This window comes from Pelophylax lessonae (genome assembly GCF_965119305.1).
Source record: "Pelophylax lessonae genome assembly, chromosome: 2".
Taxonomy (NCBI): domain Eukaryota; kingdom Metazoa; phylum Chordata; class Amphibia; order Anura; family Ranidae; genus Pelophylax; species Pelophylax lessonae.
Window position 1 is genome coordinate 700,291,092 of NC_138769.1, and position 72,089 is coordinate 700,363,180.

Consider the following 72,089-nt stretch of genomic DNA (forward strand, 5'->3'; position numbering starts at 1 on the left):
GTCTGAGAAACATCCACAATTCCTATTTTCAGTAGCTCAGGTCCATGTGCACAGGTTTTAGTTTTTCCTTTATGAAATTGATAAATTGGCGTACCTAATGTTAAAATAAGGGTGGGGGCTAGCTTGGGGGTCATATACAGTTATTTTAAAGGTCTGTCTAAAGGGAATTTTAAGGGTTCGTTCACACAGTGTGGTGATAGGTGTTTTTTAGCACTGGATGAACACCAGTAACCACTTTTTCACAAAGAGAACTATTTTATGTAGAACAAATTCCATTCGCTCTGTGGTGCAATGAGCTGCAGTAAAATAGACCTGCTGCATTTTATTGTAGCTCAAAGGTAGGCACTGCATGTCACCACACAGCACCACATCACTTGGAGAGTTGATGTCGATTTTAAGCACTTCAGATAACAAATAGGGAACAGGGGTGATTCGCTAAAACTGAACAACAAAATAATGAACCATTATCCTGCTACACACACTTTAAGGCTGCATTCACACTTGAGCGTAGCGTTTTTTACCGCGATTTTACCACGATTTTTTCAGGCGTTTTTCATTGACATCTATCAAAAACGCTGGTAATCAGCCCAAAAAGAAGCTCATGTACTTTTTTCAGCTACAGGCGTTTTGCAAAACGCTCAGATGTGAACAGGGGCCATTTAAATGAATGGGGTTTTACTTGTTGGGCGTTTTGGAAGTGTTTCTTTTGAGCGTTTTTGGAGCTGAAAACGCCCAGGTGTGAATGGAGCCTAAGTGCGCAGCTTAAACACACAACGCCAACAAAACAGTCAAGGTAAACAGATAGGAAATCGACTGGCAATCTTTGTATAAAATTGTCAAAAATTACTACATAAAAAAATACATGTGCGGCACCCGAGGGTGACATACCATTGGAATACTTCCCCTTAACCTCTTGGCGGCAATGACTCCCAGCCCTTTAAGAGGTTTATGAAGTCAGGAGACGGGCTGCAGCTTAAGATCACATGACCGCTGTTTGGCGATCACGTGGTCCGAAAGCCGAGACTTCCGTTTAGGCAACGGTAACTGCCGGGAGCACATGTTGCAGCCACCGGATTGTGTGAAACTCCCGCTCTCAGGTCTGTATGACTTAAAGAGGAAGTAAACCCTCCTCAGGAAGTTGTACCTATAGGTAAGCCTATATTAAGGCTTACCTATAGGTACTGTAAATATCTCCTAAACATGCACCGTTTAGGAGATATTTACCTTTAATGCAGCCAGTGACGTCACTGGCGCATGCGCTCTGAAGGAACGGCAGATCGTGCCGTTCCTTCAGAGCCCCGTGCCGTGACCGTCGGCTCCCGCACGCGTGCGCGGGAGTGACGTCACCGCGGCTCCGGCCAATCAGATGGCCGGATGCCGCGATCCCGGAAGACGGGCGACTATACATGTCGCCCGTCATACAGGTAAGCGGACGGCACGGCGGGGGCTCGTTCTAAGGTAAGTATTTCATAATGAGCTAGTATGCGATGCATACTAGCTCATTATGGGTTTCTCTTTCAGGATTTAAAGAAGAGAAAAAAAAAAAATCTCGGTGTACAACCTCTTTAAGGACCTAGCAGTAAAAAGATTAATTCGTATGTCTTAGCGCTTTTAATATCGACTATAATGTATGCTTCTGGCATCAGGCTCAGGCCAAAATTGACTTCACTTGGTTCCACCCCTATGCGTTATGCCACCCACCGACATGGCTTTGTCGGGACGTATTTTTAAGAATAGTTGCTCAGCAGTACAACACCATTTTCATTGTCTTAAATCTGCTTCATTGTTAAAGGGCCCTTAATATTCCGGTTTTCTTCAGCTTGCTTATGACTTTGCCTTCTCTGCTTCCTGCTTTTCCCACCTTAACATGCTAATAGAATATTTAAGATTTCTCTTCTTTCTTTAGCTGTATGCAGAGAAAGTTGCCACAAGGGGTCTGTGTGCCATCGCTCAGGCTGAATCCCTGCGTTACAAGCTCCTGGGAGGACTGGCTGTGAGGAGGTGAGATCTAATTTACACACATTTGTGGGGTGAGAATAATTAGACTGGTCTGCTGGAGTGTTGCCCGGGCTTGTCTTTGAAAGCAGATGCCTTCTGTGAAGTGAGTGATAGGATGGTAGCTGTTGGTGATTTTCCTGTATTCTGTATAGTGAAGAGCTGTATACTGTGTGCTCTGGTGGGGTCAGGGTTTAGTGTTTATACTGGAAGTTGCTTACAGGAACACTAAAAACTGCAGACTTTGAAGTGGGAACTTTGGGTTGTTGGCTGTACTGAAGATCCCAAATGCATGCTAATTGATGGCGAGAGACACCTATACTTTGATATGGAGTACCCCAGCAGATGTGCACAAATGAGCCCAAAGTCTCATCAGCCCATCATACTCTATTTAACCATTTAAAGACCAGGCCTCTTTCTGACATTTGTTGCTTACTAATTAAAAACAGTATCTTTTGCTAGAAAATAACTTTAAACCCGCAAATATATATGTATGTGTGTGTATGTGTGTATATATGTATATGTGTGAGTGTGTATAATATATATATATTTAGGGCTGCACGATATTGGAAAAAAAGGACATTGCAATATTTTTTTTTTTTTCAACGATCTATATTGCGATATTGAGAGACCCGTCAATCCAGGCTAAAGTCAACAATTACCTTACCATTGTATGGATGGGATGAGTTTTGCAGCAGCCTTCTGAATGTATATACTGCCTTGGGAGTCTGGGACAGCCAGGGTTAATGTTACTGTAGGGATGCTGGGAATGGATGGAAATCATGAAGTATTGCAGGCAGCAGCACAGCCGCCTTCTGATTGAAATTACAGATACAGCCAGGGTTAATAATGGTATTGTAGGGAGGGATTGACACTCAGTGACAGTCGTGGATAAGCACTGTCTCGGACTCAGTGGTGGTAGGAGTCGGTAGAAGAACACAGCCTGACTCGACATCCGTCCAGCCCACACGTTCAGTCTGCCGCCCTGCAGCTAGTTTTCTTGACCGGCACAGCGAACCAATCAGGTGTGCAGGCACGTGTGATTGGCTAGCTATGCAGCTGCTCACGGCGTGCTGCTCACCGCTGAACATGTGGAACGGATGTTGGGCTGCTACAACAATCACTGTGAGTCCGAGTCCTGACTTCTCCCTGCCTAATGCCTATGTGCTTTAATATCGGATCTTCGGCGATGTGACTATCGCCCACGCCTGCAGAACGATAGTCGATATCACATTGACTATCGTTCAGCCCTAATGTGTGTGTGTGTGTGTGTGTGTGTGTGTGTGTATATATATATATATATATATATATATATATATATAGCGCTGAGACTAAAGTCAGTCATTGTAATATTATGTCACATGGTATTTGCACGGTGGTCTTTTAAATGCAATTTTTTGGGAAAAAATACTTCACTGAATTTACAAAAACAAAACTTAGCCCAGTTTTTTTTATATTGGGAAAGATGATGTTGCTCCGAGTAAATGGATACCTAACCTGTTATGGTTTAAAATTGCACGTACTCGCTGAATGGACGAACTACAGTAATTAAAAAATTTACTGTTACCGATTTAGTTAGAAGTCTCTTGCTAGAATTAAAAGTAAATGGGGGGTAGGGAATATGGCATTGCCAGACAGTTATTGAATGATAAAGCAATTGGACTCTAGTATATCTAGAGAATGGTATATAAATAAACTGCTATATGCCCACAAATAATATGCACTAAGCCAATAAATAATGCAATGGAAAAGATATGTAAAAACTACAGTTGAAAATATATGCATCCAATGAAACGCTAGCATAAATACGATATAAATAAATATAGCAGTGGTATCATAAAGTGCTAGGTGACATACCTTAATAAATATTTCTCAGTAAATGATCCAGTGGCATGAAGTGCGAACATATAGAATAGTGATTATAGTGGCTAAATGAGGTGAAAATATTATATACATGTAGATTTTGAGTTTTTAAATGACGATAACCAAATACTAAAATTGTACTTGTAAATAATCGGCAGTGTAGGCTTTAATCTGAACTTGATTTTTCGTCCTTTGTTAGAGCCTGCTATGGTGTGCTGCGTTTCATCATGGAGAGCGGGGCCAAGGGCTGTGAAGTGGTCGTGTCTGGCAAACTGAGAGGTCAGAGAGCCAAGTCCATGAAATTCGTGGATGGCCTGATGATCCACAGTGGAGACCCAGTCAACTATTACGTGGACACAGCTGTACGTCACGTCCTCCTCAGACAAGGTGAGAAGCCACCAAGTTTCAGTTGGTGAACTAAACCCTGACACAGAAATGTAATGGATGTAGTGAGTGGGTTAAATTTGCGTGGTTTTGAAAGGTCAGAAATAAAAGGATCCCTGCAACCAGCATGGGGCACAATGTGCTTCCTTATCCAGAAAAAGGCAGATAAGTTCCCGGATTCCAACCATCCACTTTTCATTCTTTACTCAACTAGATTTGTTGATAAATAATCTTATAATTCTTGTAACAGCAACTTTCAGAGAAGGTATATTTAATTCTCTGTTGGAATATTTGCTGCACAGAATGAATGACAGCTCCAGACAGGTTGACTAATAACTGCAGGTAAACCATTTATAGTTGTCTAGGCAACCCAGAACATGAAGACAATAGTAATGACGGACAGCAGCAGATGGAAGTTCCATATATCAAATCTTAAATGTTTTCCCATCATTGTATTGTGTGCTCTGACCTTTTCTAGGGCCTGTTCATCCTAAACTCCCACCTGAGGAATCTTTTCAGTTGAAAAACCTGGAAGCTGCTGGGTCCTGTTCATTGCTGGCTAATTCAGCCATTTGAATGCTTTTTCTGGCCTTGACATCAGGGAATGCTTACTGAATCGAAGATTCATAACCTACCATGTCTTTTCGCTCTAAAATATTGGTAGTTTTTATGATCTGGTTACTTGGTTTTCACCACTTCCATACCAGGCCTATTCTGGCACTCCTCTCCTAGTAAACTTTTTTTTGCCAGAAAATTATTCAGAACCCCCAAACATACGTTGTTTAGCAGAGACTCTAGGGCAGTGATGGTGAACCTTGGCACCCCAGATGTTTTGGAACTACATTTCCCATGATGATCAACTACACTGCAGAGTGCATGAGCATCATGGGAAATGTAGTTACAAAACATCTGGGGTGCCAAGGTTCGCCATCACTGCTCTAGGGAATAAAATGGTGGTAATTGCAACTTTCTAAGTCGCACAGTATTTGCGCTGCAGTTTTCCAAATGCTTTTTTGGAAAGGAAACTCATGAAAAAAAAACACTGCTAAAGTTAGCCCAATTTTTTGTATACAGTAATATGAAAGGTGTTACGCTTTAAAATTGTGCTCACTTGTGGAATGGCACCAAACTTTAGTACTTAAAAATTTTGATAGGTTTACAGTTTAGAGGAAGTCTTGTTCTAGAATTGTTGCTCTTACCCGAACGTTCGCGGTGATACCCCACTTCTGTGGTATGAATGCTGTTTACGTATGTGGACGTGACGTATGTATGCGTTCACTTCTGTGTTTTTTATGGTGTGTTTTTATTTTTACTCTTTCCCTTTAAAGTGGTAGTAAACTTCCCTGACCTACTCTGTGCCATGTAAAGCAAACTGAAATGACTTGCATGTAGGCGTTTCATGCTATCCCAACCTGTGCTACTTAAGAGATTTCACCCAATCTCTAGCCCCGTACACACGTACCGATTGTTGGCCGTAAATATTCGGCCGACGACCGATCGGCCGATTGTAGGCTTGTTAGTATGATGCTGCCGACAGCGCATTTTCGGCCGAACAGAATCTGTCGTGCAAGCATTAAAATTTTTGTTGGCCAACACCAGAACGACCGATTGTTCGCCAGTCAGTACAGATTTCGGCCGACAGACAGCAGATTAGCAAGACTGGGCATGCTCAGAAAAGAGAACACACGGAAAGTTAACCATCACATGATATCACTTCTGCAGTCAGCTGTTGTTGGCCGACAATTCGTGTGCAGTCTTTTGCACTTTTCAGCGGACAGGACATCCCTGGACAAAAGACGGCCGATTGTTCGGCCGACGATCAGTACGTGTGTACGGGGCTTATGTCAGCATGACGTCACTGGTGCATGCGCATTTTGTCCACAAGGGACGACACGCTTTGTGTGCCATGCCTCTGTTATCGGCATTTAATGGCATTACATAGCAATCCCATGAGTTCAGGCCCATTAATGTTCACTGTGCATGCGCGAGATTGTCTCGGACGCACTAAAAAAGGCGGAAATATGCCGCTACATAGCATATGTACATACCGCAAATACGGTATTTTGCGCAGCGGGTTTTCAAATGCAATTTATTTGAAAAATATTCACTTTAATGAATTTCAATGCAAAAAATATATATTGCCCAATTTATGGTAAAATATAAAAGATAAGCCATGTAAATATCCAACCTGTCTATTTTAAAATTGCTCACTCGTGGAATTGCAAAACTTTTTGATGCTTTAAAATCCCAGTGGGCGACATTTAATAAACTTTTACAGGTTACCAGTTTTGAGTTAAAAACGGTCCAGTGCTAGAAATATTGCTCTAACGTTTGCTGCAATACCTCACGTGTGGTACGAACACTGTTTACATATGCGTTTGCCTCTGTGCGCAAACACAGTGGGACGAGGTTATTGAAAAATGATCAATTTTATTTAAAAAAGTGTGTGTGTGTGTGTGTGTGTGTGTGTGTGTGTGTGTGTGTGTGTGTGTGTGTGTTGACAAAACAGACATGTCCTCTTTATGGAGACATCTGGGGTCTAGATCTCTCCTATTCTTGAAAGCATCAGGTAAAAAAAAAAACACTGATCTGATGCTTTTAAAGAGAGAAAAGATTTACATCTGCCCTAAATCAGAATGGGCATCATGTCCCTTCCGGCCTCCTAGATCATAGAGGTTAGGAAAGACTATCTGATCTCTCCTCACCTGTGGCTAGCTGTGCGGATTGCCAGATTGTTTCCTGGACTCGCCGGTGAGAACGGTACGCCCGACAAACCCCAGAAAGGAAAGGGGGGGGGGTCCTTCTAACTCTAAAAGCAATCCAGCAGCTAAAATCAGCCTCTTGGATAACTTTTATCCGAAATAGAATAGCCAGCTGCAAAAAACAATACTGGTGTTATGACGGACAGCTGCAGCCATAGTTCTGGTAAACTGCTTCAAAACCACAACGTATTACTGTCTTGCAGTGGTTAAGCTAATGTACCTTTGCAGGAATCGAATTGAACTATTCTAATAAAAAAAAATCTCTCTAAGTGAGCCCTTTGTAACAAGGCATTAAGGGCCAAAGGTGCTTCTAGTCACCAAAGTTTAATTGTCCAGAAGATGCTGGAAGTGGCTTTTGTCACAACCATTGTACAAGTAAGTTTTTTTTTTTTTGTTTTTTTTCGCTTTGTGAAGGTTGACATCCTATAGCAAGACAAATAGTGGGGGATTTCTTGCAATTCCTGTCCTTCAGTGATGATTCGATGACGAGTCTGACTGGACCTTTCTGGTGGAGTTTTCTCCTATACAAAGCCACGTTCTGTGTCTCTGCATGGGGGTTCTCCATCAGATGGCTGTCCATATTCCTGATTGACTTAGAGGCATTTGTCTGAGAAGGACACCAGGAAAATTAAATGAAAACCATGGACTTGCACAAATGCATGTTTCGTTTCTAATAAATATTCATCTCCTAGGTGTGCTGGGTATCAAGGTAAAGATCATGCTTCCTTGGGACCCCAGTGGCAAGATTGGCCCCAAGAAGCCCCTACCTGATCACGTCAGCATTGTGGAGCCCAAAGACGAGATCCTGCCAACTACTCCCATCTCTGAACAGAAAGGAACAAAGCCTGAGCAGGCCCAGCCCCCCGCCATGCCCCCGGCTGTACCCACTGCATAATGGGGTAAGTACCAAGACTAATATAACCTTCCTGGGGTACAAATGAGCCTTCTGTGATGATACGATGACGAGTCTGAATGGGTAAACCTTTTCCAGTGGGCTGCTGTCTACATCACGTTCTGTGTTGTGGCTGCTGGTTCATTGAGTCAAGACTACCCATTGCTTGATGTCCTTGAGGCATTTGTCTGAGAAGGCAATTTTTTAATTATCACATTTCTTTAAAGTGTTAACCTTTCCAGAAAAATGTACTAACACTATATTACCCCCCCAGAATCTCCTCCAGGGATGCTGCGCTGTCAGTTCCCACGCAGGTGGTCCAGCAGTCTGAGAATTTGAAAATCTCTCCATTCTGTGCAGCGCTTCTGGGACAGACCGTTTGGTCAATGCCTGCGCAGTGAATCCTTTTGTTCTGTCCAAGAAGTGCTGCACAGAAGAGTGGTAATTTCAAATCACTGGTCTGGCTGCATTGGTACTTGACAGCCCGTCATCCCTGGAGTATATTGGTATATTGGGTATGGGGGAGGCATACAGTCTTCACCTTTTTAAAAATGTTTGAAAAGGTGAAATAACACTTTAAGCCAGTGGTCCTCCTCCGGTCCTCAGGGCCCACTAACAGGCCAGATTTTAAGTATTGGGGAGATGCAGACTAGAGTACTGCAATTACTGAGCAGCAAATGATATCACCTGGGATGTATATCAGTTATCTTGAAAATCTGGCCTGTTAGTGGGCCCTGTAGGCCAGGGTTGAGGAACACTGCTTTAAGCAACTCCTTGGGAGTTGATTGGAATGTACAATTGTAATGCTATTTAGTGTACCATACCTTCAAGTCCTTGATGTTTTTCGTTTTTTTTTTTTTTTTTTTTTCTTCAGGATGTTGAAGGCCAGGACGTGATGCTTTTGGATACCAGCTCAAACTTTAAAATAAAAAAACACCATAAAAACGATTCTGTTATCTTTATTTAACCTTTATAATGTGAATTGAAAACCTTACTGGAGACCAGCTTGTAAAAGCAGGAGCAAAAATAGGGTTTATTGCACTGGCAACCATTTAGTTTGATTTGAAATCTGAAACCTGATTGGATGTTGTAGACTGCAGCTCCTTTTTTTTTTTATCCCTTCTGTCCTCACACTCACAGTAAAATCGTAAAAGCAACATTTTGTCCTGAATTCCAAAGTTCATGTAAAACAGCCCATTCAGTTTCAAATTGAGTTGAAATGCAAACCTTTGTGTAGATATACCCTCTATTATAAGCTGCATAAGAGCTGGGGTAGGAGAAGCAGCAGCACACTGACCTTCCCCATGAAAGGCTGTGCATGGGGGGGATATTAGGACAAGTCTGATCATTGGAGAGCAGGCGCAGTTCCCAGCACAGCTAGAGTAAGGCCCCTTTCACACGAATGATCAGATCCACCTGTCAGTTTTTTAGGTGGATCGGATCCTTCATGCATCCCTATGGGGCAGCGGATGTCAGCGGAGACATGTCCGCTGACGCCCGCTGCCATCCGATCCTGTCCGTGAAATGCGGAAGGATGGAAACCCTATTTTCCATCTGTCCAGCGGATCGGATGAGAGCGGACAGACGGTCTGCTCTCATCTTATTCCCCATAGAGAGCAGCGGGGCTCTGACACCTCCCTCTATGCACACCGTGCGGAGACGGAGCTGTCATCCTCCTGCTCAACGGGTATCGGCGGATCGATCCCCGCTGAGCAGAGAACGGACCGCAGCAGGCAGCGCAGCGTGTGAAAGGAGCCTAAAAACATCTTTGTGTAAATAAAGGTATCAATTTAATTTGCTTAGTGTTGCATGACCACTCAATTACCAGTTATTGTAGTGTAGTGCTGAATAGCAAAAATGGCCCAGTCATGAATATGTTCCAGAAGTCAGGCCAACCACAATTTAAAAAAAAAATGGATAAAATCAGATTGAAAATATAGGAAAAGCTTTGCAAAGTTTTGGATCTTTATGGCCCCTCCATGATGTGCAAGCCTCATTGATAGGAATGTATGAGTGGGCAGACTTCTTTCAAATGTCACTTTTTTGTATTGAAGCTCCAGGTCTATCCCTCTGTAAGGTGCCCTGGATTCCCCAGAGATGTTTCCAGGAACTGCAGCCAGTTGGCTGCGGCCTCTTGCAAATTGCCACTCTTGAGTGATTTTTTTTTTTTTTCACAAGCATATGAGTTATACGTAAAGCCATAGTTGCATAATTAGGTTGAAAAAGACAAGAGTCCATCTAGCTCAACCAATAAAAAAAAACTAAAATTCCTATATACACAATCCTATATCCAGTCGGTCCAGAGGAAGGTGAAAAACCCCAGCAAAGCATGATCTAATTGGCTCCAGCAGGGAAAAATTCCTTCCTGATCCCCCCGAGAGGCAATTGGGTATTCCCTGGATCAACTTTACCTATAAATATTAGTACCCAGTTATATTATGTACACCTAGGAAAGAATCCAGACTTTTTTTTTTTAAATCAACTCTTGAGGGAGTCTATTCTACATTTTTACAGCTTAGTGTAAAGAAACCTTTCTGTATTTGGAGATGAAATATATTTTCCTCTAGACGTAAAGAGTGCCCCCTTGTCCTCTGTGATGACCTTAAAGTGAATAACTCAACGCCAAGTTCACTATTCAGACCCCTCATATAGTTATATGATCATATCCCCACTTAATCTCCTCAAAGAAAATTCAGTTCCTCCAATCTTTCCTCGTAGCTCAGCTCTTATCAGTTTGGTTGCTCTTCTCTGCACTTTCTCCAGTTCCGATATCCTTATTGAGAACTGGTGCCCAAAACTGAACTGCATATCCCAGATGAGATCTTGCTAATGATTTGTACAGGGGAAGAATATCTGGAGCCCATACCATTCAATACAAGAAAGGACTTTGCTTGCTTTTGAAACTGCAGCTTGGCATTGCATTCTATTAAACTTATCTACCAGAACACCCAGATCCTTCACCATTGATTCCCCCAGTATGTATGATGCATGCATATTCTTAGCCCCCAAGTGCATAACTTTACATTTTATCAAAATTAAACCTCATTTGCCACACAGTTGCTCAATTAAACGGTTTATTAAGGGCGACTCGTAAGTTGGAGACATTCTGTAAGGATTTCACTGCATAGCTTGTCTCTAAATTACAAAACTTGTTTCCTGTGTGTGCGGACATTGTGTTGTAGTAACCCCTGCAGAGTTTAAATTTGAATACTTGTGTACCCTGTATAGCACTAGGTATGTTGGCACTATGTAAAGGAATAGACACCCTTGTACCACATCTGTAAACACCGAATCCAAAAACAGGAATTTTCTTTTTTCTGTAATGGACTTTAGAAATACAAAATTAGTCCCAGTTTTTAAAACAAACATAAATCTCAATACATACTGCTTAACCACTGCCTGCCCACCCACTGTCAAATGGCGGAGCGGTGTGGCTCTTGTTCTGGGATGACGTCATATGATGATGCACAGTGCGGCAATCGTGGCTGTGCCGTGTTCCTAGGACGTGGTGCGACCCTCATCTTGGTAAAGAGCCAATGACGTGGCTCTTTACCCATGTGATCGGCTGTGTCCAATCACAGCCGGTCACATGTAAATGAGAAGTGCCGTTTATCGGGTCTCCTCCCCTCACACTTTCAAGAGTATGTGGTGAGAGCCGATCAGTGGCTCCTTCTCAAAGGGGAACACCGAAAAGGTAATCGGGGCACTGATCATCAGTGCCCTGATTACAGTAAAGAGTTCCTATAGTGCTGCACGTCAGTGCGGGATATTAGTACCTCATCAGTGAAGGAGAAAAATTACTTGTTTTCAAAATTTACTGAGAAACTTTTTTCCACGTTTTTCTTTTTTTTTTTTTTAAAGAAATACAAAAAAAAAACCAGCGGTGATTACCACCAAAAGAAAGCTCTATTTATGTGGGAAAAAAAAATGATAATTTTCATATGGGTATAGTGTTCTACACCTAGGTTGAAGTTTTGGTGTTTAGCATCTTACTCTTAAGCCTCGTACACACACGTCGAAAATTGGCAGGGAATTTTCGTCTGACGACCAATCTGCCGATTTTCGGCTTGTTAGTATGATGCTTCCGACAAACGACTCTGAATTTTCGGCCAAAAAAAATCTGGTGTGCAGGCTATATAATTTTTGATGGCCGTCAACACAACGACCGATTTTCGTGCAGTCAGTACAGATTTCGACAGGGAAAAATCTTATGAGCCAAGTCTGGGCATGCTCAGTGAAGAAAGAACACAAAGAAAGCAAACCAACACATGACATCACTTCTGAAGTAGAATTTTGTTGGGGGAGAAAATTTGTGTGCAGTCTAGAGCACATTCCAACCAACAAAACGCAACTCTGGACAAAAGACGGACGATCGGTCGACCGATAATCGCTGCGTGTGTACTAGGCTTTAGAATCATCATGTTTGCGATTTAAGCAGACATCAATATCTGATGTTGGAGAGTAACATATTTATATGGATTTAATCAGCAGGGTATTAAGATTTATTTTGGTTTTAAATTGTAGGCCTTTTTTCTTTTCTTTTGGATGCTATCTAATAGAAGGGGAAGAAATAAAAAAAGTTAAACCTACAACAACCCCCTGCGTTCCCTATAGATGTCAATGAAATACATCTTCACTGTATGCTAGCTTTTCATCAAATTCATCCATGTATGAACCTCTACTACAGCAGCTGCATACAATAGACAATTGCTTATTAATGGTGGTTTCCCTTTGCTTCCTTTCTGTCATGGGTGTTAACCAGACAGGAGGTGAGGGTCTGAATACCAATCAGACACGGGATGATAAAAACATGGCAGTAACGCTCCTATTTTTCTTTCGAAGCTAAGAAGTGTTTTAGGTGGAGTTACTCTAGTCCGATATAAAGGAGATAGATTATTGCAGATTTATGTTTACTAATCACTAAGTGAATTTTCTTTCTCAATCATTCACCAACACCATAAGTCGTAAACCTTCAGGCTATGCTTTGGCCTACAGAATTGCACACTGTCAAAACAATCTATGGAAGTAACTGACCAGTTAGCTGGATCCACTCCTTCCATTTCCATATTGCAGCCCCCAAGGGTTGCACTCCAGACAGCTGCAAGGTCTAGCACCAAGACTGCCAATCCACTGACGAGCACTCCTTGGCATGCTAATGCGCCACTCACTTTCTGGGTTGAACTTCCGCTGCTCCATAGGTCTGCCTGAAAAACTGATGGGCGGACCTGATCAGAAAGCCTGTGTGAAAAGGGGCCTTAGGCTTTGCTGAGTGCAAAGTTTATAGGTGTGACTCAGCAAGAGGTATGCCAGACAACTGCATCCAAACAGAGCAGTTACTTCTCTCCAGCTTGCTGGCAGGGGACGGACATTAGCTGGTTCTCCTGTCGCAGGGACAGGAAGTGAGGTCAGAGCTCCCCGACAGGGACACAGACCACAGTGAAAACTTGATAGACTTATGCCAAAACGAAAAGAAACCTGTCTTGTGTGGGACTTTTTCAGCTGAAGTTCTTGTAATCCTTGAGAAACATAACTGCAGGTAAGAAAACTGAGCAATGCCAGTATTGTCATTTCTCATCTTCTAATACATATATGGAGGAACTGGAAGTTCTCCGACTTCTGCAATTCTTTTGCTTTAGGGCTCTTTCACACGGCCGCTCAGTTTTTTTTTTTATCTTCGCTGCAGCACTTTTTTTTTTTTTTTTTTTTTTTTTTTCACAGACACGGATGACACTTGTGTCATCCGGTCCGTATGTCCGCATATCATCCCATCCGTTTGCGGATGATATACGGACATAATGTATGTCTATGGGGATTGCGGATGACACCGCTGACATCCGATTTTGCATCAGTTCTGTTTTTTAACGGAGGAAAAATAGGGTTCTGTTCCGTTCCAAAAAAACAGAACAGAACTGAAAGGACACAAATCGGATGTCAGCGGATGGTCATCCGCTGACATCCGCAATCCCATAGACATGCATTATTATTTACGGACATATGGAACGTCCATGTGAAAGAGCCCTTACTGTGCACACTACAAATACCTTTTTCTTTTTTCAGGAAGGCATCTTGTTTTCTTATCTAAGAAAAAAAACAACCTGCCAATATATAGAACAAGCCCAATCTGTAGTTGACTTGTCACCTGAATCATGAGAACTAGAGATGAGGCACTGCTAGTCAGTAAAAGTCTAACAACCTGCACAATTGTGCCAATAACGAGTTTCAGGCACTTGGTGCTCAAGCGGGAGGTGGTGTTAAGTGCCTGTCATGGAAAAAGTATGGGGGCGATCTTTCCTGACCTTTTACTATATGTGGATTTCTAGGCGAAGGGGATTTTAACATTTCTGGCATGTAAGCAATTTTGTGATTGCTGGACCATTGCTCTCTACTCTAAAATCTATACCTTAGCCATTCACAGAACAACATGTTCAGTGCCTATAAATGCTAATGCATTTTGACCACTGGTTTTGGCCTCAATGCTATGAGGAAAGCTGTTGTGGCTGAAATGCATTAGCATTTATTGACGCTGTATGTTTAGTAGCCAATAAAGATTTTGCAACAAGAAGTCCACCAAGTTTTCAGCTTTTTTTGCTGGGAACTTCCCAGCCAGAGCACTGGTCTCCAGCCTTTGAAGTTTTAAGTGATTGAAAAGTCACGCTTTTTTTTTTTCTATTAAAATTACAAACATACAGGTCCTTCTCAAACAATTAGCATATTGTGATAAAGTTCATTATTTTCTGTAATGTACTGATAAACATTAGACTTTCATATATTTTAGATTCATTACACACAACTGAAGTAGTGCAAGCCTTTTATTGTTTTAATATTGATGATTTTGGCATACAGCTCATGAAAACTCAAAATTCCGATCTCAAAAAATTAGCATATTTCATCCGACCAATAAAAGAAGTGTTTTTAATACAAAAAAAGTCAACCTTGAAAAAATTATGTTCAGTTATGCACTCAATACTTGATCGGGAATCCTTTTGCAGAAATTACTGCTTCAATGCGGCGTGGCATGGAGGCAATCAGCCTGTGGCACTGCTGAGGTGTTATGGAGGCCCAGGATGCTTCGAAAGCGGCCTTGAGCTCATCCAGAGTGTTGGGTCTTGCGTCTCTCAACTTTCTCTTCACAACATCCCACAGATTCTCTATGGGGTTCAGGTCAGGAGAGTTGGCAGGCCAATTGAGCACAGTAATACCATGGTCAGTAAACCATTTACCAGTGGTTTTGGCACTGCTTAGGTCGTGCTGAAAAATCTTCATCTCCATAAAGCTTTTCAGCAAATGGAAGCATGAAGTGCTCCAAAATCTCCTGATAGCTAGCTGCCTTGACCCTGCCCTTGATAAAACACAGTGGACCAACACCAGCAGCTGACATATGGCACCCCAGACCATCACTGACTGTGGGTACTTGACACTGGACTTCAGGCATTTTGGCATTTCCCTCTCCCCAGTCTTCCTCCAGACTCTGGCACCTTGATTTCCGAATTACATGCAAAATTTGCTTTCATCCAAAAAAAGTACTTTGGACCACTGAGCAACAGTCCAGTGTGTAACGCTCCTGCGTTTTTAGTATAGGCTGGATTTGCAGCTGCAAAATCTCCACTCAGTAGTCATGTAGAGATGTGTTGAATACCAGATCCAACTCTCCAGGACTCATCACCGTGGGCCTGTCAGCTTCAACATACAGATATATACACACTCAATGAGATGTTCCTGGAGTGATAGGATGTATATGATAGTATGAAGGTGATGTGCTGAAGAGACAGGTGTGAACAGTGACAAGGATGGTAATCACTTGATAGGTTTGTATAGGAGAGTTCAAGATGGTATTTAGGAATGCAGATAGGTTAATATCGAGTATGCTAACAGGTGGTGAGGACAGCAGATGACAAATACAGGATAGAGTAACCCAGTGCAAGGATAGATAGTAGTAGACAGAGAGCTAGCAATCTAAGCAGCAGTGCAGATGATAGATGGTAGTAGGCTCAAGAGCTAGCAATCTATGTAACAGTGCAGATGATAGGATAGTATGGATAGGTAGTAACAGTCCTTAATGTGCATAGGTAGATAGTGCAATAAGGTTATGGAGGGTTCCCCTGCGGGGCATTATCACTTGTAATGTTAGTAGTTTAGAGAGGTCCAGTAGATAAGGAATGATCCGGTAGCGAGATACAGGGATCAGTAGCGAGGTTCCGGTCTGCTCCAGGTAAAGGGAATAGCTGGAGGTTCCGATCGAGAGACAGGCTTGAAAGCATGTGGATAGCAAGGCAGGTTGAACGAACAATGTGAGTGAGACCGCTGGCGGTTGAAATAGCCGCTCTGCGGCGCTCAGCAGTGACATCATCGTTCTTAAAGGTATATGCGTACCACCTGAAGAGAAAGGTGGGACGCATTACAGAGAAAAGTGGTGATTAAGGGTACCGGAGGTACCGGAATCTTACACAGTGCTACTTCGCTGTAGCCCAGGTCAGGCGCTTCTGCCGCTGTTTCTGGTTCAAAAGGGGCTTGACCTGGGGAATGCGGCACCTGTAGCCCATTTCCTGCACACGCCTGTACACGGTGGCTCTAGATGTTTCTACTCCAGACTCAGTCCACTGCTTCCGCAGGTCCCCCAAGGTCTGGAATCGGTCCTTCTCCACAATCTTCCTCAGGGTCCGGTCACCTCTTCTCGTTGTGCAGCGTTTTCTGCCACACTTTTTTCTTCCCACAGACTTCCCACTGAGGTGCCTTGATACAGCACTCTGGGAACAGCCTACAGTCTTACCCTCTTGCTTGAGGGTGTCAATGATGGCCTTCTGGACAGTTTTTAAAAGCCTCAGGAATCTTTTGCAGGTGTTTAGAGTTAATTCGTTGATTCAGATGATTAGGTTAATAGCTCGTTTAGAGAACCTTTTCATGATATGCTAATTTTTTGAGATAGGAATTTTGGGTTTTCATGAGCTGTATGCCAAAATCATCAATATTAACACAATTAAAGGCTTGCACTACTTCATTTGTGTGTAATGAATCTAAAATATATGAAAGTCTAATGTTTATCAGTACATTACAGAAAATAATGAACTTTATCACAATATGCTAATTTTTTGAGAAGGACCTGTACTTATCTCCTCTGTGCAGTTGGTTTTGCACAGAGCAGCCCGAATCCTCCTCTTCTTGGGTCCCTGGCTGGAGCTCCTGGCCCCTCCCTCCAGTTGAGTGCCCCCCACAGCAAGAAGCTTGCTATGGGTCCAAAGCAGAATTTTCTGCTTTGGACGTTTGGACAGGGGAGTGATGATTCCCCCAGCCTGAGCACTGAATCTCAGCAAGTATTTTCCAATTGTGTGGTTGAGCTTGGGTATTTTCTGCTTGTAAGAGCTTGCTATGGGGGCACCCGAGCTGATCTGTGGCTCAGTGTATCCATTCAGACATGGAGCTGGCATTTGGCACCGCTCCCTCCTGCCCCTGATTGGCTCACTGAGTTTGACAGCAGCAGGAGCCAATGGTGCCACTGCTGTGTCTCAGCTAAATCAGAGGAGAGAGTCCTGGACGGCTGACGCACTTGTGGACAATGCTGAATAGAGAGGGGGCTCAGATAACTATTAGGGAGGCTCCTGCACACAGAAGGCTTTTTACCTTAATGCATAGAAGATAAAAAACCTTCTGAGTTTACAATCCCTTCAAGTTTGAGCTTGGGTATGTTATTTTCTTTCTATATACAGGACAACATCTATATAAGCTCCAACCTTCAATTATCCATTAGAATACTCCACTGATCATTAAAGCTGTAGTATCCCGCTTTTTGACACTTTTACCTACAGATAAGCCTATAATAAGGCTTACCTGTAGGTACAATTAATATCTCCTAAACCAGCACGGTTTAGGAGATATTTGCAGTGCATGCAGCCGCTCACGCGAGCGGCACATGTGCTCTGAGGGTCCGGGGGGACCTTCAGTTTTGCTTGCCGGAAAATCACGTCAAAAGTGACGTCATCGCGGCTCCGGCCAATCACAGCGTCGGAGCCGCCGAACCCGGAAGAGATGCCGAGGGATCATGGCAGCGCCCGCAGTGATGTCCGGGTGTCTGTGTCGGGGCTTCGTTCTAAGGTAAGTAATACATAATCAGCCTAGTATGCAATGCATACTAGCTGATTATGCCTTTTGTCTTGCAGGTTTTTTTTTTTTTTTCGGGTTTACAACCGCTTTAAGGGGACACCTTTGCCATAATTTTCTGTTCTATGCTGACAGGGGTGACCATTCCCCTCTGACCTCTCTCAGGGTCTTTCTTCTCAGGTCCACCTGTCCTGTTTTTCAGACGGACCTGATCTGATTTTTCATGCAGTTTTATGGTAAGGCTGATGTAAATAGACTAGTGTCTGTTTACATCTGTCTGCCTCCAGGTCCGGGAACAAAAAAAAGGACTTTTCAACAAAATGTATTCATTTTACAAAATGGTCACTCTTCAGAGAGTTTTAGCGCTATTCTCTGTAAACTCAAGAGACCATACATTGTAAATATCCCAGAATGTAATGCCCCATACACACGTGCAGATTATCTGCAGACTTTTGTTGGCAGACTTACCAAAACCATATAATATGAAGTCAAACCTAAACACTTTCAATTTGTATGCAATTCGGCAGGCCCTTGCACTGCATAGAAAAGGTAAGTCTGCAGATAATCTGCACGTGTGTATGGGGCATTAGAAGGCTCAGATCCATAGGCGTGTGCTGAATGTGCCTGGAGGAGAGCCTTCAGAGAGTAGGGGGAAACCCCCTAAGATTACTGACTCAGATTCCTCCCAATCAGACTCTGCACAGGAGGGAGGGCCAGGAAGATGCCTCAAAATCTACCAAGTTCAGACTGTCTTTGGAGGACGTAGATGAACTTCTTGGAGCTATATATGATATCTTAGAAATTTGGGAAGAAGAAGCTCTGCTATCAAAGCACGGTAGAATGTTCCTGGGGCTGAGCAAAAAAAAAAAAAAGCCCAAAGTATTCCCAGTACACCAAGTCATGACGGATATGGTGCTCAGGGATTGGTCAGAACGCCCTTCTCAAGTAGCCTAAAAAGAAGGTTCCCCTTCTAGGAGGACCCGAAGTCAGTCTGGAACCATTCCCTAAAATCGGATCCCCGTCTAGCAAAGGTTTCAAAGCGTTTAGATATGGCCTTTGAGGACATGGGGCACCTAGGGGACCCCATACTGAGCCCAATGAGCAGACCTCACTAACAGATTCTGCTCTCAGGTAGGCAGAGAGCAATATAGATTTGCCTGCAGCTCCTCTGATAGGCAGACAGAGCCAAAAACTATACTCTCTCACTAGCACCTACCTAGGAGGGTGCTACTTTTACAATTACTTTAATCCCCCTTCCTGCCCAGGGCACTTTTCAGCTTTCAGCGCTGTCACGCTTTGAATGACAATTGCAACACTGTACCCAAATTTAATTTTTAAAAATGTTTTTTACACGAATATAGCTTTCTTTTGATGGTATTTAATCACTACTGGGGTTTTTATTTTTTGCTGAACAAACAAAAAAAGACCGAAAGTTTTGAAAAAAAATTTTTTTTTCATAGTTTGTTATAAAATTTTGCAAACAGGTAATTTTTTCTCCTTCATTGAGGTGCGCTGATGAGGCTGCACTGATTTGTACTGATAGGCTGCACTGGTTTGCACTGATAGGCGGCACTGATAGGTACTGATAACGTGCACTGATAGGGAGCAATGATGATGAGGCACTGATTGGCAGCACTGATAGGCACTAATAGGTGGCACTGGTTGGGATTGATAGGTGGTACTGACTTGCACTGGTGGGCACAGATGAGGCGGCAGCTTCTCTCTTCGAGACAGATGTCCCTCTGACAACCCGGTGATCAACTTTTTTTTTTCTCACACTGTTTACATCATGTGATCAGCGGTCATTGGCTGACAGCTGATCACGTGGTAAGGAGCCAGGATTGGCCCCTTACACCGATCTATGATCAGCCGAGTCTCGTGCACTCGCTGATCACAGCAATCCGAGTGCGCCCCACAGGGGGAACGCAGGCAGCACATACACGAGAGGGAGTACATGGATGCCTTCCCAGCAATTTAGGCCTGCGCTAAAGCCGTCTTTCAGGTTTTTCACTAGTTTTTCAAATGGCTAGGGTCAGTGTCACTACTGGTAGCATGAGGCGATACCTGGACCCTATAGAGGTTGCACAGGCAGTCCAACCTCTCCAGGATAGCACATCAATACGTGCCAAAGGTTTGCTGTGTCTCCCAGCACAGTCTCAAGAGCATGGAGGAGATTCCAGGAGACAGGTAGTTACTCTAGGAGAGCTGGACAGGGCCATAGAAGGAACCCATCAGCAGGACTGGTATCTACTCCTTTGTGCAAGGAGGAACAGGATGAGCACTGCCAGAGCTCTACAAAATGACCTCCAGCAGCCCACTGGTGTGAATGTCTCTGACCAAACAATCAGAAACAGACTTTGAGGGTGACCTGATTGGCCAACATCCTCTAGTGGGCCCTATGCTCACTGCCCAGCACCATGGAGCTCAATTGGCATTTGCCTTTGAACACCAGAATTGGCAGGTCCACCACTGGCACCCTGTGCTTTTCACAGATGAGTGCAGGTTCACGCTGAGCACGTGACAGACGTGAAAGGGTCTGGAGAAGCCGTGGAGAACGTTTTGCTGCCTGTAACATTGTTTAGCATGACCGGTTTGGTGGTGGGTCAGTGATGGTCTGGGGGGGCATATCCATGGAGGAACACACAGGCCTCTACAGGCTAGAAAACGGCACCCTGAGTGCCATTAGGTATCGGGATGAAATCCTTGGACTTATTGTCAGACCCTACGCTGGTGCAGTGGGTCCTGGGTTCCTCCTGGTGCACTAGAATGCCCGGCCTCTTGTGGTGAGAGTATGCAGCCAGTTCCCGGAGGATGAAGGAATTGATACTATTGAATGGCCCCCACACTCGCCTGACCTAAATCCAATAGAACACCTTCGGACATTGTTTCGGTCCATCCGGCACCGCCAGGTGGCATTTCAGTCTGTTCAGAAGCTCAGTGATGCCTTGGTCCAGATCTGGGAGGGAATACCCCAGGACACTATCCGTTGTCTCATTAGGAGCATGTCTCGACGTTGTCAGGCATCCATACAAACAACCATTTTGAGTACCATTCTGAGTTGCTGCAATTACATTTCAGCAAAATGGACTAGCCTGCTGAATATTTTTTTCACTTTGATTTTTCGGGGTGTCTTTGAATTCAGCCCTCTGTAGGTTAATAATTTTCATTTCCATCAATAATGTGGCATCCTTTCGTTCCTAACACATTACCCAGTCCATATCAGTATAGATATCCAGCATGATTATTTTCCCCATTGAGATCTGATGTGTTTTCAAAGTGTTCCTTTAATATTTTTGAGCAGTGTATTATGATTTTGTATTTATTTAATGATATGATAATATCTTAAATGCAAGCAGGACCTTAAAGTGTATTTAAAGTAGAACTATAGACAAAACTTTATTTCTTCATTTTGGATAGAGCAAGGTACTGTTATAACCCCTATCCAATTTTTTTCCCGCCATCTATGTCCCATTACGGAGATTTCCCTTTACTTCCTGTCCCATAGCCAAACAGAAAGTGGGAGGGAATGTCTAGGGGACCCCCAGGTCACGAGAACTAGTGTCCCCATAGGAAAATTTTCCATTTTATTACTTTTCTGGGGATAACCCAACATTTTGGATTTTCTTTGACTTTCACTTTCAATAATAATGGTAAACGGGAGAAATAGAGAGGGTGAGTCTCCCTAACGGGAGCACAGACAGCAATAAAAACGTACAGGGGTTCTAATCCATTTCCACTCTATCCAAAACTAAAATAAAAGTTTTGCCTTTAGTTATACTTTAAACACAAAAAAAAATGGGAAAAACACATAAAGAAAGGAGAGGACTGCACACCTCAAATCTGTATTTAGAGAAAAGAGAGAGAGGTGGTTCCCCCAGGTTTTTTTTTGGCAGTAAATAATTGTTTAAGGCAAATTTTTGTAAAAATAATACATTTTATTGAACATGTTATTAAAAAATTGGTTCCACATAGGATTAAAATATGAGCTCTGGTTACAGTTATTTTAAAACCATCCAATATGGCAACAAGGAAAAAAAATAAACATTTACATAAGTGGTTACATACTCACTACCAAAGACTTGGTATCCTGATGCGTCTCGACCTATTGTGGTTACTGTCTTCTTCAGGGGGGTTGCGATACTTTAACCACTTAAGCCCCGGAAGATTTTACCCCCTTCCTGACTAGGGCCTATTTTGCGATTCGGCACTGCATGACTTTAACGGACAATTGCGTGGTCGTGCGACACTGTACCCAAATAAAATTGACATCCTTTTTTTCCCACAAACAGAGCTTTCTTTTGGTGGTATTTGATCACCTGTGCGATTTTTTGATTATGCGCTATAAACAAAAAAAAAGCGACAATTTTGCAAAAATAACAATATTTTTCACATTTTTTTATATGAAATTCCCCCCAAAAAAATGTAAAAATCTAAATTTTTTAACATTTTAGGCCAATTTTTTTTTTTTTTTTACCATATGTTTGGTAAAAAAAATCGCAAAAAGCGTATTTTGATTGGTTTGCGCAAAAGTTATTGCGTTTACTAACTAAGGGAAAGATTTTTGTCATTTTTATTGTTTTTTTTTTTTTTTAACGAGTAATGGCGGCGATCTGCGATTTGTTTTTTTTTTTTTGCGGGACTGCGACATTGCGGCGGATAGATCGGACCCTTGACTGACATTTTTGACACTTTTGGGGGTACCAGTGACATTACTACAGTAACCAGTGCTATACATATGCACTGTTACTGTAAAAATGACACTGGCAGTGAAGGAGTTAACTTTATTTGAGAGGGAGGGGTTAAGTGTGTCCCTAGGGGCGTGATTCTTACTGTGATTGGATGTGGCTTTGTGTGTAACAGCAGAGATCAACGGTCCTACATAGCAGAACCGTATGATCTGTGCTGTTACACAGGGGAGAATGACAGGCGGCTTTGTTTACACTAGCCGTCTGCCTTTCTCCCACTGTATCAGAGGATTGCGAGTGATCGACGGACATCTGGTCCACCGCTCACTCGCGTGGGGGGGTTCGTGAGCGAGCGGGAGTGGGAGCGCGCTCACTTTGCCTGTGAGGGGCTGACTGCCGCCGTATATAGTCGGGCGGCAGTCGGCAAGTGGTTAAACACAAAAACCAGAATATATTACAAGTTTTTAGATATGGTGGCGGCTTTCTGGGATTTCTTAGCTGGTGATTCTACCAGTAACACACTTCCTGTGTTAGAGTGATAATATTCACTGACTGTATTGTATCTCTGGAGGAGCAGTGTTGTCACCCTAGGACAGAGGAAGTGTGTTAGGACGACGGAACACCAATCCTTCTTCCCCATCTTCATAGCATGGGGGGGGGGGGGGGTTATTCTGTAGTCCACAGAGAAAACAGGAAATGGATACAAAGTGACAAGAGTGCAGCATAGATCGTTATTGGCTCTTAGCATTTCTGGCAGGATCAATATTTGCTGCCCTTCTAGAACCGATATAACAAAATGGTTTGAATGTAGTATATAATGGAACAAGAGAAAGGGGTTCTATACACTTTAATTTGAAATACAGATAAAAGGGTTATTGAAAATTTCTATATTGAAGATTTTGGTGGTAATGTGATACCATGTTTCAGGAATGATCAATCATCAATTCTTAGCATTACACCAATCCTCCATTATGTCTGGGCAGTCCCAGTATGGACAGGCATGTTCCATTTTACTGACATACAGAATGCTACAGGAATTGGACTTATAAGAACACCTTCCAGGTACTATCGGGTCCAGATGGCTGATATTAGGCCTTAGCGTCTGCCTTGTCTACTGCATTGAAGGTGGTCAGTTCTTCCAGGCTCTGGTATGTTCTGAGCTTCTGCGTACCATCCAGGCTTTCTGCAATATGAGGACACAGGTGAGTACATGTCTTCATATATAACCATCATGTATAAATACTTATGCCTCGTACACACGCAACGATTGTTGGCCGTGAATTTTCGGCCAACGTCCAATCGGCCGATTGTCGGCTTGTTAGTATGATGCGTCCGACAACGAACTCCGACTTTTCGGCCAAACAAAATCTGGTGTGCAGGCTATAAAATGTTTGTTGGCCGTCAACAAAACGGCCGATTTTCCGTCAGTCGGTACAGATTTAAAAAATTTCCGATAAACACATGGACTGCGTGACGTAGATTTAAACGGCTACAGCAACCACAAAACCATTGACGGATAACAATAACCAGATAAGACATACCAATAAGAAACATAATGTCTGCTGGATATGAGAAGAGGCCTTTGATGTTTATAGCCAAAAAACCTTGACCAAAGCCTCGTACACACGCAACGATTGTTGGCCGTGAATTTTCGGCCAACGTCCGATCGGCCGATTGTCAGCTTGTTAGTATGATGATTCCGACAAACGACTGCGACTTTTCGGCCCGAACAAAATCTGGTGTGCAGGCTATAAAATTTTTGTTGGCCGTCACCACAACGGCCGATTGTTCGTCAGTCAGTACAGATTTCGGCAGACAAAAATCTGATGAGCAAGACTGGGCATGCTCAGAGAAGAAAAAACACACGGAAAGTAAACCAGCACATGAAATCACTTCTGAAGTTGGTTTTTGTTGGCTGAGAAAATTTGTGTGCAGTCTAGAGCACATTTCAACCAACACAACAACAACAAAACACAAAACGACAAAAGACGGCCGATCGGTCGGCCGATAATCGTTGCGTGTGTACGAGGCTTTATACAGGGAGACTTACTAAATTAAAAACTGGTGCACTGCACACAAAATCTGGTGCAGCTGTGCATAGTAACCAATCAGCTTCCAGGTTTTAGCTCCCACTCACATCGGCGTGATTTGACATGCCAAGTCGCAGCCTATTGCTGGCATTGACACTGTAGCATTCGGTGCGATGCTGACTTTGTGGCACAACACCGAGTTCCAAAAGTAGTTCCTGCACTATTTTTGGCAACTTTGGGGACAATTTCAATAGACATCTGTGTATGAAGCTGCACAGATGTCTTTGAAGTTGGACTGAAATGCGGCTTTGAAATCGTGCAGATGAACTCGCATGATTTTAAAGCCGTGTTCAGTGTGAATGAGGGCTTATTGCCAAAGCTTAATTGAACAAGTTGAATGTAGAAGGTAATTGGTTATTATGCACAGCTGCACAGTTCACTAGCTTTAGTAAATCTCCCCCATCATAAATAGCGGCAGATATACTGTATGATTGCCACATACAGTGGGTACGGAAAGTATTCAGACCCCCTTAAATTTTTCACTCTTTGTTATATTGCAGCCATTTGCTAAAATCATTTAGGTTCATTCTTCTTCCTCATGAATGTACACATAGCACCCCATACTGACAGAAAAACACAGAATTGTTGACATTGTTGCAGATTTATTAAAAAAGAAAAACTGAAATATCACATGGTCCTAAGTATTCAGACCCTTTGCTCAGTATTTAGTAGAAGCCCCCTTTTGATCTAATACAGCCAGGAGTCTTTTTGGGAAAGATGCAACAAGTCTTTCACACCTGGATTTGGGGATCCTCTGCCATTCCTCCTTGCAGATCCTCTCCAGTTCTGTCAGGTTGGATGGTAAACGTTGGTGGACAGCCATTTTTAGGTCTCTCCAGAGATGCTCAATTGGGTTTAAGTCAGGGCTCTGGCTGGGCCATTCAAGAACAGTCACGGAGTTGTTGTGAAGCCACTCCTTCGTTATTTTAGCTGTGTGCTTAGGGTCATTGTCTTGTTGGAAGGTAAACCTTCGGCCCAGTCTGAGGTCCAGAGCACTCTGGAGAAGGTTTTTGTCCAGGATATCCCTGTACTTGGCCGCATTCATCTTTCCCTCGATTGCAACCAGTCGTCCTGTCCCTGCAGCTGAAAAACACCCCCACAGCATGATGCTGCCACCACCATGCTTCACTGTTGGGACTGTATTGGACAGGTGATGAGCAGTGCCTGGTTTTCTCCACACATACCGCTTAGAATTAAGGCCAAAAAGTTCTATTTTGGTCTCATCAGACCAGAGAATCTTATTTCTCACCATCTTGGAGTCCTTCAGCTGTTTTTTAGCAAACTTCATGCGGGCTTTCATGTGTCTTACACTGAGGAGAGGCTTCCGTCGGGCCACTCTGCCATAAAGCCCCGACTGGTGGAGGGCTGCAGTGATGGTTGACTTTCTACAACTTTCTCCCATCTTCTGACTGCATCTCTGGAGCTCAGCCACAGTGATCTTTGGGTTCTTCTTTACCTCTCTCACCAAGGCTCTTCTCCCCCGATAGCTCAGTTTGGCCAGACGGCCAGCTCTAGGAAGGGTTCTGGTCGTCCCAAACGTCTTCCATTTGAGGATTATGGAGGCCACTGTGCTCTTAGGAACCTTAAGTGCAGCAGAAATCTTTTTGTAACCTTGGCCAGATCTGTGCCTTGCCACAATTCTGTCTCTGAGCTCTTCAGGCAGTTCCTTTGACCTCATGATTCTCATTTGCTCTGACATGCATTGTGATCTGGAAGGTCTTATATAGACAGGTGTGTGGCTTTCCTAATCAAGTCCAATCAGTATAATCAAACACAGCTGGACTCAAATGAAGGTGTAGAACCATATCAAGGATGATCAGAAGAAATGGAAAGCACCTGAGTTAAATATATGAGTGTCACAGCAAAGGGTCTGAATACTTAGGACCATGTGATATTTCAGTTTTTCTTTTTTAATAAATCTGCAACAATGTCAACAATTCTGTGTTTTTCTGTCAGTATGGGGTGCTATGTGTACATTCATGAGGAAGAAGAATGAACCTAAATGATTTTAGCAAATGGCTGCAATATAACAAAGAGTGAAAAATTTAAGGGGGTCTGAATACTTTCCGTACCCACTGTAGGTAAAGTGATGGCAGTGTCATGCAAAAATCTGCATATTCCTTACACTGACATACATATATGAAAAAAAGAATTAATCCAAGAGGCCCATTTACACCTCTGCATTGTAGTATTGCATGTAACCTGCATTTCTGCATTTATGTGTCATTCATTTTGAAGTGGCAGATATTTAGAAAAAAAAACACACTTTTTATTTTTTTGCATTTGTTGATTAAAACATTATTGCATTTACTCAGTTTTGATGGACTGTGCTTGCTCACAAGGGATCGCTCCGTTGATCCCCACTGAGCAGGGGGGTGATAGGTCCGTCTCCGCTCACTGTGCAGAGACTGACCTGTCAGAGTTCCGCTCTCCTCTATGGAGAAATCAGATGAAAACAGACAGCCTGTCTGTTTTCTTTTAATCCCATCTGATCTGACCCGTGGATTGATGGTGAACGTATCACCATACGTCTGTTTTCTGTGAATCTTGTTGGATGAGATGCCAGACAGGTGTCACCGGACACATGTCCGCTGACATCCGCCTCCCCATAGAGGACAATGGGTGGTCAAATCGGATCCGTCTGAAAAACAGACAGGCGGACCCAATTGGTCTAATCATGTGAAAAGGGCCTTAAGCCCCGTACACACGCGTCGATAATTGGCCGTGAATTTTCGGCCAATGTCCGATCGCCCGATTTTCGGCTTGTTAAGCTGGATACACACTATCCAACTTTTGTGGTTAGATTTCCTTCAGATTTACCTTTTCTATGTAGTGCAAGGGCCTGCCTGATTGCATACAAATTGAAAGTGTTTAGGTTTGACCTCATATTATATGGTTTTGGTAAGTCTAAAGGAAAAAGTCTTCAAAAAATCTTATAGTGTGTATGGCCCATTAGTATGATGCTTCCGACAACCACCTCCAACTTTTCGGCCGAAAAAAATCTGGTGTGCAGGCTATAAAATTATTGTTGGCAGTCAACACAACGGCCGATTTTCCGTCAGTCAGTACAGATTTCGGCAGACAAAAATCTGATGAGCAAGACTGGGCATGCTCAGAGAAGAAAAAACACACGGAAAGTAAATCAACACATGACATCACTTCTGAAGTAGATTTTTGTTGGCTGAGAAAATTCATGTGCAGTCTAGGCACATTCCAACCAACAAAACACAACTCTGGACAAAAGTCGGACGATCGGTCGGCCGATAATCGTTGCGTGTGTACGAGGCATTAGGGCTCTTTCATATGGATGGCACTGTCCTGCTAAAAATCGGTCTTCAGTGGATTACATTTTCATTAAAATACTGCTCCTCAACCACAAACTAAGCATTTGGCTCGTGGTTGCAGCACACATCCATTAACTTTAATGGGCGCCTTGGACAAAAGGGCTGCAGGAGATCATCTCTGAGATGAAACGAAGAATAGAAAAAAAGGAGAAAAAAAGCATTTTTTATTTTAGCATATGAAAATTGTTTTGGATACACAGTGCTTTAGCAAGCTAAATGTCAACGGCTAGGGTGTACATCTTCTTACATACAGTCAGGTCCATAAATATCGGGACATCTACACAATTCTAATATTTTTGGCTTTGAAATGAAACAAACAAGATGTGCTTTAAAGAGGTTGTAAACCCTCTTGTATAACTTTTACCTATAGGTAAGCCTATATTAAGGTTTACCTATAGGTGCTATAAATATCTCCTAAACTTGCACCGTTTAGGAGATATTTACAGCGCAAACTGCCGATGACGTCATCGGCGCAGGCGCTCTGAGGGAACGGCCAACCGTGCCGTTCCTTCAGAGCTCAGTGCCGTGAACGGCGGCTCCCGCGCGCATGCGCGGGAGTGATGTAATCGCGCCTCCGGCCAATCAGATGGCCGGAGGACGCGAACCCGGAAGCGGGACGGCAGGACATGTCGCCGTCCTGTAGCTGAGGTGGCGGCACGGCGGGGGCTTCGTTTTAAGGTAAGTACTACATAATGAGCTAGTATGCGATGCATACTAGCTCATTATGCCTCTCTCTTTACAGGGCTTTTTTTTCTCGTTTTTTTTTTTTTGACTTTACTTCCTCTTTAACTGCAGACTTTCAGCTTTAATTTGAGGGTATTTACATCCAAATCAGGTGAACGGTGTAGGAATTACAACAGTTTGTATATGTGCCTCACACTTTTTAAGGGACCAAAAGTAATGGGACAATGGGCTGCTCAGCTGTTCCATGCTTCTTACTGTGAAGAAGCCTTTCTGTATTTGAACATTAAGGCCTGGTTCACACCTATGCAGGTTGCAGTTTACAAATTCCAGGTGTATTTTGCGTTTTTCAATACACATTTTTGATACATTAGTCTATGGAACCAAAAACCAGAAAAAAAGTCTCTGGTCCTTTCCATAAAAATGACAGAAGTGAACGTGATCCATAGGAAACCATGTTAAATAGACTGTAGTGTGTTTCTGAAAAACTGAAAACGCACAAAAAAAGGCATAGGTGTAAACCAGGCCTCAATTTAATTTATTTTCCTCCAGAGAACTTGTTCTCTATGATCAGGGCCGGACTGACCACTGGGCAGACCGGGCATATGCCCAGTGGGCCGAGGCCTCCGCCATGATCTGACAGTGTGTCAGTCAGTGTGTGTGTCCCGGCCGTTGCCGCTGCTGGCCTCTCCGCGGCCGATTCTGCTGACAGCCTGGGCCGCGTTACCGCAATCAGGCCGCCCGGCGCCCGCTGTCCCTGACTCCCCGCCTCTCCGCGGCCGATTCCACGGAGAGTCTGGGCCGCATTACCACAATCTGGCCACCTGCCGGCCGCCGCTGTCCCTGACTCCACACTCCTAAGCTCCGCAGCGGCATCCAGCATAGCTGCGTATCTCAGGAGGGGGTGGGACCGTGAACTGTCAGGTGACTCTGAGACTGAAGGCTGGGGGTGGAGCTAGAGGGGCCCCTGCTTGCCTTGTTGTCGGGAAGAAGCGGGAACTTGGAAGAAGCGAACAGCCCCGCACCGCAGACAGAGTGACACTGACAGACAGTCTGTCTGACTGAGTGTGGACTGGAATCACTGACTGTCGACGAGACAACAACACCACCGCACCCAGGCACCCACCCGCGACAACCACAGGAGCCAAGGCCTGCTGCAACAGCAACAACAAAAAGGTAAGGAAAGTGTCCTCCTGCATCCCATGTCCTCCTCCTCCTGCATCCCATGTCCTCCTCCTCCTGCATCCCATGTCCTCCTCCTCCTGCATCCCATGTCCTCCTCCATCCCATGTCCTCCTGCATCCCATGTCCTCCTGCATCCCATGTCCCCCTGCATCCCATGTCCTCCTCCATCCCATGTCCTCCTCCTCCTGCATCCCATGTCCTCCTCCTCCTGCATCCCATGTCCTCCTGCATCCCATGTCCTCCTCCATCCCATGTCCTCCTGCATCCCATGTCCTCCTCCTCCTGCATCCCATGTCCTCCTGCATCCCATGTCCTCCTCCTCCTGCATCCCATGTCCTCCTAGATCCCATGTCCTCCTCCATCCCATGTCCTCCTGCATCCCATGTCCTCCTGCATCCCATGTCCTCCTCCTCCTGCATCCCATGTCCTCCTGCATCCCATGTCCTCCTCCTCCTGCATCCCATGTCCTCCTGCATCCCATGTCCTCCTCCTCCTGTCGCATGTCCTCCTGCATCTCATGTCCTCCTCCTCCTGTCCCATGTCCTCCTGCATCCCATGTCCTCCTCCTCCAGTCCCATGTCCTCCTGCATCCCATGTCCTCCTCCTGTCCCATGTCCTCCTGCATCCCATGTCCTCCTCCTCCTGTCCCATGTCCTCCTGCATCCCATGTCCTCCTCCTCCTGTCCCATGTCCTCCTGCATCCCATGTCCTCCTCCTCCTGTCCCATGTCTTTCTGCATCCCATGTCCTCCTCCTCCAGTCCCATGTCCTCCTGTATCCCATGTCCTCCTCCTCCAGTCCCATGTCTTTCTGCATCCCATGTCCTCCTCCTCCAGTCCCATGTCCTCCTGCATCCCATGTCCTCCTCCTCCTGTCCCATGTCTTTCTGCATCCCATGTCCTCCTCCTCCAGTCCCATGTCCTCCTGCATCCCATGTCCTCCTCCTCCTGTCCCATGTCCTCCTGCATCCCATGTCCTCCTCCTCCTGTCCCATGTCTTTCTGCATCCCATGTCCTCCTCCAGTCCCATGTCCTCCTGCATCCCATGTCCTCCTCCTCCTGTCCCATGTCCTCCTGCATCCCATGTCCTCCTCCTCCTGTCCCATGTCCTCCTGCATCCCATGTCCTCCTCCTCCTGTCCCATGTCCTCCTCCTCCAGTCCCATGTCCTCCTGCATCCCATGTCCTCGTCCTCCTCCAGTCCCATGTCCTCCTGCATCCCATGTCCTCGTCCTCCTCTAGTCCCATGTCCTCCTGCATCCCATGTCCTCCTCCTCCAGTCCCATCTCCTCAATCCCAGGAACATAAAGGTGAACAGTTCTAGTAAATGCCGTTCCTCCTGTCCAGGAGTGAACAGCTGGAGAACAGGGGAGGGTTGGGCCTACAGCTGTTTGTGAGGGCTAGTGAGGGGCAGGACCCCCCCCCCACATAGTGCCAGTCTGCGGAGAATGGCGGAGCTTGCAATTGAATGGTATTGCAAGGACAGGTGGCAACCCTACTGTGTTTGGGGCCCCTCGGGACGCCTGGGCCCCCTACATGTGTATGGGCTGTACACCCCCTGATGGCAGCCCTGTCCACAGTTTACCATATTAGTCAACGTGGCCCAACAATTTGCTGGTAAAACAGGTGCTGAGACATATCAGCAATACAGATTATTAATGAAGACATTTCATTAACACTGAAGTGCGGACACGACATTATGTAGGCAAGTGTGTGGGCCAGGCCACAGACAGAGCCTGCCGGGACCCGCTGCTGAATCTTTGAGAATCTTTGAGACCCTGTAGGGGGAGGAATACTTATACCCCCCTATTGCTGGCCAATGCTTATACCTTCTATCTCACCAATGCTTATACCCCCCTATTGCTGGCCAATGCTTATACCCTCTATTGCTGGCCCTGTGGTACATCAAATAACTAAAGGGTGAGGTTTTATGTCTCTGAAACACCCACAAAAAAACAAGAGGAGGACCCCTACTGATTGATATGCAGCAAAAAAGATTTCAATGTGCATCACTCACCATTACACATCTATTTCAGGGGAGATGGAGGCTGGTATCTTCACAGGGGATTCTCATGTATAAATCTGTATCCTTTCCAGGTAGCCAACATGGTCTCTGTGCCCTTTTATATATTTAGTCCATGTAGAAGATACCAAAGAACTTCTCACAAGGACACTCTCTGCTTCACCCACTCTTCATTATTTCATCAGTAGCCAAAAAACAGCACATTTTGAAAACAACTTGAAAGCCAATATCCATTTTAGGAAATCTGCTTTCTTGTCTCCCAGTGAAATAAAGAAGAGCAGGTGAAGGCAAGAGTGCCCCTGTGAGATGTTCTCCACCCTTCCTAATGGGGATAGATACAAGAAATAATGGACATGCCAGTAACTGCAGGTGATAGGAGTTAGGAATGGATGAAAAATGTAATAAGTGAGTTTGGTGGAATTGTTTAAAGGTGAATTCCAGGTATGGCTATTTTCTATATAGGTAAATTTCTCCAGCTTGGACCACGTGTCACCGCTGGGATTTGTGGTTCTGGGTGGCCTCTGGCAGAGCAGTGTTCTAGTCTGGAACTTCTGGCTTAGCAGCAGGCAGGCCGCAGGCATAAAAAACAGAAAACAGCTACACACTGTCACTGCTAGAAAACATGTGCCATGCCAGTTTGCTTGTTACATGTGATGTGACAGCCAGGTGCACATTTTCAACTTGAAAATGTGCACCTGGCTGTCACATCACATGTAACAAGCAAACTGGCATGCCGCATGGCACATGTTTTCTAGCAGTGACAGTGTGTGTGTAGCTGTTTTCAAAACAGCTACACACTGTCACTGCTAGAACATGTGCCATGTAAGGAAAGGGCACAAAAACAAACACAACACTGCTGGGATTTGTGGTTCTGGCCTCCGGCAGAGCATTGTTCACTTTTGGCTTAGCAGCAGGCAGGCCGCAGGCGTAAAAAACAGAAAACAGCTACACGCTGTCACTGCTAGAAAACATGTGCCATGCCAGTTTGCTTGTTACATGTGATGTGACAGCCAGGTGCACATTTTCAACTTGAAAATGTGCACCTGGCTGTCACATCACATGTAACAAGCAAACTGGCATGGCACATATTTTGAGGTGTGAAGGTGCAGGAATTGGGGTGATCTGAGGTGTGAAGGTGCAGGAATTGGGGTGATCTGAGGTGTGAAGGTGCAGGAATTGGGGTGATCTGAGGTGTGAAGGTGCAGGAATTGGGGTGATCTGAGGTGTGATAGTGCAGGAATTGGGGTGATCTGAGGTGTGAAGGTGCAGGAATTGGGGTGATCTGAGGTGTGATAGTACAGGAATTGGGGTGATCTGAGGTGTGAAGGTGCAGGAATTGGGGTGATCTGAGGTGTGAAGGTGCAGGAATTGGGGTGATCTGAGGTGTGAAGGTGCAGGAACTGGGGTGATCTGAGGTGTGAAGGTGCAGGAATTGGGGCTGATCTGAGGTGTGAAGGTGCAGGAATTGGGGTAATCTGAGGTGTGAAGGTACAGGAATTGGGGTGATCTGAGGTGTGAAGGTGCAGGAATTGGGGTGATCTGAGGTGTGAAGGTGCAGGAATTGGGGTGATCTGAGGTGTGAAGGTGCAGAAATTGGGGTGATCTGAGGTGTGAAGGTGCAGGAATTGGGGTGATCTGAGGTGTGAAGGTGCAGGAATTGGGGTGATCTGAGGTGTGATGGTGCAGGAATTGGGGTGATCTGAGGTGTGAAGGTGCAGGAATTGGGGTGATCTGAGGTGTGAAGGTGCAGGAATTGGGGTGATCTGAGGTGTGATGGTGCAGGAATTGGGGTGATCTGAGGTGTGATGGTGCAGGAATTGGGGTGATCTGAGGTGTGAAGGTACAGGAATTGGGGTGATCTGAGGTGTGAAGGTGCAGGAATTGGGGTGATCTGAGGTGTGATGGTGCAGGAATTGGGGTGATCTGAGGTGTGATGGTGCAGGAATTGGGGTGATCTGAGGTGTGATGGTGCAGGAATTGGGGTGATCTGATTTGTGAAGGTGCAAAGCTCACTTGATTTCTTACTATTATTCAAGTGGTTTACAGCAGTTACTTTATATGAAGTTGACAATTGTTTTTTATGTATCTGGCACTCCCAATTTCTTTGAAAACATTTTTCGGCACACTGTGCCCAAAAAGGTTGTCTACCCCTTGATTAGAGTAACCCTCATCCTGTGCTGCTTCATACTATTTTTAGGACTCAACCATCAAAACAGGATTTAAAGTAAGACAAAAAAAACAGCATCATATGGCAGCTCTGATCTAAATTGGACCCAATCTATCAGATTAGACTAAAAAAGGTACCGTAATCGAATCCACACATCCTGGAACATTAAATCCTGTCATCAACCATCCCGACGAATGCCACGCCCCAGTCATGCCCCCGTCACGCCCCCCCCCCCCCCCCCTCCTGGGCTGCTCAGTCCAAAATGCCCGGGCCTATTTTTTGTCCCAGTCCGGGCCTGTCTATGATGATGATGATGGTGAATAACTCAGCACCAAGTTCATTATATGGACCCCTTATGTAGTTATAAATGTTGATCATATCCCCCCTTAATCTCCTCTTCTCAAGAGAGAATAAATTCAGTTCCTCTAATCTTTCTACATAGCTGAACTCCTCCATGCCTCTTATCAGTTTGGTTGTCCTTCTCTGCACTTTCTCCAGTTCCCCGATATCCTTTTTGAGAACTGGTGCCCAAAACTAAATTGCATATTGCAGATGAAGTCTTACTAATGATTTGTACAGGGGCAGAATGATATCTCTCTCTCTCTGGAGTCCATACCTCTGCTTGCTTTGGAAACCGCAGCTTGGCATTGCATACTATTATTAAGCTTATGATCCACCAGAACACCCAGATGCTTCTCCACCATTGATTCCCCCAGTTCTACTCCACTTAGTATGTATGATGCATCTAAATTTTTAGCCCCCCAAGTACATAACTTTACATTTATCAACATTAAACCTTATCTGCCACCTAGTTGCCAAATTAAACCATGCATTGAGGTCGGCTTGTAAGTTGAAGACATCCTGTAAGGACGTTATTCCACTTTATAGCTTGGTGTCATCTGCAAAGACTGAAATGGTAATTTTAATCCCAGACCCGATATCATTTATAAAGGTATTAAAAAGAAAGGATCCCAACAATGAACCTTGAGGCACACCACTGATAACCCTAGACCATATAGAGTATGAATCTTTAACCACTACTCTCTGAATTCTATTTTATGATTTAAAGTGTATCATTGCCTTAAAACACAAATTTGCAATTGGAAAGATTTTTTTTTTTTGAGCAACGTGCTATTTCTCCTCTGCAATAAAAGCTTCTCGGCACCTGTTTGCAATCTTCCTTAGAATGTGCAGCTCACCATATAGTCTCAGCATGCCTCAGTGCCGGTCTAAACTAGCTCCCGCCTGATTCACGGGTGGTACATAATTTCAGGTCGGCCAATCAAGAGCTGAAGATGCCAAACCCAGAAGATGTTGGCTCTGGTGAAGTAGTTTGCGGTGCCTCATGGGTGGGGGGAGGTGAGTATTTTGGGGTTTAGTTTTGGTTTAATGTTCTTTATGAATGGTATTCAGGTCCCCAAATTTCCTGCTTCTGGTTCCCATCATTACCTGACTCGGTGGTGGCATTATCCCATGGTGCCAGTGTTATCTCTGTGGATGGGGGGAGCTGGATGTTCATCTTGTGAGCTGGAAATACATCAGAGAGTTCAATTCTTTCTCATGTTATAGCAAAAATCAGTTTAATGTGGAACCCCCCCAAAAAGCAAAAAAACAAAACAAAGGTAAACAGACAAAATAAACAAAGCATATTAGAAAAAAGCAACTATCCCTGCAATAATCAACTTCAATCCAGCATTATCCCCGACAAAGTATCTGCTCCTCCTGCCAATGGTGCTCCAATTTTAGGTTGAATGAAGCCCAGCCTCATTCAACAAACTTTATGCCATCCCCTGTTGTCACAGCCCTCCCACTGAGGGGGTGTCCTCAAACCAGCTTGGATTCAAGGTACTGCTGTAATGAACGGTACTTACACTTTTTAGTAAATTAACCACTTTAAGCATGGAAGGATTTGCCCCCTTAATGACCAGGCCCTATTTTGCGATTCGGCACTGTGTTAATTTAACGGACAATTGCGACGCTGTACCCAAACAAAATTGAAGTCTTTTTTTTCTCACAAACAGAGCTTTCTTTTGGTGGTATTTGATCACCTGTGCAATTTTTTATTTTTTGTGTTATAAACAAAAAAAGAGTGACAATTTTGAAAAAAAAAAACCAAAACGATATTTTTCACATTCTGCTATATAACATTCTCAAAAAGAAAATTTAAAAATCTAAATTTTTTAACATTTTTCGTCTGCAATTTTTTTTCTGCTACATATTTTTGGTAAATAAAAACGCAATAAGCGTATTTTGATTGGCTTGCGCAAAGGTTATCGTGTCTACTAACTACGGGAAAGATTTACGTAATTTTTATTGTTTTTTTTACTAGTAATGACGTCAATCTGCGATTTTTTGCAGGACTGCGACATTGCGGCGGACAGATCGGACCCTTGACTGATATTTTTGACACTTTTGGGGGGACCAGTGACATTACTACAGTAATCAGTGCTAAATATATGCACTGTTACTGTAATAAAGACACTGGCAGGGAAGGGGTTAACATTATGGGTGATCAAGGGGTTAAATGTGAGCCTAGGGGAGTGATTCTAACTGGGGGGCGTGGCTTGTGAAATGACCATAGAGACCTGTGATCCTATATAGAAGGATCACATGGGCTCTATGATCATTGCAGGGAGAAGAACGATCAGCTGTGTTTACAACAGCTGCCCGTCCTTCTCTCTCAGCAAGGAACGATTGCCGGTGTCAGGCGGCAATCAGAGCCGCCTGCCACACGCATCGGCTTCCCCCGCTAGCCTCCTGAGAGCGAGTGACGTATACCTACGTCACTTTGCCCAGGAGCGGCTACCTGCCGCAGTATATCTGCGGTGGGCGGTTAAAAAAGTTAAAATGAAAGGTACCCAAAGCCATTATATTCTCCCATTTATAGTTTCACCTCCAATATTTACAGAGGTAAAGGCATCTTGGGACTGTTAAAACATTTGAAAAACAGCTAAAGAATCTTTTAAAAAGACCAGGATATCACACTGTCAGCATCAGCAAAACCTAACCAAAGAGCACATGGTGTCGGGCTACCATTGTGGGTGTTTCATGTCAATAAAGACTGCAGAGTCTAATATTTTCTGTCAACAGAGGCTCTGAGGAAGAATGTAAACTTTTGAAACGCGTCAACCAGCAGGGGCCCCTACATATTCTCCCCTGTGATCTGGGATGTGGAGATTGCTGGTTCCAGGCCTGTAAAGCCACGGGATAGTGGCCTGTATAATATATTTTCATCTTTATGCTTGTGAGTAGTTTTAATCTTTTTTTATACAAAATCAATTTATTTGGGATAATGCACTAGGCTGGTGCACCCTGTTTTCTTTTTATTTCTGTCAACAGCTCCTTTCTGGAAGGTGTACAGTGTGATCAGAGGGAAAGCAAGGTACAGAGGGGTTGATTTACTAAAACTGGAGAGTGCAAAATCTGGTTCAGCTGTGCATGGTAGTCAATCAGCTTCTAACTTCATCTTGTTCAGTTAAGCTTTAACAACTAAACCTGGAAGCTGACCAGACAGGTCAGGGATAACGTTGTGGAGAAGCTTAAAGCAGGGTTAGGTTATATAAAATATCCCAAGCTTTGACCATCTCATGGAGCGATGTTCAATCCATCATCTGAAAATGGAAAGAGTATGACACAACTGCAAACCTACCAAGACATGGCCGTCCACCTAATCTGACAGGCCCGGCAACCAGAGCTTTATTTAGAGAAGCAACCAAGAGGTCCATGGTAACAAGAAAGCCATTGTTGAAAGAAAGCCATAAGAAGTCCCATTTGCAGTTTGTGAAAAGCCATGTGGGGGACACAGCAAACATGTGGAAGAAGGTGCTCTGGTCAAATGAGACCAAAATTGAACCATGGTGGTGGCAGCATCATGTTGTGGGGATGTTTTTCTTCAGCAGGGACAGGGAAGCTGGTCAGAGTTGATGGGAAGATGGATGGAGCCAAATACAGGACAATCTTAGAAGAAAACCTGTAAAGGCCCGTACACACGATACGAAAATCGGAAGGGAAATTTCGTCTGACGAACGATCTGCCAATTTTTGGATTGTTAGTATAGTGCTTTCGACAGTCGATTACGGATTTTCGGATGACAAAAACTGGATGTGCAGGCTATGAAATTTTTATCGCACGTCAACACAACGTCCAATTTTCGTTTAATTAGTACAGTTTTCGTCCGAAAAAAATCGTAAGAGCAAGACTAGGCATGCTCAGAAACGAAAGAACACATACAAAACAATTCAACACATGAAATCACTTCTGAAGTTGAAATTTCGTATGAAAATAACCTCTTCACTTTCCACATCAGAGTAGCATGCAACAAAAAACGAAAGACAGATCGTTCGATAATCTGATCGTGTGTACGGGGCTTTAGAGTCTGCAAAAGACTTGAGACTGGGCAGAGGTTCACCTCCCAGCAGGACAACGATCCTAAACATACAGCCAGAGCTACAATGGAATGGTTTATATAAAAGCATATTCATGTGTTAGAATGGCTCAGTGAAAGTTTAGACCTAAATCCAATTGAGGATCTGTGGCAAGACTTAAAAATTGCTGTTCACAGACACTCTCCATCCAATCTGACAGAGCTTGAGCTAGTTTGCAAAGAAGAATGGGCAAAAATGTCACACTCTAGATGTGCAAAGCTGGTAAAGACGTCCCCAAAAAGACATGCAGCTGTAATTGCAGTGAAAGGTGGTTCTACAAAGTATTGACCCAGGGGGGTGAATACAAATGCACGCTGCACTTTTCACATATTTATTTGTAAAAAAAATGTAAAAACCATTTATCATTTTCCAATTATGTGCCACTTTCTGTTGGTCTATCCCATAAAATCCCAATAAAATACATTACATTTACGTTTTTAGTTGTAACTTGACAAAATGTGGAAAACTTCAAGGGGTGTGAATACTTTTTTAGGGCACTGTATATCGAAAGCAAATTTGGTGTTCCCCATGTAATTATAAATAAATTAGAAACTATAATACAAATAATAATTACAAACTTTGAATGGAAGTGAGAAATATAAGCAGGAACATATACAGATAGGATTATTTACAATACATGTATTTTGCATGTCTATTTGAAAACAATAATTCCTTTTTATGGGATTTTGGGACATGGGGTAGGGAATTATAGACTGTAGGGGTAAAACCTGAGTACTATATGTAACACGACCCCCGTGGGGGCTGTTGGGTAATTGCACTTCCTCCGCACTCCCTAGACCCTGAGATAACTCCGACCCCCCTAGGCCAGGGATCCTCAAACTACGGCCCTCCAGCTACACATCCCATGAGGCATTGTACAACTCTGACATTCACAGACATGACTAGGCATGATGGGAATTGTAGTTCCCGAACAACTGGAGGGCCATAGTTTGAAGACCCCTGCCCTAGGCACTACAGGTTCAGACATATTGAGATAATGATATTCGTGACACTCAATCAGTATAATAGTTTACTGTATTCAAGCAAAAAGGTAACAGGTATACGTTCAACACAACTGGATTGGTAATAATTGGTTATGACAGGATTTTGAATCCTTGTGCCCCAAAAGTGAATATGGGGCTCTAAGACTCAAAATCCCAAAATAACAATATAACAGGTTATGAGTATTTATATATGTATATACCAACTATTAAAGGAGTAGTGAGAGTGACTGTCAGACAATCCTATCTGATTTGACTTCAAAACTTGGACTACTGGTATTACTCAGCAATGTCACTTTATCTAATTAGATGTACTCTTAACATTCAGATTTAAAACTATGGTAATCACACTGTAGGGGGCCCCCTTTAAGGATGAATCACTAGAGTCACTGTCCTAGCAAGGCCTTGCAATTCTTCGCCGGCAGTTGGAGCTCTGGTAATTTAACTAAGTGACATTTGTAATCCACAGTAAACGAGGGTATGAGTATATCCAGGGTCTGCTTTAAGTATCAACAGTGTGTGCAACTTTAAATATACTTGCGGTTCTCCAAATCACCATGCACTGCGGTATCTGGGCAGTGTTCACTGGCAACCGTCACAGCCTCTCAGGGTCTCCTTCCTTCCTTGCTGCGTCACAGGCACTCTCTCTCTGCACTGGCGGCAGTTAGGCCTCTCTCACCCAACTCCGCACCGCTTCCAATCCACTGGCCTCTGCACAGGGTTAGTCGCCTCACCGTTACTCCTGCTGTCTTTGGGATGCACTCTCTCTTTCTCTCGACACAGGCCTCCGCCTCCTTTCTCTCTCTCCACACGATCAATCCTGCTCCTCTCCCAGTCCCCGAAGCAAGAGAGCGCGCATCTGGCTCCGCCCCCAATTTATCTTCTCCCCATAATCCTCTGCGGATCTCTCGGCTCCCTGGGAGTGTAGTTCAGCCAGTCCAATCCTGCACAGTCTTCACACTTCTTCCAACTACATTCCCCATAATCCAGTTCACCCTTCTCACAGGAGAAACCCATATTATTTGGAGTTCTTAAAGGAATAATACTCAAGTCTTATATTATACCAGAGCACTATTTCTCCACCTGGCTACATATACAACAGTTGTGTGTCCTTACCCAGTTTTTTTTTTCTTCTTTTGCACAGACATTTTCCCAGAAACACCATGGACACCACAAGGACTAGAATGAAGATAGCGCCCTCGATGATGAGGATGATCGCTGGATCTGGCAGCCCTGATTTTGATACCCGATCCGATGATTTCTCAGTCTGATTATCTGTGCCAGAAATTAGAGGATATACAGGGATAAATGACAGGAGGAAATCCCAGCAATGCCTTTGCGGTATCAAGCTTAAACCTTGTGGTCACTATATCTTAATGCAGACTAAAGTAAAGTGCATCCGGAAAGTATTGACAGCGCTTCACTTTTTTCACATTTTGTGATGTTACAGCCTTATTCCAAAATAGATTAAATTCATTATTTTCCTCAAAATTCTACAAACAATACTCCAAAATGACAATGTGAAAGAAGTGAAAAAAAAAAATCACATGTACATACAGTAAGTATTCACAGCCTTTGCTCAATACTTGGTTGAAGCACCTTTGGCACCAATTACAGCCTCAAGTATTTTTGAGTAATATGCTACAAGCTTGGCACACCTATTTTGGGCAGTTTCTCCCATACTTCTTTGCAGGACCTCTCAAGCTCCATCATGTTGGATGGGGAGGATCAGTGCACAGCCTTTTTCAGATCTCTCCAAAGATGTTCAATCAGATTTAAGTCTGGGCTCTGGCTGTGCCACTCAAGGACATTCATAGAGTTGTCTTGTAGCCGCTCTTGTGTTATCTTGGCTGTGTGCTTAGGGTCGTTGTCCTGTTGGAAGATGAACCTTCGCCCCAACCTGAGGTCCAGAGCGTTCTGGAGCAGGTTTTCATCAAGTATGTCTCTGTAGATTGCTGCATTCATCTTTTCCTCGATCCTGACTAGTCTACCAGTTCTTGCCACTGAAAATCATCTTCCCAGCATGATGCTGCCACCACCATACTTTACAGTAGGGATGGTGTTGGCCAGGTGATGAGTGGTGCCTGGTTTCCTCCAGATATGACACTTGCCATTCAGGCCAAAAAGTTCAATCTTTTCAGCAGACCAGAGAATTTTCTTTCTCACGGACTAAGAGTCCTTCAGGTGCCTTTTGGCAAACTCCAGGTGGGCTGTCGTGTGCCTTTACTGAGAAGTGGCTTCTGTCTGGCCACTCAACCACACAAGCCTGATTGTGGAGTGCTGCAGAGATGGTTTTTCTGGATGGCTCTTCTCTCTCCACAGAGAAATGCTGGAGCTCTGTCAGATTGACCATCAGGTTCTTGGTCACCTCCCTGACTAAGGCCCTTCTTCCCCAATCATTCAGTTTGGTTGGGCGGTCCACTCTAGGAAGTGTCCTGGTGGATCCAAACTTCTTCCATTTACGGATGATGGAGGCCACTGTGCTCATTGGGACCTTTAATGCCGCAGATGTTTTTTTGTACCCTTCTCCAAATCTGTGCCTCGATACAATTCTTCTGAAGTTTACAGACAATGCCTTGGACTTCATGGCTTGGTTTGTGCTCTGACAAGCACTGTTAACTGTGGAACCCTATATAGACAGGTGTGTGCCTTTCCAAATCATGTCTGGTCAACTGAATTTACCACAGGTAGACTCCAATCAAGTTGTAGAAACATCTCAAGGATGATCAGTGGAATGCACCTGAGCTCAATTTGAATGTCATGGCAAAGGCTGTGAATACTTATGTACATGTGATTTTTTTCCTTTTTTTTTTTTTTTAATAAATTTACAAAGATTTTAAACAAACTTCTTTTACATTGTAATTATGGGGTATTGTTTGTAGAATTTTGAGGAAAATAATGAATTTAATCCATTTTGGAATAAGGCTGAACATAACAAAGAATCACTGTGAATACTTTCCGGATGCACTGTACGCTGCAGGTCCTCTAGACTTTTACAATTATATGTAGGTGTAGCAGAAATACTTATGTACAGCTGTGGCCAAAAGTTTTGAAAATTACACAAATATAAATTTTCACAAAGTCTACTGCCTCACTTTTTATGATAGCAATTTGCATATACTCCAGAATGTTATGAATTTTGAAAAAAAAAAACCCAAACAATATTTTGCTATAAAACATATCCTATAAACAAATTTTAAAAATTATAAATTTCTTCCTAAATTTAGCCTAAAATGTATTCTGCTACTTCTTTGATGAAAAAAAAAAACCCAATAAGTGTATACTAATTGGCTTGCGTGAAAGTTATAGAGTGTATAAACTATGGCAGGGCTCAAAATTAAAAGTCCTGAGGTACTAGTCAGGCCTTAAGGGTTACTTGCCACCAGTTGCCCCACCCAACTCCTAACCTGCACCGCCCCTAATTCTGCCCCTAAACACTCCCTCATAAATTATCTCATAAAATTACACTGTTAAATGTTTTTGCATTAATGCAGAAGTTACAAAAATAAATATTAATAACAACGTTTTCAGTGCCCATCAGTGTCCATCAAGGGTCTGGAGGGCGGGGGGCTGAAGAGCACTAAGGGGCTGGAGGGGGGAGGCTGAAAAGCACTGGGGTGTTGGAGGGGGGGGCTGAAGAGCACTGGGGGGCTGGAGAGGGGGGGGGGCTGAAGAGCACTGGGAGGGGGCTGAAGAGCACTGGGGGGCTAAAGAGGGGGGGCTGAAGAGCACTAAGCACTAAGGGGCTGGAGAGGGAGGCTGAAGAGCACTGGGGGTCTGGAAAGGGGGGGGGCTGAAGAGCACTAAGGGGCTGGAGGGGAAGGCTGAAGAGCACTAAGGGGCTGTAAAGGGGGGGGGGGGGGGCTTACAGCATTGGGTGCCAGCTAAAGAAAAAAAGAAGTTGGATAGAAGGGGCATGGGGCGGCTGCATATAGAGGAATTGATCTTTCCATATTCCTCCTGCAACCGCTGAATGCCTGCAGAGAGGAGGATCAGGCATCCAGCGGCTGCAGGAGCAATATGGACAGATCAATCCCTCTATATGCAGCCGCCCCATCGCTCCTCCTATCCAGTCACACAGGGAGGCTGCTCAGTCCTCAGGCACTCACCTTCTTCCAGCCCCCGGGAGCAGCTGATGACTGAGAGGAGATGGTCGGCATGAGTACCGGCTTGACACCCCCCCGCATCCCCCATTGGTATGCCACTGCTGGCCGGATGACAGAGCGCGGATCATCCCACTGTAACAGCTTTAATTGTAATTGCCGGGCGCTCCCCGACACACACAGTCCCGCCTCCTAGCCCGGCTCCTTCGATAGACGTCACACGTCCGGGTTGGCCAGGTGTTCTGTCTATCAAAGAAGCCGGGCTAGGAGGCGGGACTGTGTGTGTCGGCGAGCGCCCGGCAATTACAATTAAAGCTGTTACAGTGGGATGATCCGCGCTCCGTGCTCTGTCATTATCGGTCAGCTTTCCTCTCCTCTCTCTCTCTTCCCCGGAGCACCCCCACGCTCGCCCTACATAATTTTCCACTCGCAAAATGCGAGCAGGCGAGTGAAAAATTTGAGGGCTGAACTATGGTATATACTGTATACTGGAAGTTTTATTTATTTATTTTTTTTATACTACTAATGGTGGTGATCAGCGACTTATAGTGGGACTGTGATACGGTGGGGAATCTGACTCTGAGTGGGAACTGACTTACTGCCACTGACATCACCAGTGACACTAATACAGTGATCAGTGCTAATTCTATACACTGTCACTGTATTAATGACTCTGGCTGGGAAGGGGGTTACCATCTCGGGTAATCAAGTGGTTAAGTGTGTGCCTAATGGCCCATATACAAGATTCGAAAATCTGATGACAGATTGTAAGTTTTTTCTTTTGCTTGCTAGTCGCATATCGAAAATGGAGAGGTTACTAAAGTTATGAAAATTATCATATGACAGAATAAAAATTCGTAAGTGATGTAATGTGTTGTAGTGTATTTTTATTGTATTTTTGGACAACAACTGTACTGATTAAACCAAATTTGTACGATTTGGTATCGTAGGAGAACAAATTTTGACCCGTGCGATCAGCTAATATCAGATAAACATTTGTAATCGGCTCTCGAAAGCTGTACGATTGGCCCGTACGTCTGATACCTTCGATTCGAAAGTGGTGTTTTTCATCGGATTTTCAGATAGTGTGTATAGGCCATTACTATGTGTAATGTGTGCTCATTTTTACTAAAGATCTCTTTGTTTTTTCCTTCTGAGAGATTTTATCTCTGTACGGAGCTCTGTGTTGTGCCCTGAATAATTAGTGTGGGTGTCGGTGGGATGGGGAGGGGGTTGCATGAGTGCCCTAAACCTGGAAATAGGCAGGGACTTACCAGTACGTGGCTTTACCTGTATGGACTGCCCATCTGCAGTACATTGCAGGCGGGCAGTCCACAAGTGGTAAAGTGCATCCTTTACCTAAAAAGCAAGGCACGCTGCGCTTTCTGCCCATCTCCCCCTTGCTAAACCACCAGAAAAAAAGTGGAGCGGCAGAGACTTGACATGTGATAAAGACCACTCATTGCCGCTCCCTCTTCTTGTGCAGGGTGACTGGTCCTCCTGTAGTTTTCTGTTGGTAGCCTGTAGTGGGTGGAGCTGCTGGGCCCCTCCCACAGCCCTACTCTCTGCACTCTCAGACTATGTACAGCACAGTGATGATGTTGCTGCTACATTTGGGTGGGACCAGACGTGATGTCAACTTGCTTACCAGCCGCCAGCTGAATTGTGATCGCTGTCTTTGAGGCGAATGCTGAAGCTTTTTATCGTATTGAGATGCTCAATTTTAACTATGAAAATAAGAGTGCACTTCATTGTTTTTAATAAACATGTTGGTATACACATTATGAGTATTTGCATTTCGTATGTTCCACTACCGTGAGCGGAATCTGGACTGGAGATTTCCTGGATTGTCACTATCTGTGTGGATAATTAGAGGAAAATGCTCCCTAAGGCTTGTTTGGTGTTGCAGCCTTTTGGCTAAGATCTGTTCTTATCAGTTGTTAGGGAAAGAACCCTGACTCCCATTGCCAATCGGGGAGCCAATTAGTATTTCCCTGATGTAATTAGGTGGGGGTGGTGGGGGAGCCATTTCCCTCCTGGGTTGAATCTGGCCTTGTGCTTGTCCCCAGTTGTAGGCAAGGCTCTTCTTAAGTTCTAAAACCTTCCTGTGGAATGGAAAGGCACACTGGTCTGTCCGAAGACTGAGCTGTGAGATAAGCCCGTGGGGTACGTGCCCCTGGTATGGCTCAGCCAGGGTTGCCTTAATTCTCACAGGTAGGGGAACTGAATCAGGAGTTTTTTATCACTTGGATCAATGCACCTACACACTTTTTTTCATACCTGCCTCTAGGTCCGGGCCTTTTGGCCGGGACCAGAGAAATTTTTGATTCCCGGCCAAAGGGCCTGCCACGGTATTGCACCATGGCACTTTAAGCACTTATGCACTTCCCTTCCCCACTTTTATTTGTGTGTTTGTTTTCTTTTTGTGTGTTTGTCACTTGCACGTCTGCACTTTACTCACATTGATTAGAAGGGTGTGGGTCCTCGGGTCTACCCTGAAAGTCTTAGGAGGGGGTGGATATGGCCTTCTGGCTTACTTCACCCTCTCTCATGGGGTCTCCCTCTGGGGGAGCCCCACCTAGTACTTGGGGTGGGCTGTTTCGGCAGTCCTCCCAGAGTACAAGGTCTGCATGGTTGCGACCAGGTGGACCATTGAGTACCTCAGTCCCTGTCAGGAGCTTTTCGCCTCAGGGGATCAGGCTCAGGGTCCTTCCTCTTCATAGGTAGACCCTTAACACACCCTGTGCACTTTTTTGTGTTCCCACTTTTTGTGCGTGCACTTTATTTTTGCACCGGCTGTTAGTCTGAGTGTGTTTCACACACTACGGGCTTTAAAGAAAAAAAAAATAGTTTGGAAGCCAAATCGTTCTGCTAAGCAGCCATTCCTTATAATTGCTCTAATTCACAGAGGGCTTTGGGAAGTTGGCTCCCTTCTTGCATGTAGCCCCAGATCGAGGGAAATCGACCGTTATTTAGTGTTTTTTCCATTTGCGAATAATCGCACCAACTGTTGTCATCCTCTCACCAAGCTGCTTGGCGATGGTCTCGTAGCCCATTCCAACCTTGTGTAGGTCTACAATATTGTCCCTGACATCCTTGGACAGCTCTTTGGTCTTGGCCATGGTGGAGAGATTAGAATCTGTTTAATTGATTGATTGCTTCTGTAGACAGGTGTCTTTTATACAGGTAACAAGCTGAGATTAGAAGCACCCCCTTTAAGAGAGTGCTCCTAATCCCAGCTCGTTACCTGTATAGAAGCCACCTGGGACCAGTAATCTTTCTGATTCATATAGGATCAAATACTTGTTTCACTCATTAAAATGCAAATCAATTTATAACTTTTTTGAAATACGTTTTTCTGGATATTTTTGTTATTGTTTTGTCTCTCACTGTTAAAATAAACCTACCATTTAAATCATAGACTGATCATTTCTTTGCCATTGGGAAAACTTACAAAATCAGCAGGGGATCAAATACTTTTTTCCCCTCACTGTACATTGTTCTATATGTATTTGTCACTTATTTGGATAGGAGCTGCACTTTTTGTATATATGCTGCTACATTTAAGTTAATTTCTGAGTTTTCAAAGGCAATTGGAACACACAAAGTGGATTTATATTCCTTGTGGCTCTCAAGGAACATATTTATATAAAATTTCTGCGCAGAGTTCAGCTTTAAAGAGATTGCAAACCCTCTCTTATAACTTGTACTCATAGATAAGCCTTTAATAAGGCTTACCTATAGTTACTGTAAATATCTCCTAAACTTGCACCGTTTAGGAGACATTTACATTTCATGCAGCTGATGATGTCATCGGCGCATGCGCTCTGAAGGAACTGCCACCCGTGCCGTTCCTTCAGAGCACTGTGCCGTGAACGGCGGCTCCCGCGCGCATGCCCGGAGGATGCAATCCATGTCGGCCGTCCTGTCGCTGAGCGGGTGGCACTGCGGATGCCTCGTTCTAAGGTAAGTATTTCATAATGAGCTAGTATGCAATGCATACTAGCTCATTATGCCATTGTCTTACAGGGTTTTTTTTTTTTTCTTTTTTTTTTGTTGGGGTTACTTCCTCTTTAAGTGCAAGATGAGGTTGTGGGTAATTTGGTGGGTTAGGTTAAAGTACAACTAAAACCTTTTTTCTCTTACGTCCTCCGACAGTCGCCGCCTCCTCTAAGTCATCACTGTTGGGGTATTGTCTTCCTATCCGTAGGAATAGCTAGGCATATAGACTTAGTCCAAAGACAAAGGGCATTAGAATATACACACCCATGGGGGCTGTCCCATCTGGTCAATACCCTCCCCTGCATCACCACTCCCAACTCAGTTTTAATCTGCCTAGCATCAGGAATAGTCAGGCTTTCCTTGTGCTGGGGCTTCTGTCTGCAGATCTGTATGTTGCCTGGGGGTCCCTGTGTCACCTTAGGTGCATGTTGGGGGTGCAGACGTTTGTGCTGGGGCGGCGACCGCAGCGGTGCATTTTCGCGCGGTCCGCCATCTTTACTGTGGGCACACATGTATAGCTCCTCCGGGGCGATCATGCATGTCATTTTGGCGCCATCCGCCACCATTTTGTGGGCGGTGGAACGATCGGTCCGGCCACATGTCGGCGGCCATTTTGGCGTAGCCTCCAATGCATCCCTATGGGGCAGCCATTTTCCCGGGGTAGTCCAGCCCTCTCCAGCAGCACTTCCTTTCCATCAGCAGCAAGGACACTGGTAGCAACGCTCTGCGGGCTCTTCAGGTTATCTCTCTCAATCTCCCTCTGTATATTGCTTCTGGCTCAGTTTCTTTTCTCCTTTGGGGGTCTTTCATAGCTGTGACAGTAGCGGTGGGCTGCGCACACCGCAGCGCTCTTAAAGGGGACAGTACACCGTTTTTGCACTGTAGTTTGTTCTGATAACTTGAGCCATGGATTCTCAGGAAAGCAAGTTTCCTCCAGCTTTAGTGGGGGGCCCCAGTTCTCCTGTGGCCCCGCTGCGACCTGATCTGGCTGCTGTAGTAGCGACTTATATGGCAAATATGGAAATGCTGATGTCTGAATGGGCTGCGAGAAAGAGGCCCAGGTTGTCTCTCTCTTCTGATTCAGATGGGGATATGGCTGCTGCTGCTGCGAGCGTGCCCTTTTCAGGGTCCCGCTCATTAGACCCCCCAGGGTCTGAGGGGGAGGCTGAAATGGAGGGTATTGATACATCCTCCCCAGGGTCACCTGAAGAACAGGCGACCATGGATGAGTTAATTGTTTCTGTTAAAGAAACCTTACATTTAGAGGATGAGCCCTGTCCTCCGGGCGTTGTGTCCTCGTTTGGGACGCACAGGACCTGCAAGTCTGCGCAGGTTTTTCCCTGCCCAGCTGAATTTCATTACACTGTTAATGAAATGTGGCGCACGTTAAAACGTCCATTCCTGGTACCTAGTCGGTACAAATTGCTTTATCCTTTTGCGCCGGCTACGGAATCACGATGGTGTGTGCCTCCACAGGTGGACCACACTGTGGCCGTGTTAAACAAGGCTACCTTGGTTCCTACTGAGGATACCCCGGTTTTCCGGGATCCCACGGACCGGCGGTTGGAGTCTCTAGCCCGCCATTCCTATACAGTGGCGGGTTCGTTGCTCAAACCCGTTTTCGCATCCGTTCTGGTGGCTCAGGCGGTGGCTGATTGGACTAAGATGCTTAGAAGCAATTTCGTGTCTGATGACGTGCCGCCTGCCCGACTGGAAATGGTGGATCAGATCCACCAAGGAGTCATGTATTTGTGTGATGCAGCCTTAAATGAGGCCCCCTTGGTGGCTCGCCTCTCTAGTGTCGCGGTACTTAACCGGCGACTTATATGGCTGAAGAGCTGGTCCTCACGGAAAACAGTTGCTGATTTTCCCTATGCTGGCTCTCGCCTTTTTGGCGAGGCGTTGGATACCCTGGTGAAGGGCGTCACGGGGGGCAAGAGCACTATGCTGCCCCAGAACCTGAAGAACAAGTCTTTCCGAGGCAAGCGGGGTTCTGCGCCTAGATCCAATCAGGGGTCCTTTCGTGCCTTTCGGAACCAATCCAAGGGCAAGCCCTTCAAGGCCCAGGGCAACCAGAAGAAACCCTGGGCGGGTAAGCAGAAGGCCGGCAATGCCGGCTCGGCGGGACAATATGCCTCTGCCTGAAGGGGCGCCCTCACCCATTTCAGGGGTGGGGGGACGTTTGTGCGGTTTCCTCCAGCCTTGGCTGCTCCGGATATTGGACAGGTGGGTCCAGGAAATCGTTCGATCAGGTTACAAGATCGAATTCCTTTCCCGGCCGGTGGACAGATTCTTTCCCTCCAATCTCCATCTGCTTCCGGGGCGTCTGCTGGAATTGCATCAAGCGGTGCAGGACCTGCTTGCTCAGGGAGTGATTGTCCCGGTGCCTCATTGGGACAGGTTTCGGGGGTTTTATTCGAATCTGTTCACTGTGCCCAGGAAGGAGGGCAAAGTGCGTCCTATTCTGGACCTGAAAGCACTGAATCGCTTCGTGCGTGTTCGGAAGTTTCGAATGTAGTCTCTCCGTTCGGTGGTGGCCTCCTTGAGTCCAGGAGAATTTCTGGCTTCGATAGATCTGAAGGATGCGTACCTGCACGTCCCCATTTTCGAGGGTCATCAGCGGTACCTTCGGTTTGCTATCGCAGAAGACCACTACCAGTTTGTGGCGTTACCTTTCAGTCTCGCTTCGGCACCCAGGGTGCTTACCAAGGTGTTGGCACCGGTCCTGGGCCTGCTGCGGGCCCAGGGCATTGCGGTCCAGGGGTACCTGGACGATCTACTTCTGAGATCGCGTGCCAGTCAGGACCTTGTGCGCGATCTGTCCATCACGGTACAGACGCTCCAGGAGTTCGGATGGACCATCAACGTTCAAAAATCAGCGTTGTCTCCGTCGCTTCGCCTTCCCTATCTGGGAATGGTTCTGGACTCTGTTCAGGCAAAGGTATTCTTGCCGGAGGACAAGCTCCGGACTTTGCGGGACGAACTCAGGTCCCTCAGGGACAATCCGTCCTCGTCACTCAGGACCTGCATGCGGGGCCTGGGGTTGATGGTGTCGGCCTTCGAGGCGATTCCCTTTGCCCAGTTCCACACGCGGGCTCTCCAGATGGAGATCCTGGCCAGGTGGGACAGACTTCCTCAGTCCTTGGATCTGGATGTCTCCTTGAGTCACCAGACCAGATTGGCTCTTCTGTGGTGGATCCAGTCCCCGTCGGTAGCGGAAGGCAAGTCCTTCTGTCCGTTGGTGTGGACAGTGGTTACCACGGACGCTAGCCTGTCGGGCTGGGGTGGAGTCCTAGGCAACCTGTCTGCCCAGGGCACTTGGTCGGAGGAGGAGTCCTCCCTCCCGATAAATGTGCTGGAACTACGAGCGATAAAACTCTGTCTCTTCCAGTGGTCGGACCGTCTCCGGGCCTGCCTGTTCGCGTACAGACGGACAATGCTACCGCGGTGGCTTACATCAACCACCAGGGGGGCACCAGGAGTGCTCGAGCGGCCCGAGAGGTGACCGACATTCTGTCTTGGGCCGAGACTCATGTTCTGGCGATTTCTGCAGTTCACATTCCGAATGTGGAAAATTGGCAGGCCGACTATCTGAGCCGCCAGACCCTGGACCAGGGGGAATGGTCCCTACACCCGGAGGTCTTTCAGACGCTGTGTGCGAGGTGGGGATCCCCAGACGTGGATCTGTTCGCATCCCGGCTAAATCGAAAGGTGGGAAGTTTTGTGGCAAGAACGCGCGCGGACGCCTCGGATGCGTTGGTGACCCCTTGGCATCAGTATCGTCTGATGTACGCCTTTCCTCCGATTCAGTTACTATCCCGGTTCCTTCACAGATTGGTCTCGGAACTGCACATGGTGATTCTGGTGGCGCCGGACTGGCCTCGCCGGTCCTGGTACGCCGACGTTGTTCACCTGGCAGTGGCGCCTCCGTGGCGTCTGCCTCTACGGGAAGATCTCCTGTCTCAAGGTCTGATCTTCCATCCTGCTTTACAGTCGCTGGCTTTAACGGCCTGGCTGTTGAGACCCAGGTCTTGAAGGACAAGGGTCTATTCCCCTGAGGTTATCCCTACCCTGATCAAGGCTAGAAAATCCTCCTCTGGTAAGAGCTATTAGCGTACCTGGAAAGCCTATTTCACCTGGTGTGAGTGCAGGGGGTTCTCCCCTCGTTCTTACTCGGTGTCGAGAATCTTGGCTTTCCTCCAGTCTGGAGTGGATCAGCGCCTGGCGCTGGCCACGATAAAGGACCAGGTGTCTGCACCGGCTGTCCTTTTCCAACGTCCTGTGGCGTCTCATTCCTTGGTGCGCACTTTCATTCAAGGTGTGCGACATCTGGCTCCTCCCCGGAAGGAGCCTTTACCTCCATGGGACTTGAACTTGGTTCTGTCCGCGTTGCAGCGTGCTCCCTTTGAAAACATCAGGGAGATATCGTTGCCTCTGCTGTCGAAAAAGGTTGCTTTTCTAGTGGCGATCACTTCGGCTCGCAGAGTGTCGGAGCTGGCGGCGTTGTCTTGCCGCTCCCCTTACTTGATAATTCACAAGGATAAGGTGGTTTTGCGACCACCCCCATCCTTCCTTCCTAAGGTGATCTCTGAATTTCACCTTAATGAGGACATTGTCCTGCCTTCGCTTTGTATGAAGCCTAAGCATCCAAAGGAGATTGCCTTGCATTCCTTGGATGTTGTCAGGGCGATCAGGGTTTACCTGTCGTCTACGGAATCCTTTCGGAAGACGGATTCCCTCTTTGTTCTTCCTGAGGGATCTCGGAAGGGCATGGCTGCGTCCGCAGCAACTATTGCCAAATGGATCAGACAGACCATTGAGCAGGCTTACGCCTTGAAGGAATGGGTTCCGCCCTTCCCTGTTAAGGCGCACTCTACCAAGTCTTTGAGTGCATCCTGGGCCTATTGGCATCGGGCCCCGGTGGCCCAGGTGTGCAAGGCGGCGACTTGGTCGTCGGTGCACACTTTTTCCAAGTTCTACAAAGTAGACGTTCTGGCATCAGCTGATGCTTCTTTTGGCCGCAAAGTTCTCAGTGCGGCAGTGCCATGATGGACCCTTGAATTTTTCTCTGGGTCCCTGGCTGTTGGCATTTGCTTTCCTGGGCTGTTGCTCCTGTTGAGCATTGTTTTTTTCTGTTGCCCAGTTGGTTATCTTACGGTGCATGTAAGATTCCTTTCTCTGATGTGGGTACTGCGTTGCCTTTTTTACGGTTGCGTCTCCCACCCCTCATGTCTATACTGCTTTGGGACATCCCAACAGTGATGACTTAGAGGAGGCGGCGACTGTCGGAGGATGTAAGAGAAAACGGAATTTTTGTAAAATCTTACCTGTAAAATTCCTTTCTCTGAATCCTCCAACAGTCGCCGCCCCGCCCCTCTTTTGGGGTTCTTATTACCTACTGCTATGCTACCAAACTGAGTTGGGAGTGGTGATGCAGGGGGGGTATTGACCAGATGGGACAGCCCCCATGGGTGTGTATATGCTAATGCCTTTTGTCTTTGGACTAAGTCTATATGCCTAGCTATTCCTACGGATAGGAAGAAAATACCCCAACAGTGATGACTTAGAGGAGGCGGCGACTGTCGGAGGACTCAGAGAAAGGAATTTTACAGGTAAGATTTTACAAAAATTCAGTTTTTTTTTTTTTGTTTTGGATAGAGTGGAGAGGGATTGGAACACCTATCATTTTTTTTTTTGCTTTTAGGGCCCCTATTAGGGAGATTTATTCTCTCTATTTGTCCTGTTTATCGTTATCATCAAAAGTGATAATAAAAGAAAATCCCAAATTTTGGTTTGCCACCAGAACGGTAATAGAGGGGGAATCTTCCCAAGGGGACACTAGTTCTGGTGACACCTTTGGAGTCTCCCACTCTGAAAGGATTTCTTCTCACTTCCTATTTTGGCAATGGGACAGGAAGTGAAGGTAAATCTTTCCAATGGGACACAGATGGAAAAAAAAACAGGGGTTATACCATCCCTTACTAAAAAAGTTGTACCTTTAGTTTTACTTTAAGTTATAGATTAGAGGTCATGTGTGAGCCCACTATGTAAATGTCTTTCTCAGCACCAACAGCCCTGCAATAAGCACTACCTGTTCTGGATTCTTGATATCAAAAGATTGATCCTGCTTGAACACAGTCCCATGTATGTAATGAAGGGATAGGAGGAAGTAGACAGGAATGGAAATCCCGCAAAGACACAAGCTACTCTGATTGAGCTTTCTACTACAAGTAACTTAGGGGCAGATTCTTATTTTTGCATCCACCTGTCTCCATAGAAAGAGGACCTGTCACCTTTTCATGTCTATTTGGAACAGTCCTACATAACATATACTACTTAAATATCAAAGCTGGTCTAGTGGACCGAAACCACATACAAATGTCCAGGTCTTTTTTTCTCAGAGAATTGGTGCAGGTACTCCCTCTTTCCAAGTCACCCCTTGTCTTCGCCCCCCTTCCATCCTCCAAGCACCGTTCCCTGGATCCACCCAGTGGCGGCCCGTCCATAAGGGGCACAGGGGCGGCCCCCCCCATCCATGTGTCCGGCCCCCTTATATACTCGGGATGCAGGGATTTCAATGGGGGATTATTTTTATTTTTTTGAAGCACATGGTTAGAGTCAGAGGATCTAATAGCCTTTAAAGAAGGGTTGGCTTGGGGCGCAGAGCACTACGCCCTGTACCCACCTAGTTGTGTGACAATAGCGAATGAATATTCGCTATTGTCACATGGATTCTACTCCTGGCCAATCGGGAAACGGGTCCTGAGACCCGTTTCCTGATTGACCGAAAGGAGAACCCATCCTATTGGTGAAGAAGGAGGAGGGAGGAGATGCAGGGGAAGCCCGATCAACAAAGGGGGACACAGAGGAGACTGAGGGGCAAGCCGCCTCCGCCTCCACATGTCAGTCCAGGAGCAGCTCAGGGTGAGTGAGCCGGCAACCAGGGGGAGATATGGTGTGCGGTGAGGGCTGGAGCTGGTGTGGTCCATGGTCAGGCCCGTCTGCCGCCCACCCCACCCATGGAGCACCAGCCGCCACTGGATCCACCCCTGGTTTCTCTTTTAGGCCCTTTTTACATGGGGCAGAGCTGTTTGGATGGATTCTGCTTGTCCAGTGGGGATCGCTCTGTTAAGCCCTGCTGAGCAGGCTGTTGACAGGTCCGAATTCGCTCACTGTGCTGAGATGAACCTGTCAAAGTCCCGCTCTCTTCTATGGGGATCTCAGATGAAAGCAGACCTGCTGGATGGATGGCGAATGTATCGCCTTCTGTCTGTTTTCAGCGGATCTTGTCGGATCGGATGCCAGGCGGGTGTCAGCAGACCCCAACCAGCAACAATAGATTCCTCAGCAGCCATCATTAAAGTATAACTAAGGGCAAAACTTTTTTTTTTTAGTTTTGGATAGAGTGGAGGTGGATTAGAACCCCGTCAGTTTTTACCGCTGTCTGTGCCCCCCGTTAAGGAAATTCACCCCTCTGCTTACCGTTATCATTGAAAGTGAAAGTAAAAGAAAACCCCAAATTTTGGGTTGTCCCCAGAAAAGTAATAGATGGGAAATCATCCAATGGGGACAATGGCTCTGGTGACCTGGGGGTCCCCAAGGAATTCCCCTAATTTTCAGGGATTTCCTCTCACTTCCTGTTTGGCTGTGGGACAGGAAGTGAAGGTAAATCTCCGCAATGGGATTCAGATGGTGAAAAAAATAATCTGACAAGGGTTAAAACCCTTCCGTGCTCTACCCAAAAAAGTTTTGCCTATAGTTCTACATTAATAGTCCCCTTCCTCAACAGTAGATCACTCCCAGCAATAATTGGCCACCCTCCCCAGCAACATAAGACCCTCCCAGAAACAACAGATCCCCACCAGCAATAATAGATCTGCCCCTGCAATGAGATCTTATAGCCATTACATATATTCAATGCTGGAGGTGCCATAACTGTGTTCCTCCACGTTCCTGCTGAAAAAACGCCCTGCAAATTTCATTGTAAACCACACCCAAAATGTTCTCTTACCATAAAAGTACAGGAGGATCTCAGTCTGGTTGATCAGGCTGTTATAGTCATCATACACCTCTGCAGAGTATCTCCCCTCGTCCTCTCTCTGGACACGTCTCAGGAGGAGGCTGCCATTAAGGAGTATGCTTTTTTTCTCATTGCAGCCAGAGACGCAGACACCCCTGTAGATCTCCCCAAGTGGCTTCTCATCTTTCCTCCAATTCACCTGGATAGGTTGGGACTCCAAATCCAGAGGCAGCAGGACTGAGGTGTTCCCTGGCCACAGCACTTGCTCTGCAGGGATCTCTATTGGGGCAAAGAGTGAGACAACCTTTCCGATCAGTGTAGCACATTACCAAAGTGGTTCTTCAGTAGTCATTGAGTCTACAGGACCCAGGAGCCTCATCAAACTGTATAAGTCCTAATTACATACAATTTTTAGAAAAAGACTACATTAGAATGCACAGAATCAGCTGAAAGACATGAATGTTTTCTATCCAAAAAACAGAAATCAAGCTGATCCTGGACACATACAGTTGTGCTAAAAAGTTTTCTTCCCATGGCAGAAATCATGAAATGTTGGCATTAATTTTAAAAATATGACTGATCATGCCAAAAAAACTAAACTGTCTTTAATTAAGGATACAGATGATATAAAGCCATTTATTATCACATCTCCTTTTTTGTAATCATAATGATTACATAAATCACCCAAGTAGTCCTGATCAGAAGTGTACATCCCCTGGAATGTTTGGCCTTGCTACGGACATATTAGGTGACACATACAACTTAAAATGGCAAATAAAGGTTAATTTCCCACACCTGTGGCTTCTTAAATTAGTGTATAAATAGTCAATGAGTTTGTTAGTTCTCATGTATATGCAGGCTAGATACTGAGTCATGGAGAACAGAAAAGAACTGTCAAAAGATCTGCATAACAAGGTAATTATTATTATTATACAGGATTTATATAGCGCCAACAGTTTGCGCAGCGCTTAATCAACGTAATCAGCGTAATCAAACTTTATAAAGAGAGAAAAGGATATTTAAAAATATCTAAAGCCCAAATTTTCCAGTCAGTACTATTCAATCACTTATTAAGACGTGGAAAATTCGGGGATCTCTCGATACCAAGCCAAGGTCAGGTAGATCAAGAAAGATTGCATCCACAACTGCCAAAGGATTTGTTCAGGATACAAAGGAAAACCCCCAGGTAACCTCATGAGAAATACAGGCTGCTCTGGAAAAAGATGGCATGGTTGTTTTTAAGGAGCACAATACGGCAATACTTGAACAAAAATTATGTGCATGGTCGAGTTGCCAGAAAGAAGTCTTTACTGCACCAATGCCACAAAAAAGCCCAGTGAGGCATGTCAAGGTGTTGCCGGGCATATTGTAACTGGGCTTTTTTGTGGCATTGGTGCAGTAAAGGCTTCTTTACTACCAGACTTCCTGGACACTCGCTATAAAATAGGAAATGCTGAACTCTCTGAAAACAAGAAATGTGTATAACTATAAAAAGTGCCAACGGAGCTTCTTAGAGTTGCGCCCAAAAAATAATACCACATTACAGAAAATATACATCTTTTATTCCATATCAAGGTTAAAAGCAAGGTGCATAGTACTGTTCTGGACATTTTAAAGATAGACAACTCCTATCCTCATATTGATTAGTGGTTCCAAATTTATAACTACTGCAGTAGGCAACAGACACAAAAAGATACACTCCGCATCTTTCCAAAATATCTGTTCCGTTTTATTTGATGCAATTGAAGGCTTTTATACACATGATTATGTAGGTATCACATTATTTTTACAATTGTACTTTGCACTCTGTACATTACCAATTCCCGACCCCTACACTCTGTGCATTACCTATTCCTGACCCCTGCACTCTGTACATGACTTATTCCTGACCCCTGCACTCTGTACATTACTTATTCCTGACCCCTGCACTCTGTACATTACTTATTCCTGACCCCAGCACTCTGTCCATTACCTATTCCTAACCCCTGCACTCTGTACATTACCGTTTCCTGTCCCCTGCACTCTGTACCTTATTTATTCCTGACCCCTGCACTCTGTCCATTGCCTATTCCTGGCCCCTGCACTCTGTCCATTGCCTATTCCTGACCCCTGCACTCTGTCCATTACCTATTCCTAACCCCTGCATTCTGTACACTACCGTTTCCTGTCCCCTGCACTCTGTACCTTATTTATTCCTGACTCCTGCACTCTGTACACTACCGTTTCCTGTCCCCTGCACTCTCTACATTATTTATTCCTGACTCCTGCACTCTGTCCATTACCTATTCCTGACCCCTGCACTCTGTCCATTACCTATTCCTGACCCCTGCACTCTGTCCATTACCTATTCCTAACCCCTGCATTCTGTACACTACCGTTTCCTGTCCCCTGCACTCTGTACCTTATTTATTCCTGACTCCTGCACTCTGTCCATTACCTATTCCTGACCCCTGCACTCTGTACATTACCTATTCCTGACCCCTGCACTCTGTGCATTACCTATTCCTGACCCCTACACTCCTTGTGTTACTTATTCTTGACCCAGAGCAGGATAGCCTGTTTTTTTAACCATGACCCTTTAAGCCCCTCCCATTGGTACAGCAAATTAGCCACACCCACAATTGGCTGCTGTGCACCTTGCATTTCTCTACTCATGGTGCCTATGCAGTTCTGAGGTTTACACAACTTTTCCACAGAGCACAGTCCTGCCTGGCAGAGGACCTGATCTTTTTCTGATGCAGTGTTACTTTCACTTACAGGTCTCCTACCCTCCCCAGCCTATGGCAGTAAAAAGAGAAACAGCACATTAATGAGCTAATTTTTCTGTCTCTTTACTTTCTCCTCCTATCAGCATGCTGCTTGCACTGCTGTACATCTGACTAGTTCCTTGTGCTGCTTGTCCCTTCCCCTGCCTGAGCTCTTCTGTACAGGGACTGTAAGGTGCTGATATCAGGTCAAATTCAGGGACTTACATTGATTGCATTTAACCACTTAAGCCCCGGAAGATTTTACCCCCTTCCTGACCAGGGCCTATTTTGCGATTCGGCACTACGTGACTTTAACGGACAATTGCGCGGTCGTGCGACGCTGTACCTAAACGAATTTGACGTCCTTTTTTTACCACAAACAGAGCTTTATTTTGGTGGTATTTGATCACCTGTGCGATTTTTTGATCATGCGCTATAAACAAAAAAAGAGCGTCAATTTTGCAAAAATAACAATATTTTTCACATTTTTTATATGAAATTCCCCAAAAAAAATTTAAAAATCAAATTTTTTTAACATTTTCGGCCAATTTGTTTTATGCTACATATGTTTGGTAAAAAAAATCGCAAAACGCGTATTTTGATTGGTTTGCGCAAAAGTTATCGCGTTTACTAACAAAGGGAAAGATTTTTGTCATTTTTGTTGTTTTTTTTTTTTTTAACGCGTAATGGTGGCGATCTGCGATTTTTTTTTGCGATACTGCGACATTGGGGCAGACAGATCGGACCCTTGACTGACATTTTTGACACTTTTGGGGTTACCAGTGACATTTCTACAGTAATCAGTGCTATACATATGCACTGTTACTGTAAAATTACACTGGCAGTGAAGGGGTTAACTTTTTTTTGAGAGGGAGGGGTGGTGTCCCCCCCTAGGGGCGTGATTCTAACTGTGATTGGCTGTGGCTTGAGGTGTAGGAACAGTGATCAACGGTCCTACATAGTAGAACCGTATGATCAGTGTTTCTACACAGGGGAGAATGACAGGCGGCTTGTTTACATCAGCCGCCTGCCTTTCTCCCTCTGCACCGACGATCGCTGAGTGACCGGCGGACATCGGGTCCGCCGGTTACACGTGCGGGGGGGTCCGTGACCGCGCGGGAGCGGGAGCGCGCCTCCGGGGGCGCGCGCTCGCTCCCTAGACCCTCACAGGCTAGTGATGTAGTACTACGTCGCTTTGCCTGTGAGGGGCTGACCGCCGCAGTAAATAGTCGTGCGGCGGTCGGCAAGCGGTTAAAAATACATTTATCTATATAATAATGAATGCAGAACTGAAGTGATTTGTGCCTTTTATACTTGTCTGAAGTTCAGTTTTAAGGTCACAGTTACTGGTAGGGTTATAAAGTTGTGTTAGACTGTGTGCCCTACCCCCAACATTCTATTTATACCGATATCTGTCACAGTACTTACCTATAATCCATAGCGTGATGTCCACCTTGTGTATGAGAATGCCAGTTGCATTATACACCACCACTGAGTATCTTCCTTCCTCTTCCTTCCCACCATGACTCAACCACAAGCTCCCATTGGAGAAGAGCTGGGACTTCTCACCACAACCGTAGTCACAGTGCCCCCTGTTTATCCTAGCCAGTAACTTCCCCTCTTTCTTCCATTCCACATTAGATGGGGGCATTTCAAACTTGCCCCGCAGAGGAAGTAGGACCGATGGTCTGCGGGTTTCCTGCCCCATTGCTTCTCCACCATAGGCTATAAAATAAATAAGGTAAATGTTGACAAAAATGTATAAATGAAAGAATCGTAGAAAGTACAAAATAAAAACTCCACAGCATAAAAGATATTTTATTTTTTATTGACCGCCCTTATATAAAGATGGCCATCTCTGGCCTCCATAGGTTTGAAACTGGAGTTTAGAACAAACATTACAATTTTAATGTAATTAGAGTGGTATTGGTCTGACTATCACGGTGGTGGATTGCTCCTCTCTGGTCCTACTGGAACCTGGGATATTTTTTCCTATTTGGTCCAGTTATTTGGATCTCTGGCGTTATTATTACACACATAGATTTTTCCTTGAATGCTAATCCTCCCCTCTGTCTCACCCCACTGTTTTTGGTAGAAACGTTTTTCTATAATTAGTTCTAAATGCTGGTGGTCAGCCACTGGCTAACTTTCATTTAGTTTTAACCACTTCTGGACCGGAAGATTTTCCGCCTTAATGACCAGGCCCTATTTTGCGATTCGGCACTGCATTATTTTAACGGACAATTGCGCAGTTGTGAGACGCTGTACGCCAAATAAAATTGATGTCCTTTTTTTCCCCACAAATAGAGCTTTCTTTTGGTGGTATTTTATCACCTGTGCGATTTTAATTTTTTGCGCTATAAACAAAAAAAAACATAGCGACAATTCGTAAAAAAAATAAAAAAAATCAATTTTTTTTTACATTCTGCTATATAACATTCCCCAAAAAACAAATTTAAAAATCAAAATTTAACATTTTAGGCCAATTTGTTTTCTGCTGCATATTTTTGGTAAAAAAAAAATCGTAATAAGCGTATTTTGATTGGTTTGCGCAAAAGTTATCGCGTCTACTATCTATGGGAAAGATTTATGTCATTTTTATTGTTTTTTTTTTTTTTTTTTTACAAGTAATGGCGGCGATCTGCGATTTTTTGCGGGACTGCGACATTGCGGCGGACAGATCCAACCCCTGACTGACATTTTTGACACTTTTGGGGGGACCAGTGACATTACTACAGTAATCAGTGCTATAAATATGCACTGTTACTGTAATAATGACACTGGCAGGTAAGGGGTTAACATAGTAAGTGATCAAGGGGTTAAATGTGTACCTAGGGGCGTGTTTCTTACTGTGGGAGGGGGGACGTTGCTCGTGAAATGATCACAGAGACCTGTGTTCCTATATAGCAGGATCACATGAGCTCTGTGATCATTGCAGAGAGAACAGTCAGCTATGTTTAGAATGTAATAAGCAGGAATAAAGGTGCTCACTCAGATCCTGCTGCCGCGGCGTAATAGTGTACCGCTGGAACCGAGGAGACACCTCTGCTCACCCGACCAATTCTGAAATGTTCAGAAACGCTGTGGTATTTAAAACCATTTTTGATATTCTGAACATGTTCTCCAACCCTCACTTTTAAAGTCCTAAACAGTTCATTACATGTGATACTACACATGTGGTATATGCGAGTCCGTGTAATCTTATGTATATAGGACGGACTAAAAGGACTTTAACCACTTAAGCCCCGGAAGATTTTACCCCCTTCCTGACCAGACCCCTTTTTTCAACTTGGCACTTCGTGACTTTAACTGACAATTGCGCGCTCATGCAATGCTGTACCCAAATGAAAATTACGTCCTTTTTTCCCACAATCAGAGCTTTCTTTTGGTGGTATTTGATCACCTCTGCACTTTTTGTTTTTTGCAATATTAATAAAAAAAGAGCAAACATTTTGCGAAAAAATGACATTTTCAACTTTGTCTTTTAAAAAATATCCAATATACTCAATTTATGTCATATTTTTTGGCCAAAATGTATTTAGCTACATGTCTTTGACAAAAAAAATTTCAATGAGTGTATTTTTATTGGTTTGCGCAAAAGTTATAGCGTCTACAAACTATGGTGTAAATACTGAAATTTACGCAGCTTTAATTTCTGACTGCCTATCTCATTTCATGAAGTGCTAAAATGGCAGGGCAATACAAAACCCCCCCAAACTACCACTTTTTGGAAAGTAGACATCCTAAGGAATGTTCTAAGAGGCATGTTGAGCTCATTGAATATTTCATTTTTTTGTCCCAGGTGTTTGAAAAATGACTAAAAAAAAAAAATTTTTTTTTTTTTTACACAAAGTTGTCATTGAAATTATATATTGCTCACACATGCCATGGGTATATGTGTAATTACACCCCAAAATATATTCTGCTGCTTCTCCTAAGTACAGGGATACCACATATGTGAGACTTTTTGGGAGCCTAGCTGTGTACGGGAGCCCGAAAACAAATCACCACCATCAGAGTTTCAAAGGGCGTACATTTTTCATTGCATTTTCTCACTACCTATAACGGTTTAAGAGGCCCTGAAATGTCAAGATACCACAAACCCCCCCCCCCCAAATGACCCCATTTTGGAAAGTAGACACTCCAAGCTGTTTGCTGAGAGGCATGGTGAGTCCATGTAATATTTCATATTTTGCCAAAAGTTTTGGGAAAATTAAAATTTTTATTTTTTTTTTATTTTTTTTACACAATGTTTTCACTAAAAGATAACTTTCTCACACATGACATGGGTATATGTGGAACGACACCCCAAAATACATTCTGCTGCTTCTCCTGAGTATGGGGATACCCCATGTGTGAGACTTTTTGGGAGCCTAGCTGTGTACGGGACCAGTGGTGGGATTCAAAAATTTTAGTAACCAGTTCCGACTTTCCCAGCAGAATGACCAGCGTGCCCCCTTTCAATGCACAGTGACCAGCGTGCCCCCTTTCAATGCACAGTGACCAGCGTGCCCCCTTTCAATGCACAGTGACCAGCATGCCCCCTTTCAATGCACAGTGACCAGTGTGCCCCCTTTTAATGCAGCATGACCAGCGTGCCCCCTTTCAATGCACAGTGACCAGCGTGCCCCCTTTCAATGCACAGTGACCACAGCATTGCCCCCAATCATTGCAGAGTGCCACAGCATTGCCCCCAATCATTGCAGAGTGCCAGCCACAGCATTGCCCCCAATCATTGCAGAGTGCCAGCCACAGCATTGCCCCCAATCCTTGCAGAGTGCCACAGCATTGCCCCCAATCATTGCAGAGTTCCACAGCATTGCCCCCAATCATTGCAGAGTTCCACAGCATTGCCCCCAATGATTGCAGAGTGCATGCCACAGCATTGCCCCCAATGATTGCAGAGTGCCAGCCACAGCATTGCCCCCAATGATTGCAGAGTGCCAGCCACAGCATTGCCCCCAATGATTGCAGAGTGCCAGCCACAGCTTTGACCCCAATGATTGCAGAGTGCCAGGCACAGCATTGACCCCAATGATTGCAGAGTGCCAGGCAAAGCATTGACCCCAATGATTGCAGAGTGCCAGCCACAGCATTGACCCCAATGATTGCAGAGTGCCAGCCACAGCATTGCCCCCAATGATTGCAGAGTGCCAGCGACAGCATTGCCCCTAATGATTGCAGAGTGCCAGCCACAGCATTGCCCCTAATGATTACAGAGTGCCAGCCACAGCATTGCCCCAAATGATTGCAGAGTGCCAGCCACAGCATTGACCCCAATGATTGCAGAGTGCCAGCCACAGCATTGACCCCAATGATTGCAGAGTGCCAGCCACAGCATTGCCCTCAATGATTGCAGAGTGCCAGCCACAGCATTGCCCCCAATGATTTCAGAGTGCCAGCCACAGCATTGCCCCCCCAATGATTGCAGAGTGCCAGTCACAGCATTGCCCCCAATGATTGCAGAGTGCCAGCCACAGCATTGCCCCCAATGATTGCAGAGTGCCAGCCACAGCATTGCCCCCAATGATTGCAGAGTGCCAGCCACAGCATTGCCCCTAATGATTGCAGAGTGCCAGCCACAGCATTGCCCCTAATGATTGCAGAGTGCCAGCCACAGCATTGCCCCCAATCATTACAGAGTGCCAGCCACAGCATTGCCCCCAATGATTGCATAGTGTCAGCCACAGCATTGCCCCCAATGATTGCAGAGTGCCAGCCACAGCATTGCCCCCAATGATTTCAGAGTGCCAGTCACAGCATTGCCCCCAATGATTGCAGAGTGCCAGCCACAGCATTGCCCCTAATGATTGCAGAGTGCCAGCCACAGCATTGCCCCTAATGATTGCAGAGTGCCAGCCACAGCATTGCCCCTAATGATTGCAGAGTGCCAGCCACAGCATTGCCCCTAATGATTGCAGAGTGCCAGCCACAGCATTGCCCCTAATGATTGCAGAGTGCCAGCCACAGCATTGCCCTCAATGATTGCAGAGTGCCAGCCACAGCATTGCCCTCAATGATTGCAGAGTGCCAGCCACAGCATTGCCCCCAATGATTTCAGAGTGCCAGCCACAACATTGCCCCCCAATGATTGCAGAGTGCCAGTCACAGCATTGCCCCCAATGATTGCAGAGTGCCAGCCACAGCATTGCCCCCAATGATTGCAGAGTGCCAGCCACAGCATTCCCCCCAATGATTGCAGAGTGTCAGCCACAGCATTGCCCCAATGATTGCAAAGTGCCAGCCGCAGCATTGCCCCTAATGATTGCAGAGTGCCAGCCACAGCATTGCCCCTAATGATTGCAGAGTGCCAGCCACAGCATTGCCCCCAATCATTACAGAGTGCCAGCCACAGCATTGCCCCCAATGATTGCATAGTGTCAGCCACAGCATTGCCCCCAATGATTGCAGAGTGCCAGCCACAGCATTGCCCCCAATGATTTCAGAGTGCCAGTCACAGCATTGCCCCCAATGATTTCAGAGTGCCAGTCACAGCATTGCCCCCAATGATTGCAGAGTGCCAGCCACAGCATTGCCCCTAATGATTGCAGAGTGCCAGCCACAGCATTGCCCCCAATGATTGCAGAGTGCCAGCCACAGCATTGCCCCCAATGATTGCAGAGTGCCAGCCACAGCATTGCCCCCAATGATTGCAGAGTGCCAGCCACAGCATTGTCCCCAATGATTGCAGAGTGCCATCCACAGCATTGCCCCCAATGATTGCAGAGTGCCAGCAATCCCCCCGCGAGACCCATGCACTTACCTCACGGACGGTCTCGCAGCTTCTCTTCAGTCCCCGCGTCTCCGAGTCCTCAGTCCTCCCGCGGCGCCTCCTCCACGTCCAATGGCATGGTGTTTGCCTTTAAGCCAATCAGGAAGCGGGAGGACCCGCTCCCTGATTGGCTAAGAGGAGGATCCGTGTGACAATAGCGAATTCTCATTCGCTATTGTCACAGAATGGGCGGGTCGGGGCGCACTGCTCCGCCCCCCAGCCGCCACGTCTGCGGCTGCGCGGTCCGAGCGCGGCACATTCAATTGTACTGCGCGTCCTTAGACGCGCAGAGGGATTCAGCCGGTTCTGCGAACTTGCAGAAAGTTACTAACCGGTTCTATGGAGCCGGTGCGAACCGGCTGAATCCCACCACTGCACGGGACCCCGAAAATCAATCACCATCTTCAGGTTTTCTAATGGCGTAAATTTTTGATTTTACTCCTCACTACCCATCACAGTTTCGGAGGCCCTGAAATTTCAAGATAGCACAAAACCCCCACAAATGACCCCATTTTGGAAAGTAGACACCCCAAGCTATTTGCTGAGAGGCATGGTGAGTCCATGGAATATTTTATATTTTGCCACAAGTTTCGAGAAAATTACATTTTTTTTTTTTAACACAAAGTTGTCACTAAATGATAAATTGCTCACACATGCCATGGGTATATGTGGAATGACACCCCAAAATACATTCTACTGCTTCCCCTGAGTACAGGGATACCCCATGTGTGAGACTTTTTGGCAGCCTAGCTGTGTACAGGACCGCGAAAACCAATCAACACTCTCAGGTTTTCTAATGGCGTAAATTGTGCATGTCACCTCGGCACTACCTGTCACAGTTTCGGAGGCCCTAAAATTCCAAGATAGCACAAAATCCCCCCAAATGACCCCATTTTGGAAAGTAGACACCCCAAGCTATTTGCTGAGAGGCATGGTGAGTCCATGGAATATTTTATATTTTGCCACAAGTTCCGGGAAATATATATATATATATATTTTTTTTTTTGTCAGTAAATGATATATAGCTCACACATGCCATAGGTATATGTGAAATGACACCCCAAAATACATTCTGCTGCTTCTCCTGAGTACAGGGATACCCCATGTGTGAGATTTTTTCCAGTCTAGCCGAGCACAGGACCCTGAAAACCAATCCCCACTTTCAGGCTTTCCAAGGGCGTAAATTGTTGATTTCACTCCTGACTACCTATCACAGTTTCGGAGGCCATGAAATGCCAAGACAGCACAACCCCCCCCCCCCCCAAATTACCCCTTTTTGGAAAGTAGACACCCTAAGCTATTTGCAGAGAGGCATGTTGAGTGTTTTGCAGATCTCACTTTTTGTCACAAAGTTTTGGAAATTGAAAAAAGATGAAGAAAATGCATTTTCCTGTTTTTGATTTATTTTCCCAAAAAAAATGAGAGCTGCAAAATACTCACCATGCCTCTCAGCAAATAGATTGGAGTGTCTACTTTGCAAAATTGGGTCATTTGGGGGGCTTTTGTGCCATCTTGGCATTTCATGGACTTCAAAAGTGTGATAGGTAGTAGGAAGTGAGATCAACAATTTACGCCCTTAGAAAGCCAGAAGGTGCGGATTGGGTTTCCGTGTCCTGTACGCGGCTAGACTGCCAAAAAGTCTCACACATGGGGTATCCCTGTACTCAGGAGAAGCAGCAGAATGTATTTTGGGGTGTCATTTCACATATACCCATGGCATGTGTGAGCATTATATCATTTACTGACAACTTTGTGTAAAAATAACAAAAAAAAAAAAAAAAAAAATAATTTTCCCGAAACTTGTGGCAAAATATAAAACATTCCATGGACTCACCATGCCTCTCAGCAAATAGCTTAGAGTGTCTACTTTGCAAAATGGGGTCATTTGGGGGGGGGGGGGGGGTTGTGCTATCTTGAAATTTCAGGGCCTCTGAAACTATGACAGGCAGTGCAGTGGTAAAATCAGCAATTTACGCCATTAGAAAACCTGAAGATGGGGATTGGTTTTCGGGGTCGCATACACAGCTAGGGTCCCAAAAAGTCTCACACATGTGGTATCCTTGTACTCAGGAGAAGCAGCAGAATGTATTTTGGGGTGTCATTTCACATATTCCCATGGCATGCGTGAACAATATATCATTTAGTGACAACTTTCTGTAAAAAAAAAACAATAAAAAAAAACAAATTGTCATCTTCCCGAAACTTAGGGCAAGCTATAAAATACTCCATGGACTCAATATGCCTATCAGCAAATAGCTTTGGGTGTCTACTTTTCAAAAAAGGGTCATTTGGGGGGTGTTTGAACTGTCCCGGCATTTTATGCTCAATCTTAGCCACGCATCACCCACTCTTCTAACCACTTGAAAACCAAGCCTTTTCTGTGACTTTTTGTTTATATGAAAAAATATTTTTTGTTTACTAGAAAATTACTTTGAACCCCCAAACATTATATATTTCTTTAAAGCAGAGGCCCTATAGAATAAAATGGTGGATGTTGCAAATTTTTTTGTCACACGATATTTGCGCACAGATTTTCCAAAAGCAATTTCTGCGAAAAAAATACATTTTTTTTAAATTTATTGAACAAATGCACTATATAATTCCAATTTGTTTGGTACAATTTAAAAGATGATCTTATGCCGAGTACATAGATACCAAACATGACATGCTTTAAAAATTGCGCACGCCTGTGCAGCGGCAACAAACTACGTACATTTTTAAAAGCCTTTAAACGTCTTTACAGATTACCACTTTAGACTAACAGAGGAGGACTACTGCAAGAATTACTGCACTCGACCTGGCGTTCGTGGCGATACCTCACATGCATGCTGCAATTGCGGTTTACATATGACACTAGACCAACGCTTGCGTGCGCCATTGCGCGCAAGCACGGGGGGACAGGGGGGGGGGCTTGATTTTTTATTTTTTTTTTATTTTGCTTTTTTATGTTATTTTGACACCTTTCCTTTCATTTTTTTTTTTTTTTTTATCATTTTTATTGTTATCACAGTGAATTTAAATATCCCCTATGATAGCAATCTGTAGTGACAGGTACTCTTTTTTAAAAAAAATTGTGGTCTTTTAGACTCTAGATCTCTCCTCTGACCTTAACGCATCTGACCACACCAAAATTGGTGTGATAAAATACTTTTCCAATTTCCCAATGGCCCTGTTTATTTCTGGCGAAACAGAAGTCATGAAATGCTCGTAGCTTCCGGTATCTTAGGCCATAGAGATGATTGGAGCAATTCTCATCTCCAATTAGCTCTCTGGTTAGAAAATTGAACCACCGGCTGCACTCTCGGGTTAACCGGTGGGACAGGAGAGCCCGAGAAAAACCACGGAAGGCGGCGGTGGGGGGGGGGGGGGTCCCCTCCCACTGCATGTAAAAGCAGTCTAGCGGCCAATTATCCACTAGGATTGCTTTTACATGTAAGCCAACCACTGGCTGTAAAAAATAATACCAAGATGATGCTCAAATCTGCAGGCATCATCCTGGTATAACCACTCAAAGTCCAGAAACGTACCAGTACATTGCTGGTCCTTGTTTGGCATATAGTGTAGGTTTTTTTTTTTTTCATGCAGCCTGTGGGCTGAACGAAAAAAAAGAGAACCTATCAGAAATCAGCACAGGAATATTGTGTAGTATTACCCATCATTAACCGCCCAAACAACCACCCACTGAATTTAATGACGGGTATACACGACAATATTCCACGTATACCTACATAGTATTTTAACTGCAGTGCTGAAATCAGAAAATCACCACAGCTGCTGCCAGCAAAGGTATCCATATATGCTGAGCGCAAACGCTGTTTGTGTCAGAATATATAAAATCAATGTGGCAGCCGACGAGTACCTGCAAGAGAAACAGGTTCACAAAAGAATGAAAAACAAACAAACAACAGTAAAAGTACAGTAGGAAGAGTAGAAGAACATATAAAATGACTGACACAACAACTGTTTTTAGATTCTTTTATTTTTCTTTCTAACTGTTTTTTCTCGATTTGCCAGCTTGGGTCTCTCAAAATGTCGATAGCCATCGAACATCTTTCGAGACCCTGTGTTTGTGTGCCCTACACTGTTTCGTGCTGTACCCTACACTAAAACTCCACTAGTGTATGGTAGCGCTCAAAACATTCCCCGATGCAGAGACCAGGTTGGTCAGGACATCTGGGACAATAATAGCGGGTGTCACGCCTACATCCGTGCCTGCTACAGACACAACATCTTCTTTGGGGTCGTCTTTGGGTAGGGGTACTCGGGAGGACATGTGGAAAATGTCTCTCATGCAGCTGGCTCACTGCATCTGGAAGGGGAAGTTGGGCAGGCATGCCTGCTGGGTACAGGTAGGCAAGGATGGATTTCACTTCCTGAAATTCCTGGAAGGATCCAGTTCGTCCTGACGCCCTGTATAGGACAAAGGCATAGCCAATTGGTATAAATAAACAGACACTTTTTTGTACCAGCGTCTGGCTTTACGGGCAACTAAATACGGCGCCAAAAGCTGGTCGTTAAGGTCCACCCCTCCCATATTAAGGTTATATTCATGGAGACAGAGGGGATTCTCCATAACGCCAGTTGCCGTAGGAATTTGGATCGTCGTGTTTGCGTGAAGGGAGGTCAGAACATAAACATCCCGTGTATCCCTCCACTGCACTGCAAGCAATTTGTCTGTTTTCAAGCAGGCTCTCGCCCCCCGACTAAGACGGGAATTTACAAGCCGTTGGGGGAAGCCCTGGCGATTAGGTCGCACGGTGCCACATGCGCCAATTTGTAATTCAGAAAGATGACTAAATGGTGGCACGCTTGTGTAAAAGTTGTCCACGTACAAATGGTACCCCTTTCCGGATAAGGGTGACACCAAGTCCCAAACTATCTTGCCGCTGCTCCCTATGTAGTCTGGGCAGTTGGGGGGCTCCAAACAGCTATCTTTTCCCTCATAGACCCGGAAACTAACTGTATAACCTGTGGCCCTGTCACACAGTTTATACAGCTTGACCCTGTACTTGGCACGCTTGCTGGGGAGGTACTGTTTCATAGCAAGGCGGCCAGTAGATTTAATCAGGGACTCGTCAACGCAGACAACTTGTTCGGGGGTAAACAAGGCTGCAAACCGCTGATTGAAGTGTTCTATGAGGGGCCGAATTTTGTGGAGCCGATCATATGCAGGGTCTCCCCGAGGACGACAGATTTCATTGTCGCTGAAATGCATAAATCGCAGAATTTGCTCATATCTCGCCCTGGACATGGAGGCAGAGTACATGCGCATATGGTGAAGTGGGCTAGTGGACCAATATAGCCACAATTCACTCTGTTTAGTTATGCCCAGAGAGAGAGAAAGGCCCAGAAAGATTTTAAAATCAGAAACTGTTATAGTTTTCCAGCCGAATGGTCTGGCAAGGGGCGAATTTGGGTCGGCGGTGATGAATTGTTGTGCGTATAAATTTGATTGATCCACTATAGATCTGTAAAGATCTTCCGTAAAGAACAGCTCAAAAAAGTTCAGGGGCGTAAAACCAGCTGTCTCCACGTGGATTCCAGGTTGGGCAGTGAATGGGGGAAGTACTGGCGCTGTAGAATCAGTGGGTTGCCAATTGGGATATGCCAGCGCATCAGGGAGGGCACTATGGGCTCTACGGGCCTGTCTTCGAATACGCGGTGGTTGAGGGCCACTACTCGTGCTAGCCACCGCACCAGCTTCAACTGCACTTATGGGACTCGCCACGTCATCAAGTGAAACTGCAGTGCTGGTTGTACTAGGTCCAGGGTGTACTAGGCCGCTGGTGCTTGCCAGGTCACCAGAAGGATGAGCGCCACTAATAACGACACTCTACTCCATACGAGCACCCTGCGATTCCTGCATCTCAACAACTCCAGAATGGGGTCGGGTACGCCTGGGTCTAACAGGGACCCATCTGTCGTCGGAGTTATCTGTCAGGGAGCCGCTGCTGTCATCAGGTTCGTATACTGACCCTGATTCTGCCAGTGTAGCTTCCCCATCGCTATCATCTGACATGGCCAGTATACTATATACCTCTTCACCACTGTACAAACGTTTGGACATTTTGGTAACTAAATTTACCGGTACAGTAGTGTTGACTCACAGGTAATAAAAGCACCTGGCTGCCAAGGACTATTTCAAGCGATACCATAAAAAACTGCTAATGCTAGCAGGGATCAGGCCTGACTCTGCTAACACAGCAGTTTTGTGTGTTGTGTTTTTTTGTAAGTGACAGTAATCTATTGATTACTACACTTGCCTGGGTGAAAGGGTTAAACGCAGGAGCTGGCAGGAATCAGTGCTGTTCGTGCAAACACCGCGTTTTGGGAACCCTAAACTATGGGGGTGCTAGTATAGTTCTGATCAGATCAGAATTGATCTGTTCAAACACTATACTAGTATTGGAAGTGTATGTACGTGTGTGTGTGTGTGTGGTAATCAAGGGGTTATTTCTAACTATGCGCCGGGGATCTGAGCTTTTTTAGACTGACACTAACACTAGCTAATGTCACCTGTGTCACTAATAATAGTGATCAGAAAAAAAACTGTACACTATAAAAGTGACACTGCGACAGGGCACGGAAGGGGTTAACTGGGGGTGATCAGGGGGGGGGATCAGGGGGTTAAATCTTTATGGGGGGGGTGGCGGGGACCCTAAACCTCCTTTGGGATAGAAACTAACTCGCTAGCGCAAACTCAAGTCACAATCACACTAATACCAAATACAGTAAAACTATATTACGTGTGTATTAGTGTGCAATGTGACAGGGGGGGGGGAAGGGGTTAACTGGATGTGATCAGGGGGGGATCGGGGGGTTAAATCTTTATTGGGAGGGGGTGGCGGGTATCCTAAGGA

The 72,089-nt window shown here is 45.2% G+C and overlaps 2 protein-coding genes across 2 annotated transcripts in view; one reads left to right on the forward strand and one right to left on the reverse strand.

Moving 5' to 3' along the window:
• The window catches only part of RPS3 (ribosomal protein S3), a 23,629-nt gene extending 14,785 nt beyond the window's left edge, over nucleotides 1-8,844 (forward strand). The window contains exons 4-7 of the mRNA XM_082246802.1: nucleotides 1,907-2,001; nucleotides 4,058-4,245; nucleotides 7,697-7,901; nucleotides 8,770-8,844. Of these exons, the coding sequence (XP_082102928.1) occupies nucleotides 1,907-2,001; nucleotides 4,058-4,245; nucleotides 7,697-7,899 (486 nt within the window). The 3' untranslated portion in view covers nucleotides 7,900-7,901; nucleotides 8,770-8,844. The remainder of the gene's footprint in view (nucleotides 1-1,906; nucleotides 2,002-4,057; nucleotides 4,246-7,696; nucleotides 7,902-8,769) is intronic.
• Nucleotides 8,845-23,735: 14,891 nt separating this feature from the next.
• On the reverse strand, nucleotides 23,736-60,177 carry LOC309546935 (uncharacterized protein). Its single transcript, XM_082246664.1, has 5 exons — nucleotides 59,886-60,177; nucleotides 55,702-55,989; nucleotides 40,702-40,860; nucleotides 35,610-35,687; nucleotides 23,736-23,856 (listed from the first exon to the last, which is right to left on the reverse strand). The coding sequence occupies exons 1-5, from the start codon at nucleotides 60,163-60,165 to the stop codon at nucleotides 23,762-23,764; spliced, it is 900 nt and encodes a 299-aa protein (XP_082102790.1). The 5' UTR covers nucleotides 60,166-60,177; the 3' UTR covers nucleotides 23,736-23,761.
• Between the last annotated feature and the right edge of the window lie 11,912 nt (nucleotides 60,178-72,089).

Bases quoted from the DNA above. Each gene is read 5' to 3' on its own strand.
- LOC309546935 (XM_082246664.1), bottom strand. From the start codon at position 60,165: ATGGGGCAGGAAACCCGCAGACCATCGGTCCTACTTCCTCTGCGGGGC. The intron at 55,990-59,885 runs GTAAGTACTGTG...TTGCCCCAATAG, and splicing joins CATCACGCTATGGATTATAG to AGATCCCTGCAGAGCAAGTG. The intron at 40,861-55,701 runs GTAAGAGAACAT...TTTCTGGCACAG, and splicing joins GATCCTCCTGTACTTTTATG to ATAATCAGACTGAGAAATCA.